The sequence below is a fragment of the Miniopterus natalensis genome, chromosome 14, assembly GCF_054644295.1.
Source record: "Miniopterus natalensis isolate mMinNat1 chromosome 14, mMinNat1.hap1, whole genome shotgun sequence".
Lineage (NCBI taxonomy): Eukaryota > Metazoa > Chordata > Mammalia > Chiroptera > Miniopteridae > Miniopterus > Miniopterus natalensis.
In genome coordinates this window covers 49,282,951-49,354,234 of record NC_142094.1, presented here as the reverse complement: position 1 = coordinate 49,354,234, position 71,284 = coordinate 49,282,951, and the positions used below count along the sequence as shown (strand labels likewise).

The 71,284-nt window shown below is 45.7% G+C and overlaps 1 protein-coding gene across 1 annotated transcript; it reads left to right on the top strand.

Annotated features, from left to right (window-relative positions):
- The first annotated feature begins 32,474 nt into the window (after positions 1-32,474).
- On the top strand, positions 32,475-61,919 carry GPAM (glycerol-3-phosphate acyltransferase, mitochondrial). Its single transcript, XM_016212180.2, has 20 exons — positions 32,475-32,582; positions 33,690-33,812; positions 36,512-36,585; positions 39,215-39,328; positions 41,021-41,167; positions 42,179-42,275; positions 43,014-43,150; positions 43,940-44,039; positions 44,372-44,584; positions 46,696-46,809; positions 47,909-47,994; positions 48,707-48,822; positions 50,702-50,772; positions 51,521-51,785; positions 52,349-52,491; positions 53,663-53,740; positions 54,556-54,696; positions 56,231-56,420; positions 57,583-57,641; positions 58,286-61,919. The coding sequence occupies exons 1-20, from the start codon at positions 32,481-32,483 to the stop codon at positions 58,400-58,402; spliced, it is 2,487 nt and encodes an 828-aa protein (XP_016067666.2). The 5' UTR covers positions 32,475-32,480; the 3' UTR covers positions 58,403-61,919.
- Positions 61,920-71,284: the final 9,365 nt, after the last annotated feature.

The following is a 71,284-nucleotide window of genomic DNA, read 5'->3' as shown; positions in this document are numbered from 1 at the left end:
AGGGCCCCTTGCCCTCTGGAACCTTCTGCAAGGACTTCTCCACCAAAAGTCACTTCCAAGTGTTAGTAGTTGTGGAACAATGTTGGAGGCACTTAGCAGACATCATCTTGTTAATTTTCCAAAGAAACCCAGTGAAATAGTACTATCAGTCCCCTGAGCTGGACAGCATGTTCCCTGCGTGCCTTCTGGGCCCAATCCCGGAGGGGATTTCCTATCTGGGGACTTCCCAGCCTTTGAGTTTCCAGTTTCCCCTCCCCCTCCCCCCTTTTCTGCCCCCCCCCCCCCGATTTCTAGATATTTCATCATTTACTTTTGCACAGAAATTCAGCTCCTTTGAATTTGATCTACATGAGGAGGTTGGTTGGTCAAATAGGACCAAGAGTTCAGGAGAAGGCACATTTTTAAAAATCTTTTTTCCCTTCCGTTCTGCCTAAAGTGCTTCTCAAAGGACTGAACGGAAGTGCGTATAGGTAAGTGTGGTGTGCTGATGGCAGTGCCTGCACATAGTAGGTGCTCAGGTGCACCATTGCTAAGGTGACGTAACAAGATGCTCGATCTATTTAGGGCCTGAGCAGCAAGTAGTCTAATAAATTGGGAATGTTTGGGTTCAACTCTCTACTCACAGAGCACACTTGCTGTGTACCCTTGAATAACGTTCTCAGCCTCTCTGAGCCTTTGGATTATCTTCTATAAAGATGGCACCAACAAATTAAAATACCGAGTGGTTTTCTAAAGTTGAGCTGCTGCTCCATTTCAAGTGAGCTGCCCTGGGTGTCGAGGCCTTTGCGGACAGTTTGCTGAGACCTAAAGCAGAAGTGAGAAACAGCTGCATGTCTGGTGTGTCGCGTTCTCAGGAAAGATGTGGACATCTTTTGGCAAAGCTTCAAATGCTGATGGCTTTCTGTGGGTGTTTTGGATCTTAATGCACAGCTCGGTTAGGCTTGCCAGTTTTCATTTCTCTCTTGTCAGTGAGGGAATCTGGGGACTCATGTGAGGAAGCTGGACCCTATTCTCTACCTTCACATCGAATAACCACTTTTGAGCAATTTTATGTCCTAAATTGCCTCCAGGACACCCACTTGTCTCCATTCCCCTGGAAACCACCCTAGCCCAGTACTCCCCCATCCCTCCCCCAGGTTCTAGCACCAGCCTCCTGTATCCTCTGTGGTTCGCAGAGCAGCTAGAGTGATGTTTGGAACTAGACTAGGACCACTCCCCCCACTGCATAAGCCCTTCGAAGTCTCTCCACTGCTATCTAGTTAAGTCCAAACTCTCTCCATGTCTCCCACTGCCCTCTATGACAACACCTCCAGCCCCCTCTGCCACCTGTCTTTTATAATCCTGGCCATATGGAACCATTTGCCCCACCTTTTCCCACCTCCAGTCCCTCACCCATGCTGTTCTTCCGGCTGGACCCACTGTCTTGAGCATCTCCCTTCGGTAACTCCTACTCCATCTTTTGGCCTCTCACTGTCCCTGGCCCACTGCCTCTGAGGCTGAGACTTCCCCTCCTGTGCTAACTGGAGGCATCTGCCTGGAATGCTCCTTAGAGAAGGTTTTTGAGACCAAGGCTGGTGGGAAAGGTGTTTGCAATGGAAGGAGGGGTGCACATGTGCAGTGGCACATCCTGCTCCAGCCTGATGTGATCCTTCCCCTCTTCCAGGGGCAGCCCACTCTTTCCCATAAAATCCTCTCACTGCTTCTGCTCACACTGATCTCACCTCCTACAAATGCCTCTGTGTAGAAGCAGAGCCATACAACTTAGCCCTGCATTTGTCATAATTGTGGCAGGCGTGGTTTCTGTCTCCTGGCCTAGACTGGGCTCTCCTGGAAAGTAAGATGTTAATCAGATCCTCAGACCCCAGCCAGCGGGGCTGGAAAATAGTTGCTGATGGCTGGACAGCTGCTGGCACCCTTTGTTCTGGCTCCGTAGTACCTGGTGATGGCCGCTTGGCCTGCTCCCTACAGCCCCTGAGACCCCTGCTTCTAGAGCTCGGGCCTCGTCTCCTGCTGTTGCCTGTCGACACCCTGCTTCCCCTCATTCCGGCCTCAGTTCAAATGTCACACCTCCTGGAAGACCCTTTCCTGCCTACCTGCCCTGCTCCTTTGCGACTTTCTAGAACCTTACCCTGCTTCATATTTTTTATGCCATGTGCCCACTTTCTGAAAGTATTTATGGATGTGTTTCCTTTTTTCTTATTCTGTGACTACCCACCCCCATATCCCCCCCAAGTATAAATGCCCCAAAGGCTGCATTTAGGCCGCTGTTCTCACTGTATCCCCAGGCCAGGCACTGTTGTTGAATGACTGGATGAGTAAGAGAATGAATGAATGAATGAATGAATGAATGAATGAATGAATGAATACCTAAGAAATGGGCTGTCTCTCTTTGAGAATGACCTGGGAGAACGCTTTCACAAGATGGTTAATTTCCCAGGCCTTTGGGGTTATAGCTTCTAGCTCTGTGAGTTCAGGAGAACTGTAGATGGCCTCTTGCTTTCCCAGAGAAAACAGAGTGTTTACTGGAAATAAATAAAACAAACAACAAACAAACAAAAAAACAAGAGAAGGGAAGTGACTGCTGGACTGTTGGTGGACTGGGCCACCTGAAATGCAACGGAACCCCAAAGCTGCTCTCCAGCTTCTCCAGCCTCCTGGAATGAAAGGAGGCTGTGAAAAGGCCCTTCCAGGGGCCATATGTTCCAGAAAACAATGAGCCACGTTGCACAGCTGACTCACCCGAGAGGAACAAATGCCCCTCTATGGGGCTTGGAGCCTCACACTTGAGAATCCCCTGAAGAATGTGAAGGGGGTTTAATGTTTCTCAGCTTTGGGGGAAAGGAAATAGGGAGCGAAGGGAGCATTTTCCTGTATCCTTTTAGGTCCTAACAAACAAGGCCTGTTCCTCAGTAGAATGCCTTTTTTCTTTAACTGCAATTTTTATCCTCAAAGCCTGTTGTTCAGTTTATGCTCGAAAGCTGCCTTGCCTCCAGGTCCAGGCAGAAAACTGCTTAACCCGTGATCAGTTTATTTTTCAACATTTTTTGCTGTGATCAATTTGTAAAATGCAAAGTAGCAGAAGGAAGAAAAGTAAAAGCATCTATATTCCTAGGGCTCAGGGGCAACTCTTCTGGCTTTAATTCCTCTCATACATTTGCTTCTCTTATGTATATATTTATGTCATATATACTGCTTTTTCATTTGACAAGACATCATAAACAATCATGAACATTCTTATTTAAGATTTTTTTTTGTTGTTTTCTTATTTCAAAATTAAATACTTTTTGTCCAGCTGGGTGTGGCTCAGCAGTTGAGCATCGACCTAGGATCCAGGAGATTGAGGTTTGATTCCTGGTCAGGGCACATGCCCGGGTTGCAGTCTCGATCCCCAGAGGGGGTGTGCAGGAGGCAGCCGATCAATGACTCTCTCATCATTGTGTTTCTATTTCTCTCTCCCTCTCTCTTCCTTGCTCTGAAATCAAAAAAGATATATTTAAAAAAAGATAAAAAATAATAGTAATAATACACTTTTGTTATCAAAAACTAGAAAATAAAATGAAATAAACAAAAAATAGCAGAGAGATAAAAAATATCTGCAATTCCACCAGAGATAATCACTGTAAAATATATATCTAATTATTCTTTAAAATACATACTTAAAATATAATCATATTTAAAAGCCTTTTTTTTTTTTTTAAAAAAAGGTAAAAGTAGAGTCATGTTGTACATTCAGTGAATACAGGGAAATAGTTTCTTATACTGTGACTATTTAAAATCAAGTATATTTTATAGAAGATTACTATGTAATAAGTATATGGCAGATGCTATTGGTCAGTGAAATTTATTTAGATCACCTTTCCCTTGCTTTTTTCTACTATGGAGCCTGGAAAATGAAAAATACTCAGCTTCCCTTGCAGCTGGGGGGTGGCCATGTGATTTGTTCTGGCTAATGAGATGAAGGCAGATACCAGAGGACAGCTACTCTTCCCAAATGAAAACACAATAACTAAAAAAGAGAGGACTTTTGCTGTTTACACTTCCCTTTCTTTTTCTTCTTGGGATATGGACATGATGCCTGGAGTGCAGCAGCCACTTCGAAAACATGAGAACAGAATCCACAAGGAGAAGACAGTATAGCAGAAAAATAGTAGCAACTATTGATGATTTTCATGATAACCTCTTCAGCTCTGAGCTGTCTACCTTTGGAATTCACACTGAGTGAGAAAAATATGCTCCATATTTCCTTAAACCACTATTTGTGAGTTTTCTGTCACTTGTAGCTGAGTACTCTTCTAACTGATTCAAGATGTATGATGTTTTATAAAATCCAGGATTAGTCTTTATCTTTTCATGCTCCATCTAAAATTACTAACTCACATCGGAACTTGATGGGGCCATGTGCACAATATTATGCCTAATCCAGTGGGAATTTATAACATCTGGCTATTTTTACTCAATTATCTTTATGTATCTTTACCTTTCCCTCAGACCCCCGTCAGCAGCCAACTCTCCATCCCCAAGTCCAGGCCTAAGCTTCATATTTTTGTGTATCAACCTAAAGGGCCATGCTTTGTGAATGGTAAATAATAAATATTAGTGCTTTGGTTGTCTGATTTTAACTCCCTGATTTCTTAGTTACAGAATGTGTAAAAATTTCTGAAACTATTGATTTAGACATCTTTATAGAAACCACAAACACAAAATGTTTGTTTTTTATTGTTTTTTATTATTATTTTTTATATCTTTATTGATTTCAGAGAGAGGACAGGAGAGGGAGAGAGAGAGACAGAAACATCAATGATGAGAGAGTCATTGATCGAGCCCGCAACCCAGGCATGTGCCCTGATGAGGAATCAAACCCCGATCGCCTGGATCCTAGGTGGATGCTCAACCGCTGAGCCACGCCCGGCTGGGCAAAATGTTTGTTTTTTAAAACACCAAGCAGAGCAGTCAAAATGACACTTTCAGACTCTTTGGTTTAAAGAGTATTTTTAGCTGCCCATCACCCACCACTTAATTATCGTTACTAGCAACAAATCTCAGTCCAGTGGTCAAATAACACTTTTGAAAGAAAGGTTGTGTTTGGAAAGACCTGCAAACGATTGGTGAGGAGGCTATGACGCTGCTCATGTTGTCTAATCGCGATTGCGAATGGGATGTGGTCTGTTAGCTGAACTATCCTCGGTGCGCCCCAGACCTTTGCAGCGGAGGGGCTGGTGTCTGAGCAGGTGGCGGTCAGCAGGCAGCCTCGTGGCCAGGCAGACAAAGAGGAAAGAGGGCAGTGTGGTTGCCCAACAAGCCTTCGGAACAAATTGATCAAGCTGTTTATATTTCCCAATTGGGCCATGGTTGGGGTCGGGGAGGGAACCTTGACCTTTGCCTGTCCACTTACAGCAGTAGGACGAGCGCCAAATGCTCAATGAGTGCCTTCAGCTCACGCATTCATTGCCTGGCTCAGTCCATCTTCTTTAGCCACGGGGAACAATCTGATGGGGGGAAAAGTCACTTGAGAAGATAGTCTTGTTGGCTTCTGCTTTATGGGAGGCCAGGGGGTCAGAAGCCAAAGCCTTTGGTGATTGCAGGAGACAATTGGCTTCGTCCTCAAAGCCAGTCAGGTGAGTCACTTGAGCAAGAGAAGAACCAAAACAACTGATAGCAGGGTTCTAGGATGGAGAGGAGCCAGAGAGGAAGGGCTCTGTGGGTAGTTGGGAGGCACAGAACAGAGAAACCACTGAGCTCTGTTATGTGCCTTCATCTTTCACACTGATTTTCTTTAAGAAGTAAAAGTTTAGGTTTAATAGACCCTCCTCTATGCAGAGACCACCTTTATGGAAACACCGTGGCCATTTTCTGTAAGGGGGGTCCACAGAAGTAAAGGAGGAAGACGCTGTGTGAATTAGGAAGGACCATAGATGTTTGCACATAAGGGGATTTGGAGGTCATCTAGGCCACCAGTTGCCTTTTCTGATATGGAAACTTCCAAGAGAAGGAAAGTGCTGTCTAAGATCACAGGGGCTCAGGAAAGCAACCTGGCTTCCTTACTCCAAGCAGGTTATGCTTTCCACATCTTTCCCACACCTCCAATGGGAAATGGCTCCCCACTCCCCTTCAACTTCTGGGTTCTGATTCCTGTGCTCCATATCTCTTCTCTGTCCCCTTCCATCCCCTGCCCATTGATGACCTTCCTTTGAGGAGGAAGACCCACTTTGTTACAGAAGAGCACATATCACGCGGCTAGGGTAATGTCATATGATATAACAAGTCAAAGTGATATGAGCACATATCACTAGGTGCTCAGGCCACGCCAGCCTGTCCCCTTCCTCAGCATGTCCTTGCTTTTTGTGGAGAAAAAAAATTATCATCAGGAAGCCATTGGAAACCCAGACTTGATGCTTTGCATGTGCTAAACTACATTGTGAGCTACCTGAAGGCAAGGACCTTCCTTGGTCTCTTCTTTAAGTCCAGGGCCGAGTGTGGGATCTGGCACATAGTAGGTCCTCAATATAAACTTGTTAAAAATATAAGTGAGTGCCAAAAGAAAAATGGTGTGATTCTCAACATAGTCAGAGGAGGCTTCCCGAAGAGGTGGAGCCTGAGCCAGGCTCCAAAAACATGGCTGTTTGTGATTCTTTTATTTATTCATTTAATGTATTTAACAAACACCTTCTTCTGCCACTGTATATTAGAGGTCAGAGAGGTTCACATATGAGAAGGGAACTGCCGTCCTGTTCTGTAAGAGATGACGCCAGGGGCTCCCACTCAGGGTCTTCCCATCCCTCACCCTTTGTTCCCTAGTACATTCTTTTTCCTTCACTTCCCCACATAGACACCCTCATAGTGAAATTAGGCTGGCTGGCTGGCACAGCTGGCTCCTTGTACCAGGCTCTGTGCTAGGCATGGAGGCGACAGAGACCCAAGGAACACTGTTCCCATCCCCAGGGAGCTCATGGTCAAGCTCAGAAGACCACACACGCACACCCGAGGAAGCAGATAAGCGTTAAATAATGGAAAGGCAGGAATCAGCGGGGGGTGACGGCACAGTCCCAGATGGTCAGGGACAATGTGTGCTGGAGGTTCAAGGAGGGGCCTCGGGAGGAATGCTCGGGGTGCTCCCATTCGGCATCACGATGGGCCTAAGTGCTGGGAGCTCTGCGTCACTTCCCCCTCCCCCACTCCCACGTGTCGATTCCCCCCGTTCCCTGAGTACCCACCAAGCCCTAGGCTCCAGGCCAGGTAGTGATTATGTGGGCCCCTGGCTTATGATGTTGAGGGGTCTCGTAGACTGATGGATCACTTAGAGAAGCTACTCTATAGGGGCACGTGTGGGTTTGGGTGGGACCCCTAATGGCCCGAACCCTGCTAACACTCACGGTGAGGCACACGCAATGGGCAAGGCCATTCATTTAGCTCCCACGTATCTGCTAAGCTCTGAAATTTGAATACAGGAATAGGGAGGAAGTCTTTTCATTCCATTCATTACGAAAAAAATAGAAATATAAGAGGAAATAGAATAATGGATCATGTCATGAACCGTGAATGTAGTCATCACCCAGCTTCAGCAATGATCGCCTCACGGAAAGTTTTGTTCCATCTTTGGCTTACTCCGCCTCCCACTCGGGTATGGTTTCAGATCCCCGTTTATATAACGTCGGGATTCTGAAATGTCACTGGTGAACATTTTAGCGTGTCTCTGAAGGATAAAGCTCCTTTTCTTTTAGAACGTATCCACAACACCACTGTCACGCATTCGAACTTCCCGAGCTTCGCTCAGTTTTCTTATCTATAAAATGGGCATAACGATATCTATTCTGCAAGGTTACTTAACTACGCTTTATATTAAGTGCTTAGCCCCGTAGCTAGCAGCAGCCATAGTCCCGTTACCAAGCATATGATTGACGCTAGGCATTGTGGAGGGGAGGAAAAGAACCCCAGAGCATGGTTTCTGCCCCCAAACTCTTCAGTCCAATTAGAAAAACCAAGAAATGTTATTAGCTGTGTGTTTTCTGCTTTCACAGAACACTTTGCATGGGAAATGATATTTGGCATCCTACCATAAAACACTGACGATTTCATATGCTCAGAATCTACATCAAAGTAGAAATACTTACTTAAATAATTAGCCTCAATAACAAAGGGCTAAAGGGAACCTTAATTCTCAAATTGCTTAATTCTTCTTCTTTGGGGTAGAAATAAATTACTATTACCTGAATTTTTTAACACTCACATGCATGTATTCCTCTTTTCTTACGTACATCTACCCATAAACATCATGCAAACATACAAAATCCATCTCTCGTACACATGTCTTGCAGCCTTTTCATGGGCTCTTGGTTTGGAGGTGGTTGTGGCTTTTATAGGTTCCAATGACTGGCTTTTTAATTTTAATATTGTCAGCCATCAGTTCATAATATTACTAAATGATGTTATGTCTCAAGATCTGTGTTAATTCCCTCAGAGTATGCCATTTATATAAAATTCCCTGGACATATACTCATCAACAAGGAGCGTTTTTATCCCTGGTGGCGAACACAGTTTCATGCCAATGCTCTGGCCTCTTGGGGTTTATACAAGTACATACAATGAAGAAGAGGCATTTGAATTCAATAGCTTGGCCCTTCTTTTACTTTTCTGACTGTAATTTTAAAAAGTTGCCTTTTTCCCTTATAAGCCATTTGGGGGGAAAGCACTTTTTACTTTCTGAATATTACCAGGCTCCAAATATTATGGATTACAGGGATCAATGCTTAAGAATTATGAGCCATGAGATGCCCGGCTGGTTCCAGACCTCGAAACTCCTGTGTCCCTGCTGTCTAGTCTGAGGTTCCCACTCCCAGGTGAGGAGCACTTTGCACTGGAATCTCCACCTCAGAGGTGAGCTGTGGCTGTGCCCATCGCCTGTGCTCACCTGGCCTGCTTGCCCTCGTCTCTCCCCATGGAGAGCGGTGCCCTCCTGCTTCCCCGAGATCCCTCTTGGGTGCTGCTCCACCAGGGCTGAGCTCTTTAGTTGGCTGGACAGGTGACGAGAAGCTCGAGCTCTGTCACCACACTGGCCACCCCTGGCTGATGTTTTCCCCACACCTTTCCACCCAGAACATCTGTTTCTACTGTTTATCAAGTGACCTCAAGGATTTGGACGAAGCATTCCTGGGAAAGTGCCAGCCTTTCAGCTGAACTCTCCCCACGTCCTCTGTTTTCTTTCCTGCTCTTCTCTTCATGGCCTTCTTTTCTCTGCGTCTTCAGACTTTCATGTTCCCTAATCCCTTCCACACCTCCCTGCTGTGTATGGCGGCTTCTTCATCCAAACCTACCCTGACCTGTGGCACCCCCTGAAAAGTTACCCTTCCTCCCAGCTGGACAACCAAGACCTTACTGCTCTCAGTTAGATGCTGGGAGGAAATCACACTGATCTAGCTGTGCTTGGGAATCACACACATCTGCCTTTGAATTGTCAGTGGCTGCTTTACTAGCTCCGTGCCTTATCTTTTCCAAAAATTTTATTTTTCAATTACAGTTTGCATTTAATATTATCTTGTATTAGTTTCAGGTCTGCAGCATGGTGGTCAGACAATCATATGCTTTGCAAAGTGTTTCCCCTGATAGTTCTAGTACCCACCTGGCACCACACATAGTTATTACAATATTATTGACTATCTTCCCTGTGCTGTGCTCTACATCCCCAACAGCGCCACTCCTTTAGATGTTCAATCCTTCTGAACTTTACATGCAATCTTTTTTAAATGCAGGCAAAAACAACTACTTGTGGCGCTCATTGCCATTTTCTCCATAAAGAATAATAAAGCTCTTCTTTCTTCTTTCTTTCCTTCTTTCTTTCCTTCTTTCTTTCCTTCTTTCTTTCTTTCTTTCTTTCTTTCTTTCTTTCTTTCTTTCTTTCTTTCTTTCTTTCTTTCTTTCTTTCTTTCTTTCTTTCTTTCTTTCTTTCTTTCTTCCTTCCTTCCTTCCTTCCTTCCTTCCTTCCTTCCTTCCTTCCTTCCTTCCTTCCTTCCTTCCTTCCTTCTTTCTCTTTCTCTCTTTCTCTCTCTCTTTCCCTCTCTCTCTCTCTCTCTCTTTCTTTCTTTCTTTCTCTCTTTCTTCTTTTTTTCTCCCTTGAACTATGCACTTGAGAAACCAAGACTGGGTAGTAATAGTAGGATAAAGACTTGTTTTACATGTGAAGAGTCTTGGCCAGCCGACTTTTGGCAAGTTATGCAAACTTTCTTATTCCTTCTGATCTCATCTTTAGGACAGCAACAAAAAGAATACCTCTCTGTGCCTAGAGTTGGGAGGATTCCAGGAGAGGGAATGTGCGACAGGGCTTTGTGCATCGTGAAAACCTGCAAATCCCATACTCAGTGGCTGCTGTGATAATCTAACTCCTGGCTGGAGGGAAGCCCTTCAAAGGCTAGTTCTCTCACCTGCTTTGTTCCCTTCTTGCTTTCCTGCGATGGGGCTGTGGATTTGAGTATAAAAGGGAGAGGACATTTATACACAAATGTTCACAGCAGCATTATTTATAACAGCAAAAAAAGTGGAAATGATCCAAATTTCCATCAATGGATGGATGGATGAACAAATTGTGGTATATTCATTCATACAGTGGAGCATTATTCAGCAATAAAAAGGTATGAAGTGACTCTTGAAAACATTATGCTAAGTGAAAGGAGCAAGTCACAAAGGCCACATGGCACATGATTCTATTTGCATGGCATGTCTGTCTGGGACAGGCAAATCCACCAGAGACACAAAATAGATCGGTGGCTGCCTGGAGCTGGCAGAGGTGGGGGATGGTGGGGATTGGGGAATGACTGCTAATGAGAAGGGGTTTCTTTTTGGGAGTAATGAAATGTCCTCACATTGATTCTGCCCACGACTAAGTGTTATTCACATAACAAAGGGGTTCTTGTAAGTTGCTTTAAATCTTGACCTCTATACATCCAGGCCCAGTAAGGGTTTGTTTACATCTCCTCGCCTGTAAGAACCTCTTAGGCACCTGGCAGAGTTCTTCCTTTATCCCTTTAGCTATGGGGCCAAGTAAGGAAGGGGCCAAGTGACATGTTCATAGTCACAGGGCTAGAAACACACAGGGCCGTTGTGCACTCCCAGACCTGTCTAGCCCCTGGAACCCATCCTTTTTGCCGTACTTCTGTGGCCTAACAGCACTGACAGCGTCGGAGGGGAGGGCGTTTGGTAAGGATGAAGAATTTAGAGAAGTTCAAAGTCACTGCCAATTAAGGACCCATAGGAAGTGTGTGTTAGGCATCTCCAACACGTGAGAGCAAGTCCCTAGGGTCTCCACAACCTCTTCAGGGTCACGGTCAATGAGCTGTACCTCTGGTCCCAAATGTGCTCGCCCCCTGGTGACCCAGCCCCCGCTCAGCCCCACTCAGGCTTGGCTTCCTGGCAGCAGCAACAGCTCCGGGCAGTGCCCAATGCCGCAGCATCCTGGCTGGGAGCTGGGTCCCCGGGCCAGGCGCCCCCCCTGAGAATGAGATTCCTGAGCTCAGAGCTTCACACCCTGATAGAAAATCCCCACCAGGCACAGCCAAGAAGACACCACCAGCAGCATCATTAAATTGTAACAAGCCCTGAAACTCGCTCCAGAAGCTGGGTCTGCTTGTCCTTGCGGTCGGAAGGAAGCATGTGATTGGCTGGCCCAGCTCGGCCTAGCAGGGCCTTATCTCGGGCTGGTTATTATTTGATTAAAGAGGCTTCCTCCTGCTGGGGTGTTTCAAAACTGTGCTGGGAGAGTTTGCTGCTGCCTAGGGAATTTCTCGGAGGTTACTGCCGAGCACCCAAAGTCCTTCAGCCTCCGGCCTTACAAACAGGCACCCAGCGGAGCTTTTGATTCACTCCCACGCAGGCTGGGCTGCCTTCTCCAGGGTTTCGATCAGCTTTGCTGAGCAACTGACTGGAAATAATTCCTCAGACACCACAGAGTCAAGCATACAGGTAATAAAAAATATTTTTTTGTGGGGCGGGGGAGGACCAGTTTCTTAGGATGTCATGACATTAGAAATGAGGGTAGTGTTGGGGGTCCGGGGGAAGGCTGGGGCAGCAAAGTAAAAAGCAGGAGAGGGGCAGGGAACGTAGAGGAAGGGAGAGGAAGGAAAAAGAACTCGAAATCTTGGAATTCTTTAGGGAGACCAAGCCAAGGCATGTGTTGTCTGCAGCTGGAAAGAGGCATGAGCTCGGATAGTGGCGTAACATTCACGCCTGCGTGCTTTTGCTCCCCTTGGAATCCTTCTCGATGTCTGGTCTCTTGGCTTCCATGTCATCCTTCCTTCTGGCTCAGAATCCCAAAGTCCTCAGAGGGCTTTGGGCACTTTATGAGAAATCCAGCGGCTTTAGCCTGAAACATCATCAAGGTTGATCTGCAAATGGGACACGGTGTTCAAAGGCTCTGCCTGGTGGCCCCAAGCCTTGTGATGTTGGCTGCAGAGAAAAAAAGAAGCGGGTTGGCCACCTCGTTTGTGAGAATTCATCTCCCACTTTGAGACCCGTGTCTGGTGTGCATTGTCGGTTACCATCCCCAGCACAGTCCCAACTCAGTGGTGGTGTCCGCGTTTGGGTTGGGCCGACAGAGCCTTATGTCGAAGGACTTCCTTACGGCAGATGAAAGCTGGGACCCTGTGGTGCCAGCAGGAACCTGATCACCTAGAATGAAGGTAAGAGATGAAAGCCCGGCATTAGCCTTCACCAGTTGTTAGGCTTGGCTGCAGGCGGCCTAGGAAGGAAGGCTACGGTGCAAAAACAGTGAAAACAATTTTATTTTGACATTAAATGGAAAATGTTTTTATGGTAAATTGGTATTCTTAAAACCATTTTTCCCCCTATGCATTTCAGGTGAAGAAATAACTATGCCAACCGTACTTCCTCTCTCTGCCTCGGTTCCCAGTGTTTGCAGCCATCCTGTCTTAACCCCCTGTGTCTGTACCGGCGATCCCTGCCTCCCTAGCTGGGTGGGATGGGACCAGGGCTCTGTCGCACAGCTTCTGCACAGGACGGAGGCTTCATCTCCCTGCTGACTACATTGTGTTTCCCCAGGGAGTTTTCTCTGCTGAGGCCCCACTGGGTTTCCCGAGTAATTAGTCAGCTGAGCCTACTGCTCGGGAACCACGGGGCAGGGTGTGAGCAAGGCGTTGAGGATACGGTAGTAAGTGGGCACAGATGGCCTGGGATGCTTTCAGTTCTGAGTTCTGTTCTCTCTCTCTCAGGATCTGCTTTCCCCATTGGCCTCTCTCCTCCCTTTGTAGCCAGATTTAGCCACACGTGGGTTCTCACCTGTAGCCTGAAAGGGGCTCTGAGTAAGGAATTCGGCTCAACCTTGAAGGAAGTACTTGAGGAGGCTGCATCGGCTGGAGGCTCACAGTGGATCAGGCCCTGTGCTGAGGGCTTTCCCTGGCATATTTCACTTATCTTCCTGTGAGGCAGTGTGGTTAGCATCATCTTGTGTTTTTAAAGAGCTAACTAAGGCTAAGAGAATGTAACTAATGTGCCTTTTGGTGAGTGCATGAGCTGAAATTCAATTTCCAACGTGACTAGGCTCGGAGCCTACCCTTCCCAAATACCAGACCCTTAGCTTTGGACTCACTGCCTCCTGCTGATTGGTCCCCTCTAATATTTCTGCCAGGCAGATAGTCCTGATTCTTTCTTTGTCTCCCCAGTTGCTAAGTGGGAAACCCCTCACTGCTGTGTGGTCCTCAGCTTCTCATCTCTCCTTCTCATCTTTCCGGTCTAGCAACTGGCTTGGCAAGACCAGGCACCTGCCTGGGGACCCCAGCTCTGAGCTGCTCTCAGTCCTAGAGTGGCCCCTCCATTCCTTCTTTCTCAGGGTATGATCTTGAGGTATCTGGTCCTGGAGCATCACTGCCAGAAAAGTCTAATCCAAGGCCCTCAGCTTAAGGGAATCAATTCCTCAAGTCTGATGGTCTTTGTTTGAAGGGCTATACAGCATGGGGGAAAGGGTCATTCAGATCCACTGGTGAATTTTGCTTTTTCCACTTGTTATTTAAACTGTCTAAGCTCCACTTTCCTCCTCTGTAAAATGGGCATGATACCTCTCTCATGAGGTAATTTTGAAACTAGAGAGTCTGAATTTAATAAATCTCGCTGTGTGCCTACTGTGTGTGAGGCACTGGGATGTAGTGAGTGATGAGGCAGAGAAAGCTCCCTGCGCTAGTAGAATGGGGGTGGGGGGTGACAGCATTTAAAAAAATCACACAAATTAATAGGTCATCCTCATTTGTGATGGGAAAAAGGACCTAACTGAGATGGGGAGCTAGTCAAGAAAGGCCTCTTGGATGAATCAACAACTTGTAAGCACCTAATATGCCACCTTGACCAGAACGTAGCGGGTGCTCAGTACCTGCAACCCTGGCGAAGCGCCTGCAGCTCCCTGGGACTCAGAGTCTGTGGGTATAAGGTGAGGGGGCTGGAATGAATGATTCCTAAGACTGAGTTGCTCTTCTCTGGCATTTATGACTCTCTTCACTCACAAGATAGAGCCAAATTAAACAAGGGCCTTCTGACTCCCTGTCCAGTGCTCTTCCTCCCCAGTTGTCCCCGTTGATGGAAAGAGGCTGGTTCCAAACTCAATGAGGGCAAGAGGAAGAAGTGGCCATTCTGTCTCCTAGAACCCCCTTCTCCCAGCACCTCCTTCCTACACTTCCGCAGGGCCCAGCAGCCTCACTCCCCTGGGGTGGCTCCTCTCAAATGCAAACCCCGAAGCCTGGGACTGGGGGCAGGGAACAGGTTCGCTGTGTCCTTCCCCCACAAGTGTATCCATTTCTAGGATGATTAACCTCTGGGGAAATATTCAGTTGTGAAATTCCAAAAATAGGCAGGCTGGGTGGGGGGAGCAGGAAGCTGAGGGTTTGGGGATGAGCCCATTGTCTTCCTTGGCTGCTCATGAATGTTCCCAAGGCCGCCTCCTCCCCACCCACTCAGCCTTTCACCAGGAGCACCATGTTCCCTTTGCGTCGCACACAGTGTCTTTTGTGAGCTCTCTGGCCAGGGCTTTGGTGACAACTCTTGTGAAGTGCCTGTTAGCAGTTTCCCCAGGCAAAGCCAGAAGCTCTGAGAGGGGGTGAGGCCAAGCCTGAAGAGAATGAAGAATGGCAACGGCCCCTCGAAGGAATGGTGATGTCAGCACCTCCAATGCTCCCCGACCTCGCCCTGTGAGCGACCCTGTCCCCTGGACTTCCATCTTCATCTTTCCACCTTCTCGCCCCTACCTGGGGCTCACTCTGGCCTTAGGTGTCCTTTAGCCCATCCCCACCTATTGCTTGCTGGCCAGAGTGCTTAGTAGAACCTCCCAAGGGCGTCAGTGTTTTAGCCAGGGATCCATCACGAGGGGAAGACGGGCAGTAACATTTATACTTTCATGCACACATCTGTCTTCACACGAACTCAGGATTTGAAAACCACTGTTTGGTGGGAGAACCATAGAGGATTGCATATTGAGAAGGGAACGGAGATTCCATGCAATAAAAAATACATTAGACCAAGAGCATTTCCAAAGAGACTTTGAATAGCAAGTTGTAACCCAAGGCAAATCTCTCCAACAGTTCATAAGAAGAAAAATGACAGGACATTTGCAATGGGAACCCCACCCTTGCCATTTAGTTCCCAGAACCCTCAGTCTTGCTAATCCCACCAATGTGGAGCTGGTTGAGCAGCATTTCAGGCATATTATGGGGCTGCCAGTTGCATGCTGAGCCAGTGCTAATGAAAACACTCCATCATCACTCCTGGGCTTTCAAGAGCATGGGGGCAGGAGCTGTCTCCCTGCCTGTCCTCCCCATCTCAGTGCACTTGCTTAGTGAGATTTGCACTTGGCTTCTACCCAGTGCTGCTGGGCCTAGTGGGAAGTTTAGCTGAGGCTGGCCCTGTGTATTAGGCTTCAACATCCTGCCAGAAATCAGGTTGGCTAAAAAACCACCCAACATGAGCCTTGAGGGAAAGCAACATCCATTTCCCTGCAGGCGGGACTTTCTCTGCAGAGAAGGGGTGGTTGCCGTGGAACTTAACCCCAGGGCTGCTGCTAACACTGTGGATGATTTTTTGTTTGTTTGTTTGTTTTTTTGAGTCAATTCCAAAAAGTGCCTATGAGGAACAAGGGCTTGGGAAAATTGAAAACCTTGAGACTGAGAGCTCTTTTCAGAGTTGGCAATGGGAAAACCAAGGGGATCAATCAGCAGGCAGGCAGGAGGCTGGCTGCTCCCCGCCTCAGCCCTGCTTCTGCCCAGACAGCTCCGGGAACCACGGGAGAGGAGCTGAGTCTTTGCCCAGCAGTCCCCTGGCACACCCCTGGGGCGGCAGCAGATCCAACCCCCATCGTGCTCTCCTTGAGGCACATTTTAATTATCTTGTGGGATGATGCTCAGGGTGAGTCTGCCAGGTCGGATGGAGTTGGGGCCCCCACCACTACACCAGCCAGAAATGGTACGCATGATTAGATAATAGAAAATGTGCCCTCTACTCCTCAGATTTTATGGGTTCGTGAAGCAGCACTGTGTGTCCCTGGTGCTTTGCCATTGCTCCCTCGAATGGCTGCTAATTACACCACCATCCCATCCCTGCCCCACATCTAATGGGCTCCATGACTCAGGGCAACAAGGGGCTACTCTCAAGGAACTCAAAGCCCAGTGGAAGAGATGGGTAATTAAACAAGCTACTCAGTGTAGCATTACAGTGTGGAAAGTGCCACCATAGAGCAAAGAGGTTTATTCTCAGGGCAACCCCTGTGCCCCCAGTTCCATGCCCTTCCCCTTCCTTGTCCTTGCCCTGGAATACCTTCTGGGTCTCAAACCTAATTCTTTTCCAGGAGACTCCAGTGGCTACTCACAGTACCCACCTTCCAGACTGCAGATGGCTGCTAGTCTATGATAGTTTTTCCAATCTAGGGGGATGTAAGAACTAAGGAAAAGTAGCAAAGTCTTGATTATAGCTATGTGTATGCAATTTGAAGAACTTCCTTTTGTCCCGAGAGTCTGTCCTTCCCTCTTCCTGAAATGTTAAAGCATTCTTTCTCTTATCAAATAATGGTGTTTTTAGATTGTCCACTGATGTATAGTATAAGTTCAGTATGATGGCTGGGCAGAATTAAAAAGTTAGCATCCCTTAGTTTTCTGCACTGTGATAGCTCAAAGCTTGGGAAGCATTGCCCAGCAAGCTGCTTGTCACCAAGGTTAACACCCATGTCCAAGCCCAAGTGGGAGCCCCTGAGGTGTCTCTCTGAGTGTCTGATTTCCCAGTGTGCAACAGAGTGGCAGAGCTGCTATATTCAAATTCTACTCACTTCCCCAAGACACTCAGCCGGCTGTGGCAGCCAGCTCCTTAAATAGACATTAGTGTTCTTGGCGTCCCAGGCTCCTGTATGTTTAATGCCTTGGGTGTCCGATTTCTGGGCCAAACTCATGAAAAGCTAAAGGGGAATTATCCATCTCAGAAAGCAGTTGCAATGGAAATAAAAGCCATTAGTACTCAGTGTTATCACGATGTTTAATTTTTCATTGAAATTTCAAGATAAAAGTCAATCTTCAGAGTTGTGTTAACCCAGATCTCCAACTTCCACTTCGATGCAGCATAGAGACTGCTGGACAAGATGCCCGGCCCTGGTCTAGGGTAGCCTTTTAGGGACCCTCCATCCACCTGCTTAGGTTAAGGGATTTTGGGGTCAAATGGTCAGCTATAATTCAATGAAGTCCCATATTGCATCTGATTATCTGTCATTTTAGATATGGTCCAGGAAGCTTAATGGATGAGAGAAAAAATGCCCATCAGGCAGGCCAAATCCCAATAATACAACTGGGAAAGTTCAAATTCTTGGGGTGCAGCTGGGTGTTTCTGTGTTGAAAGTTCTTTAAGCGGCTTGTGCCAGGCTTAGCTATTAGCTGTACGGGGGTTTGCTTTCCCATTTTGCGATGTTAGTTTTGCTCTGCAGCGGAGGTTGCAAAGGAGACCCCCATGTTGGAGCTGAGAGCTACTTGAGGTCAAGGGTACATCCTGTTCTCCTTCTGCCCATCTCCTCCCTGGAACCCAGCACATCTCTTGGCACATAGGAAGACAGAAAGTTGTCATTGATGAAAAGGATCATGCAAGTAACTCATCTGTTTTGGAAAGAATCGGTTGCTAGCCATTTCTGCCTTGACTTAATATGACCACATGATCATTAATATGTTTAACTTGCCTACTTAATTATTAAAAGAAGAGTCTTTCTTCGACTGGATAAGCACTCAGTCCCAAAGCTGGTCTCCTTGTTTTCTAGAACCTCCCCTGACTGATTGAGATGACAGAGACTGAGGAACAACAGCTTGGTCCACTTGAATTTACCTCATTATGCTCAGCTTGCCTGGACTGTTATTGCCAACACAGCATTTTCCTCTGAACCCATCTCTCTCGTAGCAGGCAGCCCTCGGGCTGGTCAGCAGCTTGAGGTCTGATAAGAACATTGTAGAAGGTTTTAGGGGATATTTCTCAACACAATTTTGCTATCAACCAGTTGTATGGGCCTGGGCAAGTCTCTTTATCTCTCTGGGTCATGGTTGCCTGCCTCATCTGTAAGACATGTTGGATTATATCAGAATTTCTCAGCCTCAGCACTATTAAAGTTATGGGTCATTTTTTATGCGGAGCTGTCCTGTGCCTTGTAGGATGTTTAGCAGCATCCTGGCTCTACTCATTAGATGCCAGCAGTACCCCTCCCGTCTTTTGTGACAACTATAGATATCTTCAGACATTTCCAAGGGTCCTCTGTGGAGCAAACTCATCCCTGGTTGAGAATTATTGGATCAGATGATATCAACCCCACTCTGAGAGACCACATTATTTATTAACCGTTAAGTCATCCTATTTTATTGCACTCCTACTATATGCTAGGCACTGTATTAGGTTTAGCAGTATAAATATATATATAATTTTTTACAAATAATTCAATTGGGAAAATGCCATTTGCATCCTGGAAATCTGAATTAGATCAAGTCTGGTTAGATTCTTACTAGCCTCATCTGTAAAATGTCAACATTACCTATTGTTGACAGGACCCAATGCTCAGTGTATATAAAAGCACCTAGATCATAATAGACACTCAATATTAAACTCGTTCCCTTTTTTTCTCCCCCATCCCTGAGAAAATCAGTTCCGTGAAAAACATTAACTTTATCAGCCTTGCTCTGCTATCTCTAGGAATCTACCTTATCCCAACACCTCTCCAAACCCCTCTCTGATCAGGCCAGCACTGACATGCTTGAAGGGATTGCCTCTCCCTAGCAAAGAAACAGATTTTCCAATAATCACAGATTTGCAGACACCATTGTTTCAGGTTTACTTGTGCACAAAAATGACAACAAGGAGGAATCAAGACTGAGGGAACCCCTACTGGGTGAGTTATGGGCACTGCTCCTCCAGGGGCATGGATTGTGCAAGGGTTCGATTGCCTTTCTTGGGTCCTCAAGGGGAAAGACCCTGTGTTGGATGTCCATGGCAACTCCTGCCCCATCTCTTCCAGTTTTTGCTAAAACTGGACTTTACAAGTGCATAGTCCAAGGGCATAAATGGGCCTAGGAGAAGGTTCAGGAGCCTGACTTAAGTTTAATCTTTGTCACTTGCTCAAATATTTAGGGCCCGTGTTTAGAAAATTGCATACAAATTGAGGAAAATGTGCCTATTGGGTTAAGAACCATAAGCTGTTTCCAGAGGGACTCTTTCTTCAGGGTAGGAGAGAAATGAATGTTTTATCTAATGTGTTTCTAGTGACCTAGGAGAGAAAAACAATGCCGAGAGCGGCCTTACCCCCACAAGGCTCCAGCCCACAGCAGCCTGTTGCTTATGCACAGACAAGCACAACAGACACCATCGCCTTTGTCCCTTGTCTCCCCCCTTCTAAAGTTCAGCCTTTGCCTCCCACCCCAAACCCAAGGGCCTAGGAGTTGACCTTTCACTTTGGTTGTGATATTCAGTGCCCAGAGCCACTCTGAATGACTGAGCAATGGAACCTAATCGTGGTCGCCTTCCCAGTGAGGCTGCAGAGATTTCTCCACCCTGCGGATTCGTATCTTGTCTTTCACCTCCTGCCAATAACTCATACGTTTGCTTGAGAAGGAAAGATAAATTTTGAGGCTCAAAGTTTGAAAGAGGAAGATTTGAAACAGTCAGAGTGACTTGATGAACTTTGTCCCTTAATAATGACCTCTTGGGGCCTGCTTGGGATGGAAGGCTGTGTGGATCTGATTAGGTGTTGGTGTGTGAAATCCTGTGTAATTACAATATGAATGGAATTTTGGTTAAAATGAAACACCTTATTTCAATTAAACTCTACTGTAGTCTTAACTGACAGTTATAATCCAGTGGAGAAGCTGAATCAGTAGAGTCATAATTCCTACCAGCAACTTATTGCTGATTTTGCCTTTTTTAGCTTAGTTTATCCACCTGATGTCCTTCTTATATGGAGAGGGCTCATCATGCACTGAGCACACATTTTAATGCTTTTCTTTTACTCCCCTTCTCCTTTTCTCGTTTTTTAAAAATCCCTTTTAGCACAACCTATAGAATAATGACATAAAGGAGGAATATGCAAATTATGGCCCCTGGGCCAAATCCTGCCCACCACATGTTTTGTAAATAAAGTTTTATTGGCATGCAGCCATAGCCATGTATTAATGTTTTGTCTATGGTTGCTTTCATAGCCCACAGAGTTAGGTGGTTGCTACATGTAGAGTCATATGGCCTGCAAAGTCTTAACATATTTACTCTTTGGTCCTTTCTAGAAAAAGTGTGCTGCCTCCTGACTTCGAGCATGAGTGTTGAAGTCAAGCATGCCTGGGTTCAAGTCAGGTCCTGGTTACTTGCTAGCTTAGTTTATCCACCTGATGTCCTTCTTATATGGAGAGGGCTCATCATGCACTGAGCAAGCTGGCTTTGACATTGGGAGAGCTGCATAACCTCTCTGCAACCTAATCTGTACCATGGGGATAAGCGATAAATACCTACCCTGGAGGGTCGCTGTGAGAATTCAATGAGATAGTATTTATAAAAACCTACAACTCTGTGCTAGGCACAGAATAAGTGCTCGAGAAATAGTAGCTATTATGATGATCATTCATTCCTTTAGCCAGCAAATGTACATCAGGTGCTTTTTCTGTGGTAAGCCTGGGGCCTATAGCAGGGGTCAGGACATAGGAGGTGCCTACTCTCATGGGGCTCACATTCTAATGGGGAGTATCAACAATGTGAAGACAACAAATCAGCAGATTATTTCAGATAGTGATAAGCACCATAAATAAAATTTCGTAGAAGGATATGGAAGAGAGTGACAATGCAGGGGACAGAAAGTTGCTAACAGAGCTAAGATGGGAGCTAAGAGTGAGACAGCCATGCAGATACCTAGAGAAGGGCCGTTCCTAGCAGAGAGGACAGTAAGAACAGAGGCTCTGCACCTGGGATGAACTTGAGATGGTCCAAGAACAGAGAGATGACCTTGGAGATGGAGGCGGAGCGAGGGAGGGGACATGGGAGAGGCTGAGCGAGTAGAGGCGAGCGTGGGTAAGGGTAGGTCAACCCTTGCAGACCCCAAGACGACGTTTGGCATTTAGAGGCAGGGGTACAATCTGAGAGCATAATGAGGCAGAAATGGAAGTGGGCCTGTGGCCTCATTCTATGACCTTCATTGTAAATACATGACTCTTCCTCCTTGGTCTCTGGTACTGGTGACTGTTGGAAACAGGTGATGAGAGGGGACCTGGTGAGCCCTAGTCAGTTGACAGCTTTTGGTTGCAGCAGGCCCATCACACCACCTGGCTGGATGCAGCCACCTCACTTGGGCTTTTCTCCTCACAGTACCCCTGACTCACCCCAAAGATCTAGCTGATGTCATTACTTCTCTGAAATCACTCCTTATCAGGAGCCTTTAATGCTTCCCCAGGTGGAGCACTTACGGTGAAAACCAGTTAATGTGATCTTAAAACCCTCCAATAAATGTTCAGCAACATAAGACCACCAGATAATCATTTTGTCCCTAGGGTCACTCAGAATTCACAGCTCAGTTCCCATAATTAACATTTCTTTTGTGTCTGAATCCTTGAACAGGCGTGAAGAGCCCCAGTGATAATAATTTACCTGTTTGAGGTTTAAAAGGAAGCTTTAGATACAATCAGCTACTCAAACTGCCTCCAGAGTTGCTATAATAACGGCCATACAGTCCTCCCAGTTTCAAAGCACTGCTGCATACTTGGCTCGCTCGAAGGTAAAAGTACACCTTTAGTTTACCCACCTTTATCCATTTCAAATGACTCCTCCTCCTCATATTCTCTTCATTTTCCCCCTCCTGCATCATCATCAAAGTCTTTACTGGAAAGTACTTAGCTGGTTTAGAGTAATTAATCCTTCCTTTACAATGTGCAAATATGTGTCGCTTTCTCGTCTTGCAGAAATTGTGAAAAAACAAGATCCAGTTTGGCTATCTTCCAAGTCATGTTCTCAAACTATAAGTCTTAATCTGGGGTCCATGAATGACCTCAGAGGGCATTGTGAACCCCCTGAAATTGAATGTAAACTTTTACATGCACTTCCCCCCCAAGGAGAGAGTCTAGAGTTTCATCAGATTCTCTGACTCCAAAAAGTTAGGAGGTACTCCTTAAAAGATTTTCATGACTAAATCAAAGAACAGATGCTCCTTGACAAACGATGGGGCTGTTACACTCTGATAAACCTACGATTAGGTAGCAATTGCATTTAATACACGGAACCTACTGAGCGTCATGGTTTACCCTAGCCTACCTTCAACCTGTTTAGGAGACAATACCCCCAGAACGCTGGCAACACAGTACACGGCAGAGTAGTGGTTGTTTACCCTGGTGACCTCCCGGTTGGGAGCCGTGCCTTCCCGCCACTGCACAGCAGCGTGAGAGACTATCACGCCTCATCCATGAGCCTGGGAAAAGATCACAATTCAACATGGAAGCATGGTTTCAGCTGAGTGCATATTGCTTGCACAAGCACCATAAAGTAAAAAAAACTGTGAGTTGAACCATCATAAGTCTGGGACCATCTGTACAGTCAGCAAAAGATAACTGTCTGCAAATTTGTAATTTGGAAAGGAAAACTTGTAGGGGTTGGATCTGGGGAAGCCTGTGATTCTCAAACAACACATGTATTGATTCTGCTCTGTGAAAACAAGAGGGATTGGTAGCTGGATCAAATAGAGCCTTCCTTTCTGAGGACTGGACGTTTCCCCAGGAACTCTTATGATAACTGCAAACATTACATAGTGCGCGCCATGGCCCAGGTACTGTCCCAGCGCCTAACGTAGTTTAACCCCGAATCCTCACAACAACCCTATAAAGTAGGTATTATTATTATTAGCTTTGTTTTACAGATGAGGAAAATGGGGCGCAGAGAGATTAAAACCATAGATTAAGTTTACAAGCAATATTCCAAGACCCTTCGTGGTTCTGGATAGTGTAGTTTGTCGAGCTATAATGAATGGTTCAGAATAATTACCATTCTGGACATGTCTGTGTGGCGGCCATGATTACGACAGGGTGGCCTAATTAACGACAGGATTCCTATATGTGCTGCCTCTGGTTTTGTAAATAGAAGCAGATTGCAGGTCGCACTGAGAGGAGGCTATTCTGCCTCAGTATAATTTGGCTGAGTCACTGTGGTTAATGAAATGGGGTTACTGACCAAGTAGGTGATTTTATTATTCTAACTCTTATCACCATTAAAAAATTCACACTGTGCATAAAGCTTGTCGTAACCCTGCGCAGTTTAACTAAACCTTATCTCTGGGAAGTTAGAATGGATTCAGTCCAAGACTTGACCAACTGATGGGACTTGAGATATAATTCATCTTCTACCTCAATTTTATTTACTCAATAGTTAACGAGCAGGTGACCTAGAAATCTACATGGACTATTCTCTAAAAGCACAATTTATAAAATAGCCTAGAGAAATGCTAATATTATGGATAGTAAGGTTTATGTGATCCCATCTGTACCTACAGTGGTGACTAGGAATTTTACAATTCATGTGTATGTGTTAAATTTACATATGAGTTCCAGTGACTTGCGGGAGTAAAGTAGGAACCCTGGACCAGAACTGAGAGCCTCTGGAAAAAGTAACTAAAATTTGATAACGGCGGCAGGTGCTTTGCCATCTAAGCAGAAGTGAATGTGCAACAGGAATGAGTGACTGTAAGTCACCGTGAGTGAAAGGTCAGGCTCCACGGCCCGCCCGATGGGCTGTACATCCGAGCAGGGTAGAGGAGTAGCTTGCGCGCTGTGCCTCTGGGTTATGGAAACCTAGTGCCCGATCTCTCATTTTCATGTGGGAGGCCCTCATTGCAAGAAACTGCAAGTGTCTTCTGGGGTAATATGATGACTGTCAGAGTTTGGTTAAAACCACAGTCAATTGGATTCTGCTTATTCAGGGTTTGCTTTATACCAGGTAACTTAGACAACTGGAAACTGGGTGGGATAACACTCTTTACTTTGTTAACCTCTTCTTCGGGGAAATCTGCAAGTTATAGCTAAATACAGTTATAAGGAATATGTTTAAAACATCCAAGGGAATAAGTTTCCCAAAAGAAAATTGTAGAGCTTCTATGTCCCCAATAATGCTAATTTTAAAAAAAGTATTCTGAAAAATAGTCTTAGCTGAACTTAGATTGACCTTCCTCCCAATTAGACTTAATAAGTGAGGTTCTAGGTTCCTTTAAACTCATTAGAAAAATAACCTAAGTGCAAAGCAGTTCTGCTTCTTGTCTATTTCGTCAAATAATTATTTTTGAAAATAAAAGCTGATTGTGAGGGAGGGAAAATAAAAGTGAGTCTGTCTCTGCCCTGGCCGGTGTGGCTCAGCTGGTTGGAGCAATGGCCCGTCCCGGTCACACCGAGGCCGTGGGTTCGATCCCAGATCGAGGTGGGTGCTAGAGGCAGTTGATCTGTTTCTTTCTCATATTTATGTCTCTCTCTCTAAAATCAATATAAACATCCTCAGGTGAGGATGAAAAGAGTCTGCCTCCAGCTATGTCCAGCTTTCCTGTTCAAGTGCTTTCAGATTCCCTCCTTCAAATGCACTGGGCATTGTAGGTTTGCCTCCCAGCCTCTGCTCTGCCTTGTTCTCAACAGAGGCATTCAGTCCCACGGTGGGCCACCAGCCCTGTGTTGCTGGTCGCCACTGGAGTCCTGGGCTCCTATTGTCCCTTGTAGTTATTTATGTGGCCCCCTCTACTCCGGCCCAGGGAGTAGCCCGGGGAGGAATGAGAAACCTGTTTTCTGCCTCTCTGTCCAGCTTGCATGCATGGCTTCCCTAAGGCCTACAGCGTCCTGAGCACCCAAAGCCCTGTTTCATGTATTCCACTTTTCATACTTCTATTCCTAGAGCTCACCTGGTCAGGACCGTTGTAATAGCCATTTACAGTCTCCTTTTGAAATAGCTAGCTAATCATGTCTTGTCTTTAGACATTCAGCAAATAGCTCATGAGCTTCTGTTTTGAGCAAAGCACTGTGAGGTGTTAGAACAGAGGAAGGGAATAGGAAAAGGCGAGAATGACATTTAAGAGAGAGAGGTAGATACTACATGATAATTCTACAATTAAGTATTCAGTTATACTTGTGATAAGATCCCATGGGGGCGAAGCATATGACAAGGGGCTGATTTAGTCTGAGGGTCAATAAAGGTTTTTATGAGGAGGTGACATTTAACTACAAAGCAGAAGGAGGGGGTTGTGTGGGCAACCACAGCCAGCAGAAGCAGCGATTTGTGCAAGGGAAGCCCAGAAACAGTCTTCTTTGAGGAACTGAAAGCAAGCCAGGGTGGTCAAAGTAGAGAAAGAAGGGACAGTAGGAGGAGATGAGGGTGGTGAAGTTCGCCAAGGACAGCCAGGCATTAGATGCCAGGATAAAGACTTCAGTCTTTGTCCTGATTACTGTAAGGGGTAATGGAAAGGACTGGAATCAGTTGGTGTGGGGCTCAGGGAGAGAAACATGGGGGTGTCTGACATAGTGTTGTATTTTCAAATCTTCGTTCTGACCAACATGTGGGATGCTTGGGAGGGTGGTGGGTGGGAAGCAGACCAGAGAATTCCAGGTGGCAGGTTGTTATGCCTCCCAGGTAAGGTGGTGATGGCCTGGATTAGGACAGTGTCAAGTAGAGAAGGAGATAAAAAAGATGATGGATTTAAAGCTATTAGGAAGGTAAACTTGCCCGGCCGGGTGTGGCTCAGCAGTTGAGAGTCAACCTAGGATCCAGGTGATCTGGGTTCTATTCCCAGTCAGGGCACATGCCCGGGTTGCAGGCTGCAGCCGATCAATGACTCTCTCATCATTGATGTCTCTCTCTCTCCTCTCTCTCCTTTCCTCTCTCTGAAATCAATAAAGATATATTTAAAAAATAAATAAATAAACTTGCTAGAAGTTAGTGTTGGATTGGGTGTGGGAAGAAGTTAAGAATGACTCCTAGGTTCCTGGTCTGCTAAGGAGAAAGGATGGAGTGAAAAATGAAAGAGGGCTTTGAATCAGTGAAATATGCCAAGCAAAACTACAAAATAGGTGGGAAAAAAAACCCCAGGAGGGCATGAGATTGTGAAAGCTGAGAAAAGACCTTGCTCCTTAACGCCAAGACCTGGAACTTGCTCAACAAGCCATCAGCACCCAGTAATCTGATTACTAGGTTACATAACAGTAGGAAGGTTCTGGATAAGACCAGGCACGCATGATCTAGTCCACACAAGTCAGGATCCCTCTTCCAGAGACAAGATGCTTCACTTCCAGCCAGCATCTCAGCTCCACAAAACATCTTGCACAGTATCTTCCAAGAACCAACAGTGATTTTCAGGGAAGTGGTCTAAAAGACATGTTGTCTTCAGAGATGCAATTCTGGGCATGACAAAGATAAACTTCTATGAAGTCCTGTAGGGTAGTCTGGCCTATTAGACTTAACTAAATCTCTTCATGCCAGAGTGGGATTTTAGATTTATCCAGCCCAACCAGAAGGTCCATTGAGGTTGATAGTCATTGGGGTTGTTCATAAATATTTAGTTATCCTGTTTGCAGCATATGGTAGGATTATACTTCATCCACTTGCTTTATATGACACTTTAGCTAATGAAATGGGCATAGAAGTGATGTATGGGTTAAGAGCCAGTGTGTGGCTCACTGTGCTTTCTGTTCCCAGCCTCAGCTATCAAGGAAGCCTGGATCACAAGGGATCCCCCCTGTGACCTTTATGAGCAGAGAGCCTAATAGCCTGCAATTTATCTGCGCCACAGACAAGAAATAAACTGTTGTCTTAAGATAGTGTGATATTTCTTACTGTGTCGTAACTTAGCCCATCCTGATAAACACTCCTCCCAGAATAAAGTAACTTCACGGGTTCATATGAGTGTCAAAGATTTTAGGACAAGTTCTTTACCAAAATTCAAGCTTGAAGGCATAGGATCGTGCTTTTGTCCTCAGAGTCTCTGCAAGAAGAGACTTACACTTATAATAGCTACCATTTAATAAATGTTATCATGTGGCAGGCACTATGCTAATTATTTTTATGCCTTATTCCATCTTACCTCAAAATAATGCAATAAGTGGATAACAGTTTTTTTAAAAGACCGATTTTCTACATCTCTACTTAATATGCTCAATGTTTCCTCTACTTTCTTGGGCATAGAGAACATAATAATTGTTTTTTAATGTCCTTGTTTACTACTTCTATTGTTTCTGCAACTCTCGATTGATATTTCTCATTATGGGTCATTCTTTCCTGCTTCTTTTTTGCATGCCTAATAATTTTTGATTGGGTGTTAGGCATTGTGAGTTCCACCTTGTTAGGTGCTGGATATTTTTGATTTCCTGTAAGTATTCTTGTCCTTTGTTTTGGGACACTCTGTTCTTGGAGAGGGTTTGAACCTTTTGGGGCTGGCTTTTAGGTGTTAGGTAGGACCAGAGCAGCATTTCCTCTAGGGTTAATTTTATCCCGCTTCTGAGGCAAGATCTTTTGAGTAATGAATTATGAGATTCTCCAGCCAGGGTACCAGGATCAAGGCCTATTCCTTGTTCTATACTTTTCACTCTGGCTTGTGGGAACAGGAATTCCCTATCTATTGCAAGCTCTGGTATTTCTTCTCTCTCTCTGTATGGGTGGTTCTTTCCCTGGCCTTGGGTACCTTCCTCACATTCATGAGCTAATCCGCTGAAGACTGGAGCAAGACCTGCAGGTTTCCAGAGCTCCCTCTTTCTCTGTATAGCTCTTCTCTCCGGTGCTCTACACCCAGCTTCATCTGCTTTGGCTTTCTTGGTCTTCTACTTCTACCTCTTCAACTCAGGGAATCTGCCTAGTTCTTGTTGGATTCCCCCTCTCAATATGGTAGCCTGGCAACTCTCTCTCGACAGTAAACTGAACCAATCATGATGCTCACCTCACATCTTTCTTTTCCCTTATGGACAAGTGTCCTGGGCTGCTGCCGTTTTATTTATTTTGCCTGGTTTATTTTAGTTGTTTTAGCTGGAGAGTAAATTCAGTCCTTGTTGCTCCATCTGGGCTGGCTGGATTGGATTACTTTAAGTTACTGTGGTTCTGTTGACGAAAGAGTGCCAAGGGTGTCACTTGTTTCCAAAACAATTCTTATTAGGTAACCTGAAGATGTGCAAACCACGCAATCTTCTGCAAGTACAGTAAACCCTTTTGCAACGGGGATTACAAAAGAGTCCTACAAATGAACGTCATGTAAGCCGATCTAATTTTGAATTCTGGCTTACCTTTTAAATCCTGTAATGTTTTCTCAGCTTCATTTCTCATTACTTTATCGACGACTCAAACTCTGAGGCTTTCCTCTGCCCTTCCCCCCATCCCCTTTTTTTCTTTTTTGTTTTTGTTCAGGTACCAGTAACCTGTACATAAAATGTCATGATGTTTTGGGATTAGAATTCATCTCATTCTAGTCAACACGGTCCTTGCTAAGGTGCATGTGGGGTTGATAAAGACGATCGGTCTCTAACTTCAAGAAGCACACAGAGTATAACCACACCTACTGTTTTGGATTGTTTTAAAAGAGGGCGCCAACTGCATTCTGGTTCCATTGGTTGGAGTGTTGTCCGGTGCACTGGCATGTCTTGGGTTTGATTCCCAGTCAGGGCACATACCTACACTGCGGGTTCGATCCAGGTCAGGGCATGCATGGGAGGCAACCAACTGATGTTTCTTTCTTGCATTGATGTCTTTCTCTTTCCCTTCCTCTCTCTCTAAAATCAATGGAAAAAAAAAGTTTGCTACTACTACAAAAAAAAAAAAAAAAAAGAGGGATACACCTGCATTTTGGGATAAATTTATAAACAGAAGTAGAAAGTTCAAGATAAGTAATTCCTGTTTTTCTTCCTATTTCTCAGCTTCAACAAGTATTAACTGAGTACTTAATACAGCAAAGCACCATAGCATTACCTAAGAGACTGAGGCGTCACTGACATCAATCATGAGTTTATTATCTTGTGGAAGAATGACACAATGGCTAAAGACCCAAGGTGTGGTACCACAGTAAATCTGTGAGATTTCACAGGAGAGTATCATTACTGGGGAAAGATTAAGGAGGGCCTGGCGACTTAGTTCAGGAAGGAACGACAGAATTTAGGGAAAGTGGCGGCATGAGCACAGTTAGGAGGATGCGTGTCCCTGGCGTGGCTAGGGTCAGTGGGACAGGTTGAAGAAAGGGACTCCTGCTGCAGAACAGTGGGAAAAGTGGAAGCTTATCTGTGAACGCCTCGCGTGTCAGCCTCCGGCACTTGGGCTGTCAGGGGGCTTTGGAGGATTTTGCTGGGCGGACAGGGGCAGATTTGTTTTGAAGACAGGGTTAGGATTAGCGTGCAGAGGAGATGAGGGCTGGTGGCAGGTGTGTGAGGACAGGGACTGCTTCTCAGCCCAGCTGCTGGTTCATATTTAGCTCGTGGCTTAAGGGCGTGTGAAAGGTCGTCTCCTTCCTCCCAGCTCACTAATGCTCTGGGTAACTGCCGGCCTGGTGCACGGCAGGCAGACATTGTGAAAGAGCCTCTTCGTGCCGGCTGTTGCTCGGAAGGGCTGCAGGCTGGCCAGCTTGGGTTCGGACTTCCAAGCCTCAGGTTTCTTTTTTTACTTTATTTTCTTCCTTGAAGGAAAAGGCACTGAGCCACTGTTACGGAAATTACACAACGGGGGCCATTCCCCACCCCGCCTCCTCGTCCCTCATAAATCCTACAGCGCTGCAGACCCCGCAGCAAGGCAGACCCGCGGCAAGACAGACCCGCACAGCCGCGGGAAGCCAGGGCGCGCACCCCGCCGCGGCCCGGACGAGACGCGAACCGCCGGGAGCGCGTTCACGCAACGCAAACTTGGCCGCACACACCCACCCGCGCTCGCTCACACCCACCCGCGCACGCTCACACGTGCGCGCACGCTCACGGGACCCGGCGCCGAGGCAGAATGACCTCCCGGTAGGACGCACACCGCTCAGCCACCGAGACAGAGCCTCGTGCGCGCACATCCTCCCGCCAGCTGCCCGCGCCGCGCGCGCGAGGCCCGGAGCCGCCGCCGCCCCCGCCGCCGCCGCGCGGCTGAGCGTCACTCCCGCGCGCCGTTGCGTCATCGGGGCGCGACGCCGCGGCGAGCTCGGCGGAGGCTTCAAGTGCCCGCAGCTGCAGCGCCGGGGCTCGCGGAGCTGCCAGTGCGAGCCGCGGGGCGCGAGCGGGCTGCGGGAGGCTGCTCGGGCCGGCAGCGCCGGGACAGGTGCGTGGTCGCCCTCCGCGCGGGAGCCGGCGTGGCTCCCGCGAGCTGCCGGGCGGTGTGTCCCTCCGGGCCCCTCCCCTGAGTTCTGGGGTCCCCGTGAGAACTGGGTTCCGGCGCGTGCCGGGTGGGATTCGGGACCGTGTTCTTCCGGGAGGCCGGGTGGCCGGGCCTGTCTGTGGCCTCAGGACCCTGCACCGGAGGGGGACGCGGGGCAGTGCGTTTGGCGTTGCGGCCGCGGGGGTGCTCGGAGAGCGGCCGGGGCTGGGGACGCTCCGACGACAGGCGACCGCCGGTTGAGCTGAGCGCTCCCTGCGTGTCGGACCCCGCGCTGGGCGCTCTCTGCGCGTTTTCCAGCCCCCCGAGGCCCAGAGGTGAGCGCTGTCAGGTGATGCGCATTTCCCAGGTGGGGAAACCAGGGCATAGGAGCGAACCAACCTGTCCAGGGACCCACGGGGGGAACTTGAACTCGGCTCTGTTTGACTTCAGAGCCGCCCCTGCTTCTGTCCCTTTCAGAGCCCACCGTTGGCTCCCCTCAGCCCATAGTCTGGCACCTCCGAATCTGTAAACTTTTGTTTTTTTTAAACTTTTCGACCTTGCATAAACGCCGTGGGGAGGGAGGAGCGAAGGGTAGACTTCCTATTGGCACCGCGCTCGCTCTCTCCCCTCTCCTCTCCCCCCTCTCCCCGGGCCGGCGCGTCTCCCTTTCCCAGGCGCGCGGGCTCCCCCGTGCGGCCGCCTCCTGAACCTGGACGCGACACCGGGCCTTACGGTGCCCGGCAGCCTCCGCAGGGCTCTTCCCTCCCCTCGCCTGCTGTGGTCACTGATGCGCAGCACATAGTAGTTATGCAGCAAACCCATGTCGATTAGAAAGAAATTCGAGTGTGACCTCCCAAGGAACACTGTTAACCTGGAATGGACCTTTCAGGGTTTTAAAGGAACAATTTAAGGTCAGGTGAGAAATAGCCAAAAGCTATCTCAAAATAATTTGAAACTTATGTTAGAAAGTTTTTATATTTTAGGCTAATCCCTATCAACGTTCTTTAGCAGTTCACTGTTGGGGAACATTTTCCCGGAGGGTAGGGAAAGGAAGAGGCTTGTTGAAAAGATGGAAACTCATACATCAGGCGTTTCAAATAGGGTGGTTTTGTTTTAGAGCTTTGTAGATGTACGAGCAGTTATTTCCCTTAAGGCATCGCAAGAAAATTAAGAGCTTAATTCAGTTTAAGTGGGAAACTTTAGAGGTCCCTTATTGCCTTTACCACTTTTGCATTACTGCATAATATGTATGACCTAAAATTCTCAGCACATAATGTAAAAAATGGTCTACCTTTGTCTACACACTAAACTTATGTTTAATTAAATAAACTCATGCCTTCACCCCCCCCAAAACTATTCACTTATTAACACAAACGAAGTAATTCTTTGTCACATACCTGAAATAAGCTTTTATTTACTCTTATAAATTCATAGCTGTTTTGTTTAGGAAGTCTAAAGATACAAAGATTGATTATTTTTAGGCCAAGCCTGCCTAACTGAGTTCATACAAACACATCAAAGTCCGTTTTTACATTTTGACTGAACCTGGTGGAAGCCTGTCACTAGTTCATTTGATATCCTGTTATGGAGCAAAGTCATGTAGAAGTTAGAATTTTGAGTTCCGATATTTGCTGTCTGGATTCTTCATTAACTGAAATGGTACATATTTTCTTATAGCACATGACTTAGGATTTACGCTTTAGGACATGGATGAATCTGCACTGACCCTTGACACCATAGATGTTTCTTACCTCCCTAATTCATCAGAATACAGTGTTGGCCCATGCAAGCATGCAAGTGAGGAATGGGTAAGTTTAAACCTAAGATGCGGATTAAAAGCAGTCAACCTAAAGATGTTCATTTCAGTGTTGTTTATGGAGGTGAACATGCTGGAGCCAAGTTAATATCAATAACCGAGAAGAAAATCTCGGGTAAAAAATTTGACTACAGACATTATGTTTAAAAGCAAAATACTTTTGCATAGGAAAAACCCCCCTACTCGTCGTTATTTTGGGTGGTATAATTATAAAGATAGTTTTAAAATGTTTTTGTATCTATTGGCCATAATTATACCTAATAAGTATACATTTTTTGATGAAATAAAATTTATGTAAAAAATTAAAAATAGGAGAATAAATTTTAGTATGAACCCAATCCAGAGGGTATACATTATCTTGTATTGTTTTCCCGATTTCAACATAACATGATGTGTCTAAAATATTTCTTGAACTCTATCTGCTTTATTTAAGAAGTGATGGTAGAGATTTTTTGTTTTTTTGTTTTTGCTTATTTTTGAGCATGCTATATTAGTGGGATCTGAGCAACAGTGAACTCAAGAGGAAAATATTTAGAATGGAAGAGCTGAGTTTGACCCTAATGGTACCTATAGCACAGCTATAATTTCATTTTCAGCCTTTACACTGTCGTTAGGATAAATGAATGTTCTATAACTGTACCTTGTTTTTTATTTAAATCAAAATATTTTAAGCTCTATATAACAACTTGCTTACTGTGTAAGGCCTTGGTAGTTCTTTTGTGAGAGTGTGTGATTTAAGAGAGAGTGAGATGAACTGTTAGCATAGGGATCAAGGAGTCTGATTTTATTCATCCTGCTACCATAAGAGGCTGTTTGACATTTTCCAGTTTTGTTTTAAAACCTTGAATGCTGCTTTGAGTGTAGAGTAGTTTTTGCCAGCTATCACTATTCTTAAGTGCTAAGTGTTTGGGAAGAAACATGTTTCAAGTGTTGCTCATGGAGGGAGTACCTTGAATGAAAATCACTCTGAGAATTATGCCACTACCCGAAGAAAAGTATGTCATAAGTTTCTATCTGAAATATCTTCATTTTAGAAATCACGTGGACAAGTATAATTTTTTTGCCAGTTAGTGACCACTTTTTCCTTAATATTTATTAGGGTGAGTATGGCTTCAGACCTACTGTCTTCAGATCTGCAACCTTAAAATGGAAAGAAAGCCTGATGAGCCGGAAAAGGCCATTTGTCGGAAGATGTTGTTATTCCTGTACTCCCCAGAGCTGGGTAAGAATGTTACTACTGTTGACCTTTAATAAACCCTTGAAATATGTGACATAGATTTCCAACTTTGTGTGAATTTGGTATTGGGCAAATACCAAATAGACTTCATTCATTGATGTTGACTCAATTTTTCTATCCATTCATATGTTCATTAAATGTTGGTTTAGTAGTTGATGCTAGGCAAGATTTGGCTTCTTTAGTAGTTTTGGTATGACTTTAGGGCAGGGATGGGGAGCACAACCGTATATAGCCTATGAAATCATTTGGTCTGGTCCTGCTGAGGCAACCACAGGTGGGACTCAAAATTCAGTAAATCTAGGAGCTTTTTTCATAGCTAATTTTTAAGTTGATAATTTTGTATGGCCTGCGAATGATGTTATAAATATCCAAATGGTCCTTGGCAGATAAACGGTTCCCCACCCTGCTCTAGGGGAAGAGTAGATCTTTCTTTAGTTAACTCTTCCAAAGAGTTGGTAGGAGCCGTCATGGATCTTACAGATGTTGAACTTCAGCCCTGTGGCTTTGCTGTACTCTTGCTAAGCTTCTATTTCAGGGTGATGGGGGAAGGGTGTCTGCTGACTCTGTGAAGAATGGTCACTAAAAGCTCAGGTGAAGACTTAAAAAAGAGTGTGTATGTACCTCTTGTTTGTATTTTGGTGAAAAAACATAAGCCCTGCAAAATCTTCCACATTACGGTGTGGTGTCGCTATTTGAGAAGAGTTGATTAAATGAGAGGTATGCTTCTGATGGCGTTTTGCCAGAGGGATGAGTTAGCACAGGATGGTAGAATCTGATGTGGCTGTGTCCTGAAGCAGTAGAGTTACGTATTAAAAGGTATACCTGGATGTTAAGCTCTCTCTGAGATGGGTCAGTTATCAGGACATAGAAATTCTGCCCTTTAAGGATCTGTTCTTTATAGAGGTTGCTCATAGCTTGTGCAAATAGCTAACTTCTGTGTGAATTTTCTGCTCAGGGTTGGTTTGTCAGGAAGTAGAATTCTGAGTCTGGGACAAAGGGGTTTACTAACCTGGGAGAGACTTGTATGGGGCCCAAGCAGCTTATGTTAGATATTTAGGTCTGCTCAAGAATGTCTTGATATAAATATTCCTTTTAAATCACAAGGGCCTTGTTGCCAGAATTTGATAGCAGTGAAGGATCATGGAAGTTTCTAGTCAGGAGTAAGGCCAGATTAATAGGCCAATAGAAATAAAGATTTAAATAGAAGATCACATGGCTTTGAAACATTTTTATTTTAGATCTGGCCTCTCATCTAATTCTAATTTTGAATGCTTAAAAGACTGAAACAATACCTGAACTCTAATGTGTTATTAATTCAGGAGGGAGCATAGGAAACTTTTTGGTGGTGGTAACGGCTTGGGGTGGGGATAGGTGAGTAGTATAGAGATAATTGATTTTTTCCTAAATATAGGAACTGAACTTTAGGTACTATAGCACCTAAATGTAGAAGCTGAACTTGATCTTGAAGTTCTTCCATGACTTGTTTATTTAAAATAATTTTTGGTTGACAGTATTTTTATAGTAATTTTTTGATATTTGCTACCCTTTCTCTGAAGTCTTATTTTCCTTTTCTCTAAAGAGATTTGTCTTAGTATTTTTACATCTTTTGCTGAGGGTACATTATGCTTTCTCAGCACTTATTTGTGCAAAGTTTACCTTATGTCCCTATAGATAATATTACAGACTTTTTCTTTTCAGCAGTTATTTCTGGATTATCTTCCAAGGTTACCTGTAAAGAGGATGACCTTTAACCATACATTATCTTTTTAAGTGGAACAGTTTTTGTAAGGGAATAGAAAGACCATACTATTTGGAGTAAGATCTAGGATTGAATTGTGGACTTCTGCCAGACTCAACTTCCCTGTCTGTAAAATGAGGATAATAATTCTTACATATCAGGATTATTGGGAGATTTAATAATCTAATATAACTACATGTTACTTTTTGTTGTTAGTAATTAAATTTTATTTGCAGAACAATCACAGTTTTATTTCAGTGACAGAGAAGGTAGCCAGTAGTATTGATTTTAGTCTAATACAGGAACTGAATAAAGTGTCAGTCCCAAAATATAAAGCACATCTCCTTGGCATATTGTGGAAACTGTCCATGAGTCACTTCCCTCGAACATCAAAGATTAAGTCCACATTTACACATGAAAGTACCTGCCTAGTTGGCAGTTTTCAAATACAACTAGTAGTGATTCTCCTGTTGAGTTTGGAACATATGATATGTTGGTACTCCTTTGGAGGAATAATACAAATTTTCCTATATTGCTTTTTTTAGTTTTCTAGTTTGGGAACACTGAAATCTCCAGTATTTTTTCAATGACTTAAATTATATGTAGTTTGGGAACACTGAAATCTCCAGTATTTTTTCAATGATTTAAATTATATGTAGTTTCAGCTCTTTGGTGTTGGAGGGTGGGGAGTGGCACAGGAAAGGAAGAGACACTGTTTTCTTTGCAAGGTGTTAAGGCTTAAATTTGAGTTTGTGACTTTTTTTATAGACTAGAAGGTACTTTTCAATAATTTTCATCACTTTGATTTTTAAAGTCATGGCTGACTTTTTGAAGCCATGCCTAACTTTATGCTTGAATTTTCAAAGTTATTAAGTACTAGTAATGGGAGCTCTTACCAGCAATCCAGTTGTATATTTATGTCTATGTTTAATCTTGTTTTATGTAGGATAAGTTTTTCAACCCCAGTATCCCGTCTTTGGGCTTGCGGAATGTTATTTATATCAATGAAACTCACACAAGGTAAAAAGAAATTTCTTATACTTCTAATACATCTCAAAAGAAAAACTCTGTAATAAGTATAAGATGAATCTCATTATGTTTCTGAGAGTTAATAGAATATGAGCCTCTGACACAAAGGCTTTATCTAAAATTTGGAAACAACAAAGGTACTGAGTAGTAATTACTGTTATTACTGCTGTAATTATATAATCAATATTTTCTTGAGAGTGTAGATATCACTCACAGCTTTCTTAACTTACCCATGTATTGATTTTGCATCTGAAGTGTTCCAAATTGTGACGATTTGTCTGAGGAGAGGGGTAGGTTTGAATGTCTTACGATCTGTTATGACTATTTTATACTTAAAAAAAGTATAGCCAATCTAGAGTTCTAGAAGGTATTTTCCTTTATTGAGCAAGCGTTCTTTGATTTATTATTAGTTTAAGACTTTTCTCAGAATTCTTACTTCCAAATTCCAGGCAAGTGGGGATAGGCTATTAGGCAGCAGGGTGAGAGAAAGAGGCTTTGTTTCTGTGAATCTAGGCTAGGGGATAGGGAAGGAGGGTGCGAAGGTTGTGTGAGTGTCTTTGAGGCATGAGAGGAACTGCAGCTGAAAATGCTACCAGTTCTTATAATTCTAAGAGTAAATGCCTCGCAGAGGGAAGCAGTAAGCTCAGGTGATGAGAAATACTTGAATTCCTATGAAAAACTGACCTAAGAAGTCAAATACTTAAGTTTTAAGTCTTTCTCATGTTACTGCTCATATTTTGATGATAAAGTCATAACCATGACAATATCTGCTTGTATAGTTAAGATTTAAAGAAAAATAGATGCCTGGCTGGGCGTAGCTTGGCGGTTGAGCGTCAACCTAGGATCCAGGCGATCGGGGTTCGATTCCTGGTCAGGGCACATGCCCGGGTTGCGGGCTGCGGCCTATCAATGACTCTCTCATCATTGATGTTTCTATCTCTCTCTCCCCCTCTCCTTTCCTCTCTCTGAAATCAATAAAGATATATTAAAAAAAAAAATAGAACTGAAGTCAAGGGGCATATTTTTTCCCATTTCCATGCTCCCCTTCCTTCCACCCTTCTCTTCTCCCTCTCTTAAGTTTAAAGGTGAGAGAGAAATTCTGGTTCATTGATTTTTTTTTTTTTTTCCTTTCTCTTGGTTGACATGATTAAGATCCTAAGAAAAAGAGATCTCATAGGGTCTCTATGTAAGTACACATCCAGTGTATAAAGCCAGAGGGTCCATATACTGCCCTCAATTGGAGGCAGTTAAGGAAAAAAAGTTATATTGACAGGGCAAAATGAAACCATTCAATGTAGTAAGCTGCCTTGCTGTTGAGTTGGATATTTGGCTTTTCTGTGTGTTGCATGAAGCAAAGCCTGAACTTTTTTTAAAATATATCTTTATTGATTTTAGAGAGAGGAAGGGAGAGGGAGAGAGAGAGTTGAAACATCAATGATGGAGAGAGTCATTGATTGGCTGCCTCCTGCACCCCCCAACTGGGGACCAAGCCTGCAACCCAGGCATGTGCCCTGACCAGGAATCAAACTGCGATCTCCTGGATCCTAGGTCGATGCTCAACTGCTGAGCCACGCCCGGCCAGGCCAAGCCAGAACATTTTTTCACACACACACACACACACGCACGCACACACACACGCACGCGCACACACACACACACACACACACACACAAACCTTTCCTTCAGTTGCAAAGGGATTTCATAGAGGGTTTGGACTTTGTATGTTCCAGTAATAATTCTGAAAGCTTTCACTGAAGAAAGAATTAGAATTAAACACTTAACATATTGGGCCAACTTTTCAGAGAACCGAGACAAAGGAAAGAAGGCAGAACATCAGGAAGGAGAGAGGAAGGAACTTGTGACTCATAAACAGTTCTCCCTCAAGTTGCTTTTCCTCACTCGAGGGCTTTTTGGTTCTTTTCAGAATTGATGACTTTATAATTGAAATCTTCTGTTTACAGAGGAAATGATAGTGAGGCATTATGTAATCATTACAAATGGTATCAAATCATTGCCAGTGAAAGTTGGTAGCATTCTTATTCTGAGATACCTGTTCCAAACCCCCTCATCCAGATAACACATAGTCACTGCTAGGAATATGACCTGTCCTTTAGGTGTGTTGAATATATATATGTATATTTTTTCTTAATAAAGACTAAGAACTTCTCGCTCCATGAGCCCAGAATACAACCTTAGAAGAATTACTATAACAACAACAGCAACAAAAAATTAGCCCTGGGTGGTAGGAAAAGACTTCCAAATTAATTTTTACAGCCCATAGCTATAGCTATAAGCTATATAGTATGTATATATTATTCAACATATTTGTTTCTTTTTATGGGATTAATTAAGATATTTTTGTTTCTTTTGTTTTTATATTTGGGTTATTATTTGCAAAGTAACACTACTTAGGCATTGATACACAAATTCCAAGTTTAAATTTTAGCTGAGAGTACAGGAAAGAAATCGGAAATGAAATTGTCTGAACTCCTAAGGAGAGTTTGCTACAGGAGAAGCTCAGTCTCAGGAGTGGATGAACTGAGACCTTGTTTTTACAGGAGAGAACCACTATCGAAGTGTTCCCAGAGTATGTATCCGCTAAAGGGTTTTCCTGTTGCAGGCACCGGGGATGGCTGGCAAGGCGTCTTTCTTATGTGCTTTTTGTTCAAGAGCGAGACGTCCATAAAGGCATGTTTGCCACCAACGTTACAGAAAATGTCCTGAACAGCAGTCGGTAAGGGTGGGGACGCTGTGGTAAAGGGGAGAGGTGGCGGGGATGGGCGGTAGGAGTGGGAGCCAGGAAGCAATTTCCTTTATTAACCTTTAATGCCTCTGGGATTCTGTCTCGGGAGGCATTTGCATTTCCAAGTTAAATATTAAGCTCCACACAGAAACCAGGGAAAGGCAGAGCAGGTGGTTTTGGTGAGCAGCGCCCTGCTGGAGTGGCAGGCTTGTGTTGTGGGTGAACAAGTGAACGAATACATGAAAGGCAAGTTGGAGTCAGACATGCACATCCTTCAGAGTTCTGTTAGCATTCTGAAATATGAATGCTTGAGACATTGCATTTTTTTCTACTTTGTAGCCAAAAGAGAAGCGAGTCTGATACTTCTGTCCAGCAGTAATTGAGTACCTGGGTAGACATATTTGTACTAGAAAGTCACTGTTAGAGATTTTAAGAGAGTAAGACACTGTCCTTGCTCTTTGAGGAGCCTGCTTACAAATGGAAGAGACTGGCTTGAATGCAGGTGGAGTGGGGAAGTGAGTCATTGTGGAGATCAGGCATTAGAATAAGGGCGTCTGGAGAACGTTGGTCTCTGTTCCACATTGTTGGTGTCGCCCATGTTCCGCATCTACCGGGATTTGGGTAGCTGGAGACAGGTTTGGACGGAAAGATGCACAACAATGCAGGCCCTATGGTGTGGTTGTTAAGGCTTGAACAGTGGTGGCGCATAATAGGTCCTCAAGTATTTATTGAATGAATGAATGAATAGTTGATAATGGAGATGTAATAATCATGTCAATTACTTGTGAAAACATTCCTGACCAGATTGAAATAAATACTTTTCAAAGAGTAGACTCAGGGAGCATTGGTGCCCTGTGGGGTTGGTCTTTCCGTATTAATGAATTGTGGGCTGTGTGGAGTCTAATATCAGTAGCAACAGTGTGAGAAAACACATTTATCTGAAACTCCCTTGGATTATCCTGTACTCTGTTTCCTAGGTAAAAACCTTCAAGTATGTTTCATGCTATCCAGATATTTCGACTTATAACTAGAATGTTGGAAGTGGTTGAAGGAGGTTTAACCTCATGCGTTCTCCCCTATGTCGTGTGGAAGATTTATTAAACTGGATAGAATCTTGCCTTGTACCTCACTGCTTAATTATTCTGTGCTCTTTTAGTCTTGAGCTCTGCCTTTTAAAAATTATTGGTTTTATTTGAAACCACTTGTAAATATTTATGTTCCTCTTGCATCCGTCTTAGAGATTTTATATATAGTTCCAATAGAGTCACTCTATACATGAATAATTAGGTCTTCAAAAGTAAAATTAGACATTACTTTGACAATGGGTTTTGGATGCCTCTGCATCATATGCCTAAATGGATAATCTTCTTTTTCTGTCTTCTGCCTGAATGCAGCTTTGTGTTTCTCCCAGCATAGCTGGAACATTCAAATTTGCATAGCTGTTTCTCAGTGAATTTGAATTAAATTCCTAAATTGGCTTTCCAGAGTCCTCAGGGGTTCATTGCTTTAGGAATATCTTAATATTTAATAGACAAGCAAGGAAATCACTTCCAACTTGAGCTTATTCTCTCATAACCACATATCAGAGAGAAGGTACATTTTGTCTTGTGATTTATAGATCTGGTTTACAAATTGCTGAATACAGAACCAGTTACATTGTCTATCTTTTTGTTTTCAAATCAGAGTGCAAGATGCCATTGCAGAAGTGGCTGCTGAATTAAACCCTGATGGTTCTGCTCAGCAGCAGTCAAAGGCCATCAGTAAAGTGAGAAAGAGAGCCAAAAGGATCCTCGAAGAAATGGTTGCCACTGTTTCACCAGCAATGATAAGGTATCACAAGCCAAGGCAAAAAGTTTTCAACGAGAGCCGTCTGTTTTGAGCAAATAGGGCGGAACCATTGGACTCTCCTTCCTAGTGCAACGCTTTGGGTCTAAGATATTTTAACTTATTCTGATGTTAAACCCAACTCCTCTTTATATTCTTACTTGTCTTCCATGGGGAATAGAACTGTGGTAGGCTTTAAGGTGCCTTAACCTCTGTTAAGTGACAGCAGTTGTTGCATTACTGCTGACACTGGCTTTCTAGACTTGGTATGAGCCAGGTTTCACATGCCTTTTTTTAAAAAAATAGCTTTAATCTTTATTGTTGAAAGTATTACAGATGTCCCCCTTTCCCGCCCCCTGTTGGCCCCCTGCCTCCCCACTGCCGCCTCTTCCCAAGCCTTACCACACTACCATTTGTCCATTGGCTTTGTATATATGCATAAAGCAGTGTAATTGACAATAACTAAGATCTGGAAACAGCCCAAATACCCATCAGTAGATGAGTAGATAAAAAAGCTGTGGAAAACTATGCAACTATGAGAAAGAGGGATCTCTTGCCCTTTGGACAGCATAGATGGACCTGGAGAGTATTGTGCTGAACGAAATAAGTCAGTCAGAGAAAGACAAGTATCATATGATCTCACTTATATGTGGAATCTAATGAACAAAATAAACTAACAGTTCCAGAGACATTGAAACATGCAACAGACTGATGTATTTCAGAGAGAAAAGGGGGAGGGTGGGAAGAGATTAATCCCATGCCCATGTCTTAAAGGGAGTGGTTTTCTGTCATTCTGCTCCCTGAAGTACTTGCTTGGCCATTTGTTTCTAAAGTCTAAAGTGTGCTGTTAAGAGTGAAATACAAGATTTTAGTCCATAACGAATGGATACTTTTATAAGTAGTAAAGTTAGCTGTTCAGTTCTACGATTCAGATGCACACACATACACACGCATACAGTCACAAACACTACATACATGTGCACGTTTAAATTTCTTTTGTTTTTGTTTTTCTTTCAGACTGACTGGATGGGTGCTGCTAAAACTGTTCAATAGCTTCTTTTGGAACATTCAAATTCACAAGGGTCAACTAGAGATGGTTAAAGCTGCAACCGAGGCAAGAAATATGGGAATCTGTCATTCCGCCGTCTTCACATTTGTAGAGTGATTTTATAATTCTTTTGAAAATGTTCTCTTGTATACTGTTGTACATTTCTACCCATCTGGGAGATTTCTCCCATGGATGATAACTGTAGAGCTGTGTGTGTGGGGAGGGGGGAGCAGTGGGGTAAAGCAGGACCTGCCAGCGAGGCAGGATTCCTTTAGTGAGTTACCTTGCAACAATTCTGAATATCAGGTAGAATAATCCCTATTTTATACATGAGGAAATAAAGGCTCAGATAGATTAAGAAATTTGTCCAAGTCATGGCTAATTGGCCCAGGATTTCAAGCCGTATCAGGCTTGACTCCAAAATCTATCCTCTTTTTGCATGATCAGAGCTGCTTGCAGAGATACATAGGCTCAACTTCAACTCTTTTATTTATTTTTTTATTTTTAGAGAGAAGGAATCAAACTGGCAACCTTTTGGTGCTCAGATAACGCCCAACCAACCGAGCCACACTGGCCAGGGCTCAACTTCAACTCTGGATTGCTCCTGTCCTTCCCTATTCTTTTTTTTGTAGTTGTTTTTAGCTGGATAATTATTAAATTGAAAGAATTCATGTTACTGGAAAATGTTTTTAAAGAACAGGTCACTGAATAGCTGGTGTCTGAGTGCCTCTAACCAAATATGAAATTGCAAAGTGTGATTGAACTATCATTTGAATTTTAAATTTGGCATTTTCCTTTTACTAGACGAATTTGCCGCTTATATTTCTACCGGTTCATAGATCACACATTGACTACCTGCTGCTCACCTTCATTCTCTTCTGCCATAACATCAAAGCACCATACATCGCTTCGGGCAACAATCTCAACATCCCCATCTTCAGGTAAGCTGAGCCTGCTTTGTCATTTAAGGGGAGGAAAGGATTATATTCTGTACTTTTTTTTTATTATTATACCTTTTGACATGTTTATATATGTAAACATTTATATTTATATGAATATCACTCTATTTGGAAAGAATAGGAAAGCTCTGAGTTTGGAGAGGTTGACATAAATATTAGAACCTTTCAAGTTCATATAAAAAATCAGTATTATAGAGACTTGGGGTTGTGAAAAAAATTGTTTTATTTCTGTGTGTAGGTACATGAAACAGATTCTTGTTTCATGTTTTGAAAAGATGGTTATGCCTGGTTTCAGTTTCATAAAATTATCCTATCTCACAGAACACTCTCTGAGTAATCTTTATTTGAGAAAATTTCTCCAAAGTAGCTTTTATAACATCACATTTATTTTGTAGTAAATGTGCCATAGGCAGACTTTGGGATGTCTAACGGTCAGTGTCTTGAGACCCTGGACAAGGTTTTAAAATTTAGCAGTATTTCATAATCCTCTTAAACTCTGTAGCATTGAATTTGCAGGGTGATGTATCAATTGGCTTCTTTTGGCTAGGAGCAGATGTAGTAGAGCCTCAGCCTGCAGAGTGGTGTTCTAAAGGCTGATGGACAGTAATGTGAATGAGTGAAACACGCCAGTAACATGGAAAATGGAGAATGTCCGCATGCTCGCTGTCGGCAGCTGCAGCAACGCATGGCTTATGTTCATGTGGCAAGTGCTGAAGTAACTTGGAATTTGAGTATTCTTTGTAAATAATTAATACATTTTTGAACTTACAGCACCTTGATCCATAAGCTTGGGGGCTTTTTCATACGACGGAGGCTGGATGAAACGCCGGATGGACGGAAGGATATTCTCTATAGAGCTCTGCTCCATGGGGTACGTCTCATCTCTAATTACTCTTGGAGCGTTGTGATAGTTACCACAGCAGAAGAAGAAGAGAGATTTGAGATTTTTAAAAATCTGTTGTTTGAGTAATTATTTGATCCATTACTACTTGGGTATGGGTTTGATGATTGTTTTTGTTTTTTTGTTATCACTAAAATATAGCATTAGAGGAGCTGTCCTTTTATTGTTTATGTGAGTAAAATACTTTGTCCATAGTGAAGTTATATAGGCTTTTCGTATTTTTTTTTAAAGCTTAACTTTGCTGACCCTTCTCTAAGTTGAGTGGTCTTGAATTCATGTTTTACTCTCTCCTGATTTCCCAGCATATAGTGGAACTACTTCGACAGCAGCAGTTCTTGGAGATTTTTCTGGAGGGCACACGCTCCAGGAGTGGAAAAACCTCCTGCGCTCGGGCAGGACTTTTGTCAGTTGTGGTGGATACTCTGTCTTCTAATACCATCCCAGACATCTTGATAATACCCGTTGGAATCTCCTATGATCGTATTATTGAAGGTCACTACAATGGTGAACAGCTGGTAAGAGGACTGCCTACCCAAAATCTTCTTTGCTTTCAAGTCTGTTGCTTTTAGAATTAATTAGGAATATTTTTGATACTGCCTGGTTTTATTTATTTATTTTATTTTTAAAAAATGTATCTTTATTGATTTCAGAGAGAGGAAAGGAGAGGGAGAGAGAGATAGAAACATCAATGATGAGAGAGTCATTGATCAGCTGCCTCCTGCACGCCCCTGACTGGGGATGGAGCCCGCAACCTGGGCATGTGCCCTGAGCGGGAATCGAACCTTGATTGCCTGGATCTTAGGTTGATGCTCAGCCGCTGAGCCACGCCCGGCTGGGCCATACTACCTGGTTTTAAAGCATTGTGGGAAGCATGGCAGGGCATGTGTGGGGAGCAGCTTCCATCTCCCATGTCAGCCTGACTGGTAGTGCTGACACGGTGCTTACCTGCACCTGGAGAAAGTGACATGACTAGATGCACCAGTGCTGGCTGTGGCCATGGGACTGGGAAATAGAACACTTGACACTGAGTTGCTGTCTCTATTGTGGGGGGTTTCTGTGGCTTCGTCTCGCCGCGGCCAGAGCTTAGGACTGTTTACGTGCAGATTTTAAGTTTAGCCAGAAGGACTGGTGGGATCCTGTCGACAAAGCAACTATAAATTAATTTGAGAAATGGCAGTCACTTTTTTCCTATAAATTAATTTGAGAAACGGCAGTAACTTTTTTCGTAAACTTCTCGTTGAAGTAAGTATAACAGTTACAGACGAATGCTCAGATCATAAACACATAGTTTCAATTATCACAAAGTGGACACACCCACATAACCTGCACTGAACTCAAGAAAATATCAGGACCCTAAGAACCTGCCTTGTGCCCCTCTCATTGCTGTCCCCTCAAGGGTAACCACTTATCTTGACTTCTTTAAGGAAGAGTGTAGGTGCGCCTATATTTGAACTCAATATAAATGGTATTACGTAGTGTGTGGTCTTTTTGCTTCTGGTTTCCTTTGCTCAAGTAGGTGTTTGTGTGGTTCGTTCATGTTGCATTTACTTAGTTTGTTTCTTTTCATAGCTGCATAGTATTCCAGTGTATGACTGTACCATAGCTTAGCCTATCGTAGAAATACAGTTTGGGTTCTAGTTTTTGACTGTGATCATTTTTGTGCATTTCTCTTGATGACCACATGTATGCATTCTGTTGGGCATGTGCCTAGGAGTGGAATTGTTGGGTCGTAAAGTCTGTGCATGTTCAGCTTTAATAAATCCTGCGAAACAGTTTCCCAAAATGCTTTTACCAACTTACCCTTCCTCCTGGCATTGTGAGAGTTCCAGAGGAATTTAATTTATTCTTTCTTAGCATGGAAGCCTTGGGCAAGGTGCTTGTTTCAAGTCCACTGCCCAAAATACGTCAGAAGCTCAAGGACACTTTATAATTAGAGGCTTTGAAAGTTAAGTAATAGACCTGGGTTATTATCTGTATCTCTTACGAGATTTCTCCTTGAGTTTGTTAGGTGTCTGTTCTGAACGTGTATTCCACTCATGCTGACTGTCTTATGAGGTCACATCTGAGTCCTGTGTCCATTATATGGCCATCATTGTGCCTTATGTACATTAATATTCAGTAAATGCTTCCTGAATAAATAATTAGCTTAAAGGCCACTGTGGGGCTTGACTGATACTCAGCTGTCTAATGTTAGGTATTCAGACTCTGGCGATCATCTGACCTCAGATAAGCTGCCTCTGACATTGTACTTTATCTGAGAACTGCAGAATAGTTTTCATCTATGTCATTTTTACCCTTTGTTAGTTTGTAGTTGTAGTTTTGAGAATCATGTAGATAGGGTACTGAATGAATTAGTGTTAAATGTTTTGTTTTTCATTGACCAAATTATCTCTCCTGATGACATGGTTACCATCTTCTAGAACCTTTGAATGCTAAGAATTCTCTGACAGGCCTCAGCCGATGAAGACTCATCTTCCCTGTTCATTCATTGTGGTTTTTCAATATGAACCTCTAGTTTCCATAAAAAACAAAAACTAACCAAAAACTGTATTCTTTGGAGAACAGAATGTTTGCATATGTGTGAGCTTTCTTTCTTACCATGTTATCTTTCAAAATCGGAATTTAGGGGAAACCTAAGAAGAATGAGAGCCTTTGGAGCGTGGCCAGAGGCGTTATCAGAATGTTACGGAAAAACTATGGGTGTGTTAGAGTGGATTTCGCACAGCCCTTCTCCTTAAAGGTAAGAGTCTGTGGGACCAAAGCTGTTCTAAAGCATTGATGTAGCTTGCGGTCAGGTCTGGGGCTGGCCCTGCCTCTAGTCCTGCTTCTGTCACCTCAGCTTCTTCTCTTGGAAAGTGAGGCCTATGTCCAGAATGGCGTTTCCCAAAGTTTTCCACCAAAGGACGCCTGTTAACAAAGGACATAAATATCTATTTTTGGGAGATACTGGGTTCAACATTCCTTTTTTTTTTTTTTTTAAATTCATGAGATTTTTGCATGTTGTTTTATATGTCGATACTTTATATTGTGTTTTTAAATTGACTTTAGGGAGAGTTTTTCAAACAGGACTCTCAGCTGAGTACTAGTCAGCCCAGGATGGGGCTCTGACCCTACTGAGCAGGACCCAGAACCCACATGTTCCAAGGAGTGAGGCCGTCACAGGAAGCCTGGGACTGGTGATCCCTGAGGTCCTGGCAGGTTTAAACTAAGATTTTCAGATTGGTTAAGGAGAAAGAGAAGAATGGGTAGTTCCCACTACCCGGGGGACCAGGGACAAAGACTCTGCTTCTCCTGTTCCACGCTCTGGTTTATTTTAAAAGATTCTAATTGCTGTGCTAGATGCTTTCTGGTTGTAAGTGCTTTCAAATCTTAGGAACTTCATCTTTCTTACCATTTGAAAACAAAACAAAACTATTGCACAGCTTCTCTGTCTTGTTACGATTTGCTTTGGGGTTGAGGCTCTTTTGAATATTATGTGACCCTCAGGTCATCAGATTTCCTTTAAAAAGCATGGTTATGTCAGTTGTCACTAAAAATAATATTGGGAATGTCAAATAATTTCCTGAAGATGAGAGAAAAGTTAAATTTTCTCCTTAAATTTACAAATGATTTTGCTGACGCATCATCCTGTTCTTTGTATTTTCAGTTCTTAGATTTTGCATTTGACAACACTCTATGAGTCATTCTGGACTCCTGAGGATAGTTTAGGATATAAGAAGTGTTTCTCATGCTCTGTAGCATGGCTCATGTCATAAAACAACTCCCTTTTTATTTTTGAAGATTGAATATATTTTATATATGTTTATGTGAGACAATGAGAGTAAACTTTTCCCCCCCAGGAATATTTAGAAAGCCAAAGTCAGAAACCGGCGACTGCCCCACTTTCTCTGGAACAAGCTTTGCTACCAGCTATACTTCCTTCAAGGTGAGGTTTGTGGAAATTTTTTATGCTAACTAAGCTGTCAAATATCTGTTATGTTTTATATTGCATAGAAAATAGGTTAACTTTAATGAGAATGTGCATGCTCTTGTTTTCACTTGCTAGCTTGAGTCGCTTTGTCTTGGTCTTGTAAGGGATGTTGAAGTGATGTGCTTTCATAGTCAGAGGTTTGTGATTTATTTGCATTATAAAAACTATTTGATTTTGTGAATCAGGTAGGAGTTCTTATTTGATTTATGCTTTTGAATGTTTGAACTGAATTCTTTTTGATAGTAGCTTAGATTATACACATTGTACATAAGTGCAGTGTATAAGAGTTTTTCTGTGTGAATTTTTCAGAATTCAAAATGAGCTGTAACTTAGAGGGATTGAATATTAAACCCTTCCTTTAATGTTTTCAGGTGTCAAATCTTCATAAATGTTTTAAAACGAGGTATCTTGCTTTATGCATCTTTTCAGCCAGTGGGTTTTAAAAATGATGTACTGATAGACTGTTTTGTTATAACTAAATAGTATGTTTCGGCCAGGAAAACAGAGTATATCATGAAGGAAAACACCCATAGAAATAATCTATTTGTGGTTTAAATTTAGAATATGTAGTGATTTACAGTATGTCATACCTTCATATCTTAGGTTCCTAGTTTGTTTTGTAAAAGGGGGTGGTTGGAGAAGTCTAATTTTTAGGAAAACTTTTCAGACCCAGTGATGCTGCTGCTGAAGGTACTGACACATCCACTAACGAGTCCAGCAGTGCGACAGAAGAGTCATTCCGTAGAAGTCTGATTGCGAACCTGGCTGAGCACATACTCTTCAGTAAGTACAGTGACAGACACTGTTCTGCAGCTCAGATCCGGCGTGGCGCGGGGGGACCACGTGGGTCCAGAATCTGCTGTGTGTGGTTCCACTTCTAGTCCTAGTACCTGGTACACAGGTGGCGATAGGTGAGTTATTAGCCAGAAGGTGGTGCTGTGGGGCTTTGGGGTAATTGAGTAAAACATCTCAGTAGTGCCTTAGGATTAGTAGGTGCTCGTGGTTTAAAAAGTATACAGCGTTGCCACCGTGATCTGTTACCTCTTTTACTCACGAATGTGCTTCCATGAACTAACTTGCAGTGCAGCATCTGGGTTAATAGTTTCATGTCCCCTTTCCTTCTGACCCCACGATTACTCAGCAAACATCGAGGGGCTGTGTAGGTAAAGCTTTGCTTTAGCTTCGGGGAATGCAGGTTGAGGACTTAATGGTTCAGCACTTGAGGAGCCTGTGCTGTTCTCTGTGGGATAGTTGTACACAAATACTGTGAGTGGGAGGGACCCGGAGCGGAGCAAGGTGAGTGCAGAATCAGCCTCTCCGAAGTTCCACATTGCAGTGTTGTGTCATGTTACAGAGGCTGCTTTATAGCCCATGGCAGCATCATGGTCCCTTGGTGTGCAGCCCTGCTCTTCCTGTGCCCATCCCTGGTTGGTCCGAGTCTCGGCACTTCCCGGTGACACTATGGCCAAGGCTCCCTCACCTCCTCTGGCTCCTTGTGCTCCAGCTGCTGCTACTCTTGCTTCATGCTGGCCAGAGCATTCTTTCTCAGGCACATCCAACATGCCTCTCTCCTGGGCTTGAATTCTGGATACTAAAAATAATGCATCCTTAATGCTGCCCAAGTAACCAGGCGTGTTGCTGTTTGGTCCCTAAAAATCTTTTTTATAGTTTTGTCTTGAACTCTTGCCCATTTGTAACACAAATACTTATTCATGTTTTTAAAAAACTATTTTTAAACATTTTTTTTAATGGCTGTAAATATAATACTGGGTATCTTTTGTTTTTTAAACACTGGAAACATCAGTTGTGAGTGAAGGATTCATGAATTCTTTATCTCAGAATACTCACAAGTGGTGTCTTTGTTTCAGATTATTCCATAGACGTTCTCATATTTGATTTATATGACTGTAATTTTCTGCAAATTCAGAGTATTGGATATGGACTATAGTCATTCTCAAATGGATTTCTGCCCCCCTTCTTCCCTACCTCTGACCTGCCTCTGGGCCAGGTTGAAAAGGGGAAGTGGAAATATATTGAGCAGCATCACTGTGACTCCTGTGGCAGGCAGGCCTGTCCATTTCATTCTCTCACAGCCCAGTGAACTAGGCGGTATTCTCATCTTACCCCTGAGGACGCTGAGGCTTGCAAATTCAAGTAATTTTCCCAAGTCATGACATTAGTTAGTGTAGAAGTTAGGTTTTGAGCCCAGATTTTCTGACTTTGAATCCACTCCCACCTCCCTTTGTTTTAATGTGGTGTATACCTCTGGGAGGAGTATATTACAGTTACAGTAGACTGCCCCCAGGAGCAAGTCAAGAAACACCACAGTGGGATGTCCTGGAAAGCTCCTAGAACAGGCTCATACTTCGGGTCTTGGTATTTCCATAAAGGGGTCTCTTGGTCATTCAGTAACTAAGTTCCATTATCCTAGATTGAAGGTGGACCTGCCTTAGACTGAATTCTCTTATATGACGAATAGTGGTCTCTAATGGCCCAGAACACGGTATAATGTTATAACTTCCTTTCGATAAATCACCTTCATGGGAATTGTGGTAGAGGACTTTTATAGTTACAGATACTCCTATTTAAGATTTAGATTTTTTTAAAAAGTTTTAGCTATATTAAAAAAAAGTACAACTAAAGCTTTGTGTTTGTCTTTCAGCTGCTAGCAAATCCTGTGCCATTATGTCAACACACATCGTGGCCTGCCTGCTCCTCTACAGACACAGGCAGGTATGTGCACATGCCACCTTACGTAGTAAGAGCTAAGTAGTAAGCTGTTCAGGTACCGATTCATGGATACATTGGCCCCACTCCTGGCAAGTACTGTGAGATAAACAGTAATATAAGCTAAGGACCTGCCTGCAGGAGCTTATAATCCCAATGAAGAGAGCTACCTGAAAAAAATTCAGAGACTGCTTTATAACAGAAAGACATTCTTTGAGTGATCTATGTAGTTAATGTAAATCAGTCACATTTTAATTGACATGCAGATAACTAATGGTTTCCCAGCTATTTGATGTGTGTTTAGGACCATATTCTGCCCTCCCACAATGCACTTGTGGTGGGACAGGCCATGTCTGTCTCGCTCACAGTCATGTTCTCAACACCAAACATAGTGCCAGTATCTATAGACACCTGATAAATATTTGTCAGGTAGGTATTCAATATGAGGGAAATTCTTGCTAAAAATAAGCACTTCTTTCAGATGGTGGCTTCATCCGTTTGTGACCTCATTGCTCATATCATGTGTGGCTGGAGTGCTCTTCAGACATGGAATATCAATTTCTTGACATTCTGGGGGACCAGCTTTTTAACCAGTTTTTCTTTTTTTACTTTCTCTGCATGTGGCCCTTTTTCTGTATGAGCTGACAGGGAGCTGCAGGAAAGCCAAGGCAAGAAAAAATCCTCGGTACGGCCTCTCAGCATTTGGGGAAGGAGTTTTCCGCTGTCATGAGACCATTTCTGTTTCTCTCTCTAGGGAATCGATCTCTCCACCTTAGTGGAGGACTTCTTCGTGATGAAGGAGGAAGTCCTGGCCCGAGATTTTGACCTGGGATTCTCAGGAAATTCCGAAGATGTGGTCATACATGCCATACAGCTGCTGGGAAATTGCGTCACAATCACCCACACCAGCAGGAATGATGAGTTTTTTATTACTCCCAGCACGACTGTCCCATCAGTCTTTGAACTTAACTTCTACAGCAATGGGGTCCTGCACGTCTTTATCATGGAGGCCATCATAGGTATGCTGGGCTCTGAAACATTTTCATAGAAAATACAACGGCCTAAAACACACAGTGGTGTCTACTTCAATTTGGATGGTAGCCTCTTATTTGAGGGAACGTGTTGCTGTATTTTTAGCCTTCAAATAAAAATATAATCTGCTATATCACTGTTTATAGCTTATTTTTACATCTATTATTCAACAAGTAGTTCCTGAATTACTGCGTAGTGTTAGACTTACGACTAAGGGAGAGAGGTAAGGTGTCTTGCTATCCAGGAGCTGAAAAACTGAGTGAGAGGAGAGACACATGCAGTGATGAGTGGTGGGGGCTCATTTGTGATCAAGGGGGCACAGGGAGGAGAGCAGAGGGGACTGAAGCCCCAGAGGAAGGCGATTGACCGAGTTGGGATCCCATGGACTCATGACAAGTGAGTCCCGAGGGGATTTACTTAAATTTCTCAAGTGAAACGCAGATAATTATTTTCGATGTTACAGTCTAGTAAGGTAATCCAAGTTACTCGTGCCAGTGGAGTTTTCTTGGACTCTGAGACTGTGGCTTCATTGATGCTTTCATTTCCTCAGCCTGCAGCCTTTACGCAGTTCTGAACAAGAGGGGTGCAGGCGGGCCTGCCGGCGGGCCCCCCACCTTGATCAGCCAGGAGCAGCTGGTGCGGAAGGCGGCCAGCCTGTGCTACCTGCTGTCTAATGAAGGCACCATCTCTCTCGTAAGTGACAGCTCTTCAGTGTTGCCTGTTCTCTTTCTCTCTAGCATTTTTATGAAAACGTAAACCAGCTTTGTTTTTCTCTTAGAGAATTTTTGGTTTGTTACCAAGGCTTTACATTCCACTCCTGGTCTCAGTGACCTCCAGACTAATATGTTGTTGACTATCAGGGTGTGGCTGTTGGGGTCACTGCTCCAGAGACCCCTTCGTGCACCTATGAGATGTGTTGGGAGACTGCTCAGTGTTCTGCCTCAGTCAGATCCAAGGTTACTGAGCTGTCATTCCGCATAAGGCACTGGGTCAGAGGTCCCTAAGTAATTAACGTGCTTCCTTATGGATGATGGGGCCACAGAAGATAAGATTCAGAAGCAGTCTTGAAAATCATCTGCTCAACCTTTCCTCACTTTACAGATGGGGAAACTGAGGCCCAGCAGTCCTGATGAGCATTTATGTTATGTTCAAGCACTTGTAGGCGTTTATAATGAGGCATATGTGTTAAGCAATAGAGCAGTATTTTTCCCTCAAAATCAACGAGAATTCATATTCTCTTTGAAGCTCAGTGTTCTCTTCCACGTCTATGAATGTGTCCTGGCCATTTATGAGTATATGTGTTATGAGCACCGCCCTCCCCACGGGGTTCTCCTATACAGCACATTGCTGGTCCTGCTGGGGAATCTGCTTTGCCTAGTCTTGGGGGGCGGAGTGGGAGGGGAGAGGTGGGTAAGCTCTCAGGTTGCCTTCAGTCTCCCTGGGCCTTTTTGAGTCACTTGAATATTGTGTTGCCTCATCCACCAACTTCGTGTGCATTTACCGTGTGACAGCTTTCGCAGAGAAATGGCCTGGAAAAAGTGAAACAGGTCCTGGGGCCTGACAAGCAACCCTCTGAGGGCTTGCTTCCCTGGAGGCGGGGGAGGGACTGAGTTTGGGAGCACCTTTGTAGGTGGTGCCACACTGGGTGCCACCAGTCAGGTGAATGAGGTCTCTTCTGTGGCTTTGCCCATGACCACAGGAAGGTTACCAGGAGATGGGCATCGGAAAGCTTAGGACTTACCAGTGGAGTGAGGCGGGTGATATCATGGAAGCATTGGCAGCTACCTTGTATACAGTGTTTTCTGTTTCTAATAAAGGAGCTATAGGACCATGACATTGACCTTGAAATGTCTATTCTTTTCAGCCATGCCAGACGTTTTACCAAGTCTGCCATGAGACAGTAGGGAGGTTCCTCCAGTACGGCATTCTCACGGTGGCAGAGGTGAGAGGAATCGCTGTCCTTCATTGCCTTTGTTTCCTTGTCTTTTCTGCCAACTCTTTAAACCAGTGTTACAACCAGTTGTTTTAACCAATAAGTTACATTTTTTTTTTTTAAAATATATCTTTATTGATTTCAAAGAGAGGAAAGGAGAGGGGGAGAGAGAGATAGAAACATCAATGATGAGAGAGTCATTGATTGAGCCCACAACCCGGGCATGTGCCATGAACCCTGATTGCCTGGATCCCAGGTTGACGCTCAACCGCTGAGTCACGCCCGGCTGGGCCCAATAAGTTACATTTGATATGTAGTCAAATCCAGATGAAGAGAAGAGAAAAGTCAGAATGGGAAGTGTAAATGTCTTCGGATTGTTTAATATTTGCTTCCTTCTGTGTGACTGGTGTCTAAAACACATCTTGACTTAATTCCGGATCTGGAAGTTGTCGTTCTAAGATGAGATGTTTTACCTCTCAGTGTGCTTATAGCTTGCGCATATGCATATTTCTCTTTTGAGATTTTGTTTTAATTTTGGTAAATTTAGTAGAGCAGGTATGGCCTGGGAAAGTAGGTATCAATGTAGAAAAGGTGAGGGCATTTTTATTTTATGTGTCTGGTAGCTCTTCCCCCCTTCTTTCCTTCTTTCTCTCCTCGCTGTCTCCCTAGTGATTCCGAGTTTGGAGAGGGAGGTGGATTGATGTTGTAAACGGCTGGCAGAGAAAAGTGGGGAGGGAATGAGAGGAACTGCTGTGGCTGGTCCAACCGGCAGTGTCCGTGTGCCTGTGCGTGTTTGTTGACTGTTGCTTATCTCCTTGGCATAGCAAGATGAACAGGAAGATATCAGTCCTGGTCTTGCTGAGCAGCAGTGGGAAAAGAAGCTTCCTGACCCCCTGTCCTGGAGAAGCGATGAGGAAGATGAAGACAGTGATTTCGGGGAGGAGCAGCGAGACTGCTACCTGAAGGTACTTTGGGGAATTCTGGTGGACGTTACAGTGATGAGTGGAGGTTTATGCTGCCACTAGTTAGTGAGGTCCTGATAACTGGGACCCTGGTGACTTATTCATAGCTAAAGCACCCAAAATACAGCCTCAGCATTTTCTACCAAGTGAAATAAAGCTCTCAAGCTTTTGAATTAATACCTTAAGTTGTTCAGTTCGAGTATAATTAAATGGAGAGGAACCAAGAGTGAACACTCAGGAAGATGAATGTCCTGGATGGTGCCGTTCATGACCCTGTCACCACAGTAAGCAGGTGCAGACCTGTGCCAGACCCGTTCACCCCTGAAGAGGCGTGTCTGTGTTCAGTCATCACCAGGCAAGGCTGCACCACACCAGCCGTGGGAGGGGAATTAACATTCAGCTGTCGTTGGTCTGGCTGCTCTTTTTGTGTCCTCAGTCTTGCCATCACTTCCAAATTTTATACATCTAGCTCTTTGCTGTCAATGAAAACAAATCCTATCACAGGAGAAAATTTGGATTTTTAAAAGTTTGATTGCCCCTCATTTAGAAGAATTAATTTTGTCTAATTTGTGATTTTAGAAATTAGTAATAATGACCCATCTTTTCTGAATACTCTAAATGGACACTTTCTCTGCAGTGGGATGACACCCCTAGTTTACACAAACACACATACACACACATATACACGAGTCAGGAGGGGTAGCTTCTGGAGATTCCAAATGACATTTAGAAAAATTTCTGTTTGGGTTTTTTGGTTTTTTTAAAAATATGTCTTTATTGATTTCAGAGAGAGGAAGGGAGAGAGAGAGAGAAATATCAATGATGAGAGAGTCATTGATCAGCTGCTTCCTGCATGCCCCCCACTGGGGATCGAGCCTGAAACCTGGGCATGTGCCCTGACCGGGAATCGAACCTCCATCTCCTGGATCCGGGGTTGATGCTCAACAGCTGATCCACGCCGGCTGGGCTGTTTGGGTTTTTTTTACCATCAAGATGGGGCACTGATCTTGCTTCCACACACAGGGGGGCTTATCTGAATGTGCATGGTTGGAGGGTACAGTGAGAGCCTTGCCATCACCACACCGTCACCATGGGCTGAAGGACAACGGAGGTGGGGGGTGGCAGGAAGTGGGAACTGGGGAGGACTGAGATGATCTGTGGTCTTATCATGTGACCTTTCTGTACCCTTGAGTGACTGTCAGGCCAGGCTTCCAACCCTGTAGAGTTTAACCTTGGGACCGGCTACTTTTAGTCATATTATGACAGTGTCATAATTATGGCATTCGGGCACCACAGTTCCTTCTAGGCAGCTACACAATAAATGCAAATCTCATGTACTGTAGAAGTCAGTGATTATGAAAAAGAGTACATTTCAGGACTTACAGCCATTTCCAGCACAGGCCGTGTGCGTGAGCAGTAGGCTGCTCTGTGCAGTGACAGTTACAGCCATCTTCTCCATCACAGGTTCTTCGGGTGGTTCCCCTGTCAGTGTTCCGTTTCTTTCCCTTCTCATGATTTTGTCTCTGCTCTTGCACAGGTGAGCCAGTCCAAGGAGCACCAGCAGTTCATTACCTTCTTGCAGCGGCTCCTGGGCCCTTTGCTGGAGGCCTACAGCTCCGCCGCCATCTTCATCCACAGCTTCAGCGACCCTGTTCCGGAGCCTGAGTACCTGCAGAAGCTGCACAAATACCTCATCACCAGAACAGAGAGAAACGTTGCCGTTTATGGTATGCATGTCGCTGGCTTGGCTCCTTTTAAATCTATAACTTTTTTGATTACAGGAATCAGCTAATTGTAGGAAATTGGGGGAAAAAAACGGCAAAATTATCCTGACCTCTCGCTTCGTGGTCCCATCATTTGTGAGCTTCCTGCGTGCTGTTGCATGTAGTTGTTTGTCCTTGCTGCTTTGCAGTCGTCCATTGATAAGTATTTACTGCATTTTATTCATTCTGCTGTTGACAGATATCTGGGTGGTTTGCAGTTCAGAGCCACTGTGAATGGTGCTGCTCTGCATAGGTTGAGTATGTCTTTGGGTGAACATGTGTACGCATCATGTTGGGTGCATATCCAGGAGGAGAATTGCCTAGTCACAGGGTGGCACGTTCAGCTTTAGTGGGTCCTGCCAGACGCTTCCTGCATGTGGACCAGTTTGCACTCCCACCAGCTGTGTCTTCTCAGTTGCTCCACCTCCTGGCTGGTTCTTGGTATTGTCGGGTGAGAGGTGTGATTGGGGTGGGGTAGCATTTTATAGTTATGGTTTAGAACTGAAACTGCCGTGAATCAGTAGTTTATTTAGAGACAGAGGGATCTAGAGATAGAGGTCAGTCTAGAGAGATGTATAGATCTGATCTAGATCGATACCTAGAGAGAGTCATCTCACATTCTAGATGAGGAAGGCATCCTGTTCACATAGCTAGTTAATGGGCAGACCTGGGTTAGGACTCTTCTGACCTCGAGACTTGTGCTCTTTCCGCTTCCGCTGCTGTGGGAATCATCTGTGCAGTTTAGAAGGATTTCTACACAGTCTCCTTTGATTCTCACGAAACCCCTTCAAGACGGATGCTTAGGTATTTCTCCTTCCTTTCCTCCCCCATTCCTCTCCCTTCCCTTCTCTCTCTGTCTCACTGTGTCTGTCTCTGTCTCTCTCTGTCTCTCTCTGTCTGTCTCTTTCTCCTTATTCTTCTCTCCTTCTCTCTTTTTCTTCTTAAAAGATGACAGTGGGTTTAAAGAAACAGCAAATCACTTGAGACTCGCAGGTCGCCAGCAGCAGAACTGGAGCTTGAGCCGTCTGCCGACTTGCTCTCATCTCTGCAGCCCCCACGCTTTCTCCCCGTGGATGCTGGGTTTGCTCGCCTGGGCGTTTCACAGGGTCTCATTCTTTCCCTGCAGCTGAGAGTGCCACATACTGTCTCGTGAAGAATGCCGTGAAAATGTTTAAGGATATTGGGGTAAGTGCCCACTGCGTGTGGTATAAAAGCTTGTGTTAACTTCTGTTCTCTTCTTGTATAGACCTAGCCTGTCTGAGCTCCCTTTGGGGCGGGGAGGCGCGGAGAGAAGCAGTTTCTGCTGGATTAACCATGAAGGCATTTCTGGGGATGGGTGGGGGCATTGAAGGCGAGTCCCGTCAGTACAGATTTCTTTGAAAGTTCCAGAGTTTTGCTGGTTTTCACCTTCATTCCAAAACTGTTGACACAGAATGTGTCAGTATGTTTCAGGATGCTCCTGCAGGTGGGCAGGAGTGTTAATGATGCCTGTGGTTCTGATTGTTTTTACCAGTATTGCTAGAAGCATCCTCAGCCATCTTACTTTCTTGTATCATGTGGAGTGATGAATTACTAGTGGGCTTTGTCAGGGACTGTGTGTGACTTTATTCCAACATAAATGTTAGAGGGAAGTGCATTGGCTGCCCTCCACCGAAAACACCGCACCTGCAGCGCTAACCTCCACCCCCTCGCAGACACGGGCAGTGCGTGTGCTTAAAGCCAGGGTACAGTTTCATGTGCCGTACTGCTCCCTGGGGTCCAGGACACAGGTCGTGGTTGGTGATGGAAGTGCCCCCTTTTTTTGTGTTTAATTTGAACTTTCTCTTTAGGTTTTCAAAGAGACCAAACAGAAGAGAGTGTCTGTTTTAGAACTCAGCAGCACTTTCCTACCTCAGTGCAACCGGCAAAAACTCCTAGAATATCTTCTGAGCTTTGTGGTGCTGTAGGTGCCGCCTGCAGCTCCGGCAGGTGAAGGGCATGGACGGGCCCCTCGTGGGCTCCAGCCTCTGGTTCGAAGTGGAAGGTGCGTCGTGCAGCCAGGCCTGACCTGTCCTGATGTGACCTCCCGGATACAAGTGCCTTCTCCCCTCTGAGGATCTGTGACCGTCCCAACTCTGAGGTGACAGAGCAGCCTGCAGATAAACACTCTGGGGCCCCGGCCTCCGTTTGCAATTCCTAATCAGTAGATGACAAAATGAAATCTCAAAGTGATTTTGGAGTTTATTAAAGATTTACGTTTTAAGTATCTGTTAAGGACTAATTACTGTGAAGGACACAGAATGTAGCTGTGTTCTAGACCGAACCTAGTGTGGTGTACTTAATGCTGTCGGGTTCATTGGTGTATTTTTTGATTAACAGTTAATCTTCCTTTAGAAACAGTTGAGTCATCCATTTACTGTTTTTTTCTTTCAGTTTTATCTTTGTCAGTAGAAGGTAAATTTTAAGTGGGATCCTTTTATCCCAAAGGGCTTTGTGGAAGAATGGGCTGGTGTACATCACACCCAGGTGTCCCGGTGCTGGCCTGTGCAGTCAGACGTAGGGAGTGCTAAATGGAAATGCGTTAGATTAGGTCAGGGGTGGAGATAGCATGACCAAATATCTAGCACCAGAAATACCTGTGGCTGGGAAGGTTCAAGGTGAAGTTGGCCAGAAAACTGACTTTGAAAACTTCTGCTCAGATAAAGTACCATTGAATTTTAAATGGCCACAAGTATTTAGGGGCACTTTTGTTTCATGTCTGTACCCTTTCCCACCCCTCAGGTGGTCCCTGCCTCTCACAGGTATAGCCATTTGTTGGAGACCCTCCAGCCAAGTAGCCGCTGTCCTAACTTGATTGCCTCAGCCGGGAGACTGTTGGCAGGAAGTGCCCCGGCTGCAGGCTGCTGACCCAGGGCTCCCTGTGCTACACCAGCTGTGTGCTGAGCCTGGTCCAGTGCCTGGTACCCACTTGAGTTGTGCAATGTGCAGCCTGTGTGGGCTTCGTGGGGGCCTGCTGACGGGTGAATGGTTGGAGGCATTTATGGATCTTTAGCTTGAGGGAAAACCATGGTTCTTTAGAAATTTAACAGGTTACATGCCCCAACCCCAATGCCACGTAGTGGCAAATCATTATGAAAACTTGTCTGTTCATACAGAGGTGCCTTTCTGTGAGCGAGGAGCTTAGTGTTCATCAATTGTGCTAATTCTGATTTCTTAAGATCAAGTGATACTAAAATGTTTTCTAACAGTTCATTGTTCTTTTTCTCCATGTGTTATGGGATGAGGAACTTTTCCTAATGAATATTGCATATAGTCTTTGAACTTAATATGAAAGTACTGAGAATGAAGTTTGTACTTAAATAATCTTGCATTTTAAATACTAATCATATCTCATGAATATTCTGTGTTTTGGGAAAGGGAAGGGTACTGACTGATATTTCACTTTGAGTGAAATATCTGGTTTGAAACTCATAGCAATAAGGCCGAGCTGTGCGACCTTCACTCTTCTCAGATTCCCCATTTGGGACATACTGTTTCTGGACAGGAACTCACGTACCACTCGGCCACCGTCAGTGTTGCAGCGGCTCTGGTGCGGAGCGGGGGCTTCATCTTGCAGCTTCCGTTTCACCAGCTGGGAGTTCGGGCGGAGTGCATGCGGAGGCTTCCATATCCCCGCGGGCTTCCCTGTCCTGGCCAGCAGACGTTTCACTAGTCTCTCATTCACTCCCCAAATGAAAGTTCAAGGTTACTCAGCCTGTCTTTTGTTCTCTGAAACGCCAAGGCTGGCACTGGCTGCTCGTGGCTGCCGTCGCCCTGCTTGTGAATCTGCTAGAGCTGCGCTGCTGGGCCAGCCAGAGCGGGGACAGCTGCTTCTCTGGCTCCATTTCCCCTTCCCGCTGGTTCACTTTCTAGAAATCTAATCAGATGCTCTGGGGAGTGTGGTGTATGGTCCACTAGCGCTCTCACCACTTAACTCACTGTGAGGATAAATATGCACGCTTTTTTGTAATTAACTGGTGCTTTGAAAACCTTCTTTAAGGAAGGAAAATCTCAACCAAAGTTATGCTCACCCAGACCAGCTGACCCTCGAGCTAACCTTAGCACAGCTCACTCTTCAGTGCCTCTTGCGAGAACACCCGCGTCATCACAGGGCTTCCCGATGGCAGTTTCGCTTAAAGATTTATTCATTGTTTTCCCAAAGCGAATGGCTTCCACGTAAGATTAAACAAACTAGGTGCTTGTAAATAATTTATTACAGTTTACTCTTGCATTTCTCTGAACCTGAAATGCTTGCCCTCCAGGGAAAGACTGAGAGTCAGGTTAAAATCAAACAAAGAAAACTCCCAATAATAAACAGTGTGAAACTGCGCCCTTTCAGAATGGGAGTGCTCCACGTCATTCAGAAGAAGGGAAGGAGTCTTTGATCTCTTAGGTTTTAAGGACACCAAAGGGCAAGAACTAGTGTGGGATGTGTAGAACTGGTGACAAACACCATGTGGAAGGGCCGCGACCATCAGCTGGCTGTGGCATTTCCCTCCCCCGGGGGGAAACGCACTGCGTCTCCCTAGTCCTCAGGGTGGTGAGTGCGCTGTGTGACGTCCACCGGTGTCCTGCAAGAAAGTGTCCCTGGCAAAGCAAATTTGGACATGGATCCTCTTTCCTGGAAACTCACCGTGCACTTCAGCGCAGTGAGGGCTCAGGCTCTGCGAGGAAGCCTGTTAACCGGCATTTCCAACCTGTGACCCCGGGACCTTTCCCCCTTCCGGACACCATTGGGAAACGCCAGGTTAGGCAGCTCTTCAAGGGGATAACACAGTAACTGACAGATGGCTGAGGCAGAGTTTGCATGGATTTTGTACAATCAGATGTTACATTTAAAGGCTATATGTTTCCTCCCCTACAGACAGTGAGCAAAGGCACCTGTAATATAGGTGGTCAGAGCCCTTTCTTCCCATGGAAAGACCAGCTGTCAGTGATCCTGGGTTTTCACTGAAAGTAGCAAAATTAACACAAAGATGAACTGGGGCAAATAAGACTTTTATTCAGATTTAGAAAAATATATTGCACCATTGAATGTAGATTTTTATCCACAGATAGTTCTAGTTTAGAAGTGACAGGACCTATTACTGACGTTTATAAGACTTCATTTGGATGTAAATCTGTTTTTTAAAGCACTTTTTAGGAATGAGACTTGGCATCTGGCATTTTAGTTTAATACAAACTAATGATTGCATTTGAAAGAGACTTTTGACTTCATTTCTAAACACCTAAAGCTCAGAAATGCCTTGAGGGAAGGTGTTAAACTGTTTGCCTGTTGTACAAAGAAACACTGACTTGTAAAAAGGATTTCTCTTACTGTGAAATAACACTGTGTGATTTTGTGAGCAACACTTACTTGGAAACATTAATTGATTTTTATGTCTGTTAATAATGTAAGAAGCACAGAATTGTAGTTTTGTTTTAATAAATCAAAAAATGACTATATTCTTGATGTCTTGATTTGTAGTTAAAAGTTCCCTACATAAAATTCATTATACAAACAATTGTTCTTGTTTGACTTTATACAGAACTTGATTAAAAAGCTTATGAGAACTAATCTTACATAAATTGATGGACCTTCGGTGCGTGATTTTATTACTGACTCGGCGCTCTTGACACTGATCCAGCACTTGGCGAGGGGGATGTAAACCCACGTCTCAGCTGCTGCTCTCCTTAGTAAATATTCACGTCACAGATACGTTCTTTGGGTGTCTGTAAAAATGCCTTTACACTTGGTGCTTCTGTCATAGTTTTGTAAAGTTTATAAAAGTATGTACTGAAGTGTTTGGTTTTTCCTACTAATTTGTAATAATTGCTCAAAAAATGAGAATTTGCTTTTTTGATAAGGCAAATGCATTATTAAAGCACTGTTTTCTGCAGACCCTTAAAAGCACTCAGGTGCAGCCTTCTCTCAAGAGTGTGCCCCCTGCAGGGGGTGGTCAGTACATGCCCAGGGATGCCATCCGTGACCCTTGGGTGCTGGGCACGGCTGTGAACCTGACTCCCAAGGCCATCCTGTTCGTCTGTTCTTTCTGTTCTCTGCCAGCCTCTATCTGATCTCTGTCCTTTAACCCCTCTGACTTCCTCTGGGATGTCGTTGCCATGACTATGCCCTCACCCCTTGGCGCATTCATTCTTTGCTTTAGCAACTCTCGCTGCCCCCAAGCAGGACCTCCCCTTATCAGAGAAAATTCTAACTTTCACAACCACTCTCTGTAAGTCGATATTAAGTTTCAAGCCTAATCTCTCAATGTTTTTGGTCCTGTCCTAATTTTAGTACTTCCCTTCCTAACGCCTTGCAGCCCGTCTTGTATGCGTACCTAGAAAAGTTCTAACGTTCCCCCTGGACAAATACAAAGGAGTTTTCTTCTCTGTCGTCCACAGCAAGGTCTTTAGTCATAGGAAAGTCATCAAGTCTGAAAATTAGAGTAACTGGTTATATGACTTTGGGCAAACACTTGATTTCCCCCATTTGTAAATTGGGGCAAGAAAATTAGAACCCCAGCGGGCCCGTGGGCAGCACTTTGAAAGAATTTATCCTCTGAGCATGAAGACAGACTTCATCGCAGGGCCCAGTTTTCTCGGGCAGAACTCTTGCAGCAGATATGGTGGGACCCGTGGGTGCTCCTGCGCCTCGGCCGCCTGCATCTGCCTGCTGAGGGCGTTCTCTGACCTGCGGACACTGGTGAGCTGCAGGCCTAATTCAGACCGTGCATTTGCCTCGGTTGGTAACTGAATCATCAAAGAGATGAAGTCAATGCATAAGATGCCAGAAGATTTTTCTAAAATCTACAGTTCTAGTAAAATTCTAGCTTCTGTTAAAGCCATTAGACCTGGCAGCACTGGGCCTGCATTCTACAGGGAACAAGGGGTTGGTGATGAAGAGTGGTCATTCAGGTGGGGTATGGGCTTGTCGTTTGCTAGTTTCCCCTGCCAGATTGTCCCTCGGTGGCACTGAGGCCGAGGGTCACGGGGTCATGGAAACATTGAATTTATACAGTCTATTGTGTTTATATTTTTCAAAATAGCAGTGTTTCTAAATGCATGCCGTTGTTTGAAATGGAAAAGAGAAGCCTGTGAGTCTGCAGAGGGGCACTTTGTTTTGTGGGGGGAGAGTAAAGTAACTCACGTTGAGCATGAACTGACTGCCAGCCGCTGAGCTAACAGCTTTGCGGGCACAGCCAGCCACTCCCCCGGCTACGCTTGAGGAAGCAGAGGTGCGGGACTCACGTTTCTCGGGGAAGCATGGCCAGCTTGGCCCTCAGACCCCTGCACTGCCCACTGAACCTGGGTTTCCTTGACCGTGAGCTTCTCCCTGAGTGTTTGAATTTCAGGATCTGAGGGTGGTAAGTCCCCACGGTCACCACATTTGGGGGTGGGATAGAGATGAGGGTGGAGGGAGAAATAAGGGGGGGTGATGCCTTAGGTAGTGGGGCTTTCTCCCTATTATTTAAAGTCTGCTTCCCAGGACCCACGTGGCTGTCTCAGGAGTTAGACCTGCCCAACCCAGGGTAACAGGCCACAGCTGCTGCAGGAGAGGAAGCCCGGGCTGGTGTCCAGGGCGACGGATGGGCCGACCCCATGACTGGGGCTTCAGGCTGATGAAAAGAAGGCCGTGCCCTGGAAGTCAGGGGTGAGTCCATTTTCTTGGCTTTCTTAGGGTACAGAGCCCCAACCTACCAACAGGCTAGAGTTTGGACAGGTAGAGTCCCATGCAGGAGCCTGGGGTCTTTGGGATTAACCGTCTTTGTGACATGACTGCAGCCGAGGTGTTTTTTGCTTTGTGCTTCAGCCTAGAATCTGGCTGAGGCTGCCTGGGTTCAAATCCCAGCTCTACCCTCGCCTGCCAAGCGACCCTGTCCCTCTTGATTAGCTGCCTCCACATAACAGGGGATACAATGAAGTAATGGACGCTCACGAAGTATTTAGCATTAAACCCGGCACACAGTAAGTGCTTTGTTAATGTTAGCTCCATGAAGAGCCTGTGCCTTTCTGGTAACTCAGAAAAGTGTCGGCAGCACCCTCTGCTTTTTCAGCCTCCACCTGCCCTCCCACCCCCTCGGCCAGGGTTTCTGGAATTCTCTGACAGACACTCTGCGAGCCACGGTGGAGACAGGGACAGCAGCCTCCGCCCTCCTCAGCTTTCCAGGGGTCATGAAGTTTCCCAGGCGAATTTGCTGGAATCTGGCCCCAGGACGCAGGGTGTGGCCACGCCGCGCGTTCCAGCTTTGTCCACCAGGTGGCGCCCGAGCCCCATCTAGGGCTCCTAGACCCCGGGCTGGAAAAAAGTTTGGTCACCGCCCAGCCCAGGGGACTGAGGCGTGCATCCTGGGAGGCCTTGGATGCTCCTCGGCAGTGGGGCTTCTCACCCACAAGTGAGACCTCAGGATGGGTCCTCCAAGTGGAGGGAAGGGAAGGGAGGAGCGGGGTGGTGGGGATGAAGGGGCGGCCGTGGAGCCCCAGGGCCCCTGTCTCCCTCATCTCCATTTCCTGTCTGCTGTCCCGCAGGAGCAAAGGTGTGAGTGGCTGGGGCCTGAGGCAGCCTCTGCCTGGGTCTCATTTCTGTGGACTGGTCTCTGCCCATTGCCCTGTGCTGGGCCAGGCTCTGGCCACTCTGTCACCTCCCTGGGATGCCGGGGTGAGCTCCTCTCCGGCCCCCCAACCCCCCTATTCCTTATAGTCCATCTTCCATGAGCCTTTCTGCCCGTTAGTCACCCCCAGAGCCCTCCACGATGACCTGTCCTCTCTGTCGTCACACTCAAACCCGACCCCTCAAGGCTTCTCAGATGCCCTCCTTCCTCCTCTGCCCCTTTGTTGCTGCAGTTTGTCACCACCTTTGGCCTGGAGTCACCTGGAGGTGACTTCCTTCTGCTGAGCTCTCATGCCATGGACCTTTTCGTCCATTCACTGCACCATCACTGAGCACCTCCTGTACGCAGCTGGGAAGGGCCTCAGGGAGAACTGTAGCTTTGTGTTTGGGGCGATGGGGAACCGCTGGGGGGGGGGGGGGTGAGGGGCGGGATGCTGGGGCTGGAAGGCGTGTCCTGTGCTTCACAGCTTTGCCCTGGGCGGGAGGGCGCGCCTCTCTGGGAACCAGCCCTCCATCCCCAGCACAGGAAGCAGGCCCCAAAGCTGGAGGCTCCAGGTAGAGCCTAAGGCGCGGGGCCCTTCCATCCACTAGAGGGCGCCTGCACCCCCACCCCGCGCCTGGAGAGCTGGAGTCCGCTTCCAAGTTGCTGATAGTGGGGGATGGCTGGGTGTCTCGGGAACCTCAGAAATACTGCAGTGCCTGGAGCTGGTGCCTCACACCCTCTGTGCCCCCTCCTTCCTTCTGCCACTCAGATGTGGCTGCTGTTTCCTCGGGCATCCCACAGACCAGCTTGAACCCCACCACAGCTGGCGTGATCCTGGGGACCGGGGACCCCTAGGCAGGGCCCGGGGACTTCGGCCTGCTGTGACGAGCGTCAGAGCAGCCCCCTGAGCTGGCCCCAGTGTGTGTAGTCGGGCCTGCCTGCCAGGAGCCTGTGGGTGCCTGTGGCCTCCTCCCGGGATGGTGAGTTTCCTGGGAAAGAGAACCTGTCTTTGGCATATTTGTCATGGCCGCCTGCCCTCAGGCCTAGCTGGGTCCTGTGCCCGTAGGAGCTCATCACACCCACTGGACCTGTGTGCCTACTGGCTGTCAGCTCCTGGCGAGCTGCTGGGTGGGGCGGTGGCGGTGCCCAGGGAAACAGTGAGTGGGTGAGAAGGCAGGTAGGCGGGGGCCGGCTGGTCCTGCAGGATGGGCTCCGAAGCCGGGGATACTGAGTGAGCAGCAGGAAGAACAGGGAGGTTCACGCCTCCCCTCAGTCTTTCCTCTTAGGAAAACAGTGAAAACCAAGCAGAGAACCTCTCCCCCCACCCTCATGCTCTCTTGCAGGCTGGCACCTGAATCACTCCATCTGATCCAGCTTTCGTTTAATAATAATAAAGGTGACAGTTCTATTTTATTTTCAAGTCTGATTTTTCAAATCTTCCTAGGAAGGACTTGTATCAGAGGAAAAATATTTAGAAGGAAACGAGCCACACAAGACCAAGGCCCTCTTTCCATCCCTGTCTGACGGAGATGCAGGCAAGAGGCACCCTGGAGGGGATGCAGGGGAGGCGTAGGTGTGGGGAGACCCCGAGGGGCCTGGCTTTGGGCTCCCAAGGCCGAGCCCTGGAGAAGCGGCAACGCGCCAGATGTGCTTGTGGGACCCAGGGCGGAGGAGACTCATGAGTGTCTTCAGGGCAGCAGGACCTCGGGGGAGGATGGCTCCCTAAGGGACACCCTGGGAGCCTCACCCACCCCCACCTAAGATGAAAAGGAGCAGGTGGTATTAGAGGGGTCCTGAGAGCAACGGGGGCCTCAGCGGCGGGGGTGGGAATGGCTCGGTAGGGACCTGCGTGCAGATGTCATCGCCCAGGTGCCCTTTCCTCCTCCCTCCCTCCCTCCCCTGAACCTCAGCATTGCACTAGCCTTCCGGAGTCTTCTGCGCAACCTTAGGGAGAAAGGAAGGTGGGCCTGGATTACCTATGTTCACCCACCACCCTAATTAGACATAAAAGAGTGTTTTCACACCCCTGGATGATGCAAATTTGAGGTTGGGCTTAAAAACAGGGACAAAATGGGGAATGGGGTTTCTAACTGATGAGAAAGTTAGCTTGCAATACAAATTCAGAGAGGAAGGAAGGGGGGAGAGAGAGAGAGGTGGCTTGGAAATCAGCCCCCCAGCGCTGGCAGCCCAGCTGGCGGGCAGCAGGTGGGAAAATGACTGCCCACAGATCAGTCCTGTTAACGAGGCTGATGGCAACCAGGAGAAGCCACCTGCACCTCTGCTGAAGCCCTGGCACCCGAGCGTCAGGCTGCGAGTAATCCATCTGGGGAACACTGAGCCATGAACTTGTTAAACGGGAGCCACTGGAGACCTGCTCGGCTCACACACAGCCGCGAACGGCAGGAGCCCTGCCACGGGCGGACCAGATGCTGCAGACCGTGGCCGTGGGCCCGCGGTCCCTCGGCAGATGCCCCGGCCGGCGGCTCCTGGCCAGCGGAACCCACGTGGCTGGCGCCCCGAGCGCGTGAGAGACGCATCTGTTCCTGTCCACTCTGTGTGCCGCTTCCTTCCTCCCAATGCCCATTTTCCTGTGCCCAGCCTCTGCCCCTCAGCCCCCGGGGAGCCGGGGCTCCTGCTCCCCCCCACCTGCGGGGACCAGGCTGGTCCCAACTAGGCCCTGAAGCTGCGCAACCACAAGGAACAGACAGTGGAGCACAATGGATGGGAGAGCTCTGGGCTCCCAGGGATGCGAACCCAGCCCTGGCCCCCCTCTATCTGCGGGACTGTGGACAAGTGACTCAAAGCACTTTAAGCCTCAGTTTCCTCCTCTGTCAAAGGGGGGAGGGTACCTACTTTACGGAACAGATGCAAGGATTAAATGGGGTGATATAAGCAGTACTTAGTTCAGCACCTGGTACCTGGTACCTAGTACCTAGTACCTAGTCATAAGTGTAACTTCAAGACCACAACCAACCACACCCATGAGGAGTTTGCATAGCCCTGGATGTAATAACAGCCCTGGAGCACTGACACAGCCCAGAGTCCCCAGGGCCCAGGAGCCCAGCGTGTGCCTCTCCTGGTGGGACCAGAACTCTCCCAGCCCTCGGTGGCCTTGTCCTGCGAGCCTGTTCCTCCCGGCCCTCTGTCCTCTCCGCCAGGCAAACCTGAGCGAGCCCCGGCTGCACACAGTAGTGGGAGCTGACTTTCCCAGGCGGAATTGTATTAGAGGTTTCCGTTTCCTGAAACCCTGCCCCTTGGACACAGCCTGTTTCCAATTACTGTACCTTCCCATAATTAGATGAGAAGCTACTGAAAAAATGGCTTTCAGGGGAGCCACCGGCGCTGGCTTGGCCTTGAAGCCCTTAACCTCATTATTAATGCTCGCCATGTTGGTGATGAACTTTTGACCACGCTCTCATCAACCATCCTTTGCTCGTGTTCACCGGAGAGGCAGTGCGTGCGGTGGGGAGGGACTGGCGGGAAATCGGAAGGTTGGGGTTCAGGTCCCTGATCATGCTTGCAAACTCACTTCCTCTCTGTGTGCCTCAGTTTCCTCAACTGCAAAATGAGAGGGTTCGACCATGACCTCTGGGGTCCCTTTTACTGCTTTTTTGGAACTTGAATGCTTTAGGAAAAAAATTAAACCACCAAGATCCTAGAGGGAGTAGCTCAGAGTGGCAGTGCCCAAGCACTGCCCTTTGGCTTTTAAAATCACTTCCCTAGGCATAGGCCTGTTGGGAGGGAGAGGTTGAGAAATGGCTCCTTGGGTTGACACAGTTTTCGTAAGAATATCTGTTCATTCCAAGGGTGCTCTGGATTGGCTCTAATCATGCCTTCCTAAGGAGTTCTTGACCTTGGCTTTGCTTTTTTTAATTGCTCTACTTTCTTTTTTTTAAAATATGGTTTTTTAAAATTGATGTTTAGAGAGAGAGGAAGGGAGAGGGAGAGGGAGATAGAAACATCCGTGAGAGAAACATCATCGATTGGCTGCCTCCTGCACACCCCCTACTGGGGACCAAGCCCACAACCCAGCATGTGCCCTGATGGGGAATCAAACTGTGACCTCTCGGTTCCTGGGTTGATGCTCAACCCCTGAGCAACACTGGCCGGGTCTTGGCTTTTCATTAGAGTTATCTGGGGAACTTCTCAAAACTTTAATAACCAGGTCACACCTAGAAACAATAATAATAAAGTCTCTGGGCACAGGATGAGGCACCAGTAGTTTGTAAAAATTGCCCACGTGACTCCAACGTGCAAGCTAGCATGAGGACCCCTGTGCAAGAGCAGCACCTGCTAAATTTTCACGTGGGCGTGAATTGCAGGGGATTTGGTCACAATGCAGGCTCTGATTCAGGGGGCTGCGGGGGGCTGCGGGGGCTGAGAGTCTGCGTCCAACCAGCTCCCAGGCGATGCTGCTGCTGCTCCAGGACCACACTTGTGTGAAATCAAGATTCCTGATTGGTACCGAGGGCTGGTGTTGGATTAAATGAGATAATCCATGCAGTGACTTTAGAGTGCCATCCAACACCGAGGGAATAACCAACCGATGCTAGTTACGTTGATGGAGCAGAGAAAGGGGTAGGCATGGGGGAGGGGGAGAGAGAAGGAAATAAGTAGGGTTTTGGGGGGGGACAATATTGAGGGGACTTGCTTTCATTAGAGAGGCCAGGAAGAGTCCCTCAGCACATGCCGTGAAAGTTCAGAGCTGAGGAATGGAAAGGCGCCAGCCCCGTGAAGGTCTCGTTAGACCAGGGAGCGGCGTGGGCATGAGCTCTGAGGGCGTGATGGGACCATAGGTTCCAGGAAATGTTAGAAGGTCACCGGGGTGGGATTGCGGTGCCTGAGGGGGGTAGGCGTGAGCTGCAGCATAGAGTAACGACCGGGAATCGAACCCGCAGCCTTCTGGTGTATGGAATGATGCTCCAGCCAGCTGAGGACCCAGCCAGGACGTGAATTATATTCCGCTAAAATGGACCTATATGGAGAGAGAGAGGGAGAGAGAAAGAGAGAGGGAGAGAACCATAGAAATCAGCTGAAGAAAAAATCCAGTGTTAATTACGTCATAAGTAATAATGGTAGGATGTCCTTCCCCCACCCCACACCCAAGCTAAGCACTTCTGATCACGTGTTAGGTCTCTAATTCTTTATACTAATTCATGACAATTCTTGTTTTTGAGCAGAAAGGTTTCCAATTCTCAATTTCAAAGGCAAATATGTAAATCTTAATTTTGATGGCCTGGTTCCCTGAGACTGTTTGCTGTGGGAAATGGACAGCACATTTGATTATGAGGAACTGGGAGGCCTCTCACAGCTCAAAAATGGAAGAAGATAAATGAGACTCTTAAAGAAAGTCCAATTTCTCTCCCACTTAAGAATCGAAAATGTTATCATTTATGAGAGCAAGTCAAAGTGTTTTATTAATCTCAGCTCTCGCCCAGCGTGATGACTTACGAGAGCGTTGCTCTCCCAGGGCTGCGTGCCCTTGGTGTGAGTGCGGGGGCCAGACCCAGCGGGCCCCTTCCCAGGCCGAGGCCGGTGCGGGGAGGCCAGAGGGAGACTCCCACAGATTCAGAACCTGCGGAGCCGGCTGCCCCCGGGGCGGCATCGCCCGCAGCTGCTGTGAGCAACTCGATGCCAGGGGCCGGCTCCCAGCCCACCGATAGCCTCAGGACCCGGCACTGCGTCTCACACGGGGTAAGCTTCCAATATTATTTTCCTGACTGTTACGTGTTAGCTAGGACACAGTGAGTGGCACGAACAGACACAGCCCCTTACAGAAACAGCAAGGGAGGTGTTGCCTAAATAACCCCACGCAGACGTAAGTATAAACGGTAGAGGGCCTGGAGGGAAAAATGTGCGGGGGGCATGTGGAATTATTGATGACCGCGTGGCCACGCGAACCCCCTGGGAACTTCACCTCTGGAACAATTTCGGCCTCTGGCAAGGGAAGCGTTTGGACAGAGGGGAAAGCTCTCCGCAGCTGTCCCCAGGTCTCAGGTGGGCAGGGTTTGCTGAAAGGACCTGCCTTACCCCGCCTGCCGCCCTGGTGCAGGAGGGAAGGCCTCGTGGACGGGTTTCCTTGGGAGCAGCCCTGCAGGTGAACACTGGTATTCTGTGCCACCCCCTGGGGCCTGACCGCGGCCCAGACGCAGGGGAGTAGGCGCTGCCTGGAGGAGGGGGCTCTGTGCTGCCCCCATGCGGCGGAAGCGGAGCACGCGCCTTCCCCGGCCCTGGGGC

Coding starts and splice junctions, on each gene's coding strand:
- GPAM (XM_016212180.2), top strand. CDS start 32,481: ATGGATGAATCTGCACTGACCCTTGACACCATAGATGTTTCTTACCTC. Junction 32,583..33,689: donor AGCATGCAAGTGAGGAATGG/GTAAGTTTAAAC, acceptor AATATTTATTAG/GGTGAGTATGGCTTCAGACC. Junction 44,585..46,695: donor ACTACAATGGTGAACAGCTG/GTAAGAGGACTG, acceptor ATCGGAATTTAG/GGGAAACCTAAGAAGAATGA.